General features: G+C 36.9%; 3 protein-coding genes, 1 long non-coding RNA gene and 1 pseudogene across 4 annotated transcripts; 1 reads left to right on the top strand and 4 right to left on the bottom strand.

Annotated features, from left to right (window-relative positions):
- The first annotated feature begins 20,023 nt into the window (after positions 1–20,023).
- Positions 20,024–21,093, top strand: LOC127117952 (inactive protein RESTRICTED TEV MOVEMENT 2). The gene is made up of 2 exons (XM_051048077.1): positions 20,024–20,270; positions 20,363–21,093. Exons 1-2 carry the CDS (start codon positions 20,159–20,161, stop codon positions 20,965–20,967), a joined length of 717 nt encoding a protein of 238 aa, XP_050904034.1. The 5' UTR covers positions 20,024–20,158; the 3' UTR covers positions 20,968–21,093.
- Positions 21,094–39,820: 18,727 nt separating this feature from the next.
- Positions 39,821–41,362, bottom strand: LOC127121821 (linoleate 9S-lipoxygenase; the record flags this gene model as incomplete). The annotated part of the gene is made up of 3 exons (XM_051052257.1): positions 39,821–40,577; positions 40,745–41,008; positions 41,094–41,362. Coding segments are annotated over 3 exons (1,290 nt in total), but the record flags the coding sequence as incomplete, so codon positions are not given.
- A 10-nt stretch (positions 41,363–41,372) lies between these two features.
- LOC127117951 (uncharacterized) lies at positions 41,373–42,570 on the bottom strand (annotated as a pseudogene).
- Positions 42,571–42,631: 61 nt separating this feature from the next.
- On the bottom strand, positions 42,632–43,165 carry LOC127117950 (uncharacterized). Its single transcript, XR_007802067.1, has 3 exons — positions 43,055–43,165; positions 42,861–42,951; positions 42,632–42,770 (listed from the first exon to the last, which is right to left on the bottom strand). It is a non-coding gene; the product is annotated as an uncharacterized LOC127117950 (long non-coding RNA).
- A 506-nt stretch (positions 43,166–43,671) lies between these two features.
- LOC127117949 (chloroplastic import inner membrane translocase subunit HP30-2) lies at positions 43,672–44,316 on the bottom strand. Its single transcript, XM_051048076.1, has 2 exons — positions 43,944–44,316; positions 43,672–43,836 (listed from the first exon to the last, which is right to left on the bottom strand). The coding sequence occupies exons 1-2, from the start codon at positions 44,253–44,255 to the stop codon at positions 43,717–43,719; spliced, it is 432 nt and encodes a 143-aa protein (XP_050904033.1). The 5' UTR covers positions 44,256–44,316; the 3' UTR covers positions 43,672–43,716.
- Between the last annotated feature and the right edge of the window lie 20,768 nt (positions 44,317–65,084).

The following is a 65,084-nucleotide window of genomic DNA, read 5'->3' as shown; positions in this document are numbered from 1 at the left end:
TTGTTTGGCATGATCTGATATGCTTATGTGATAAAATATTGATGATGTATGATGATATGCATGTTGTTGTGAATGTATATATTATGCATGTAATTGTGAATGGACTGTTGTATGGCTTAGAGTGTGAGCACAGGTCCATTGTGGATTGTTGTTGATGCTGCATTTGCTAGATGATTAGCATGCATGGCATAGCCTGTGGGGCTGTAGCTAATTCCCATGGTGAGGAATTAGTGAGTGAATTGTTATGGAATTGTTGTTGATGTTTGCATACTAGATAATTAGTGTGCATAGTCTAGCCTTTGGGGCTGTAGCTAATTCCCATGGTGAGGAATTAGTGAGTGAGTCATTAGATCTCAAATGAGTGGGACTAGTGAGCTTAGTAGCCGTATCTGGAGTTGATCGGTGAGCTTGAACTGTATGTTCAAGAATAGTCGGTACCGCATATGTTGAGTCTCATTGCATAATGAATGTATGGCATATAATATGAATGGATGTATTCCAGTATTATATGGTTATTATGTGTTGTGTTGTTGATGATTGAGTATGGTTTGAGATTATACATATGATATATGTTATTGTTGGGTATGATGTTGAGTCGGTACTGCCGTTGCTGAGTGTGTAGTCTGGTTAGGGTGAACAAATGCGTATTTACTTAACATTACATAATGTTGTATAATGCTTATTATATTGATTGAGAAACTCACCCTTACATCTATTTTTCAGGTAACGAGCAGTGAGTTGAGTAGAAGCTAGTGCTATGGAGTCTAGTGTCGTCCTTAGTGGGTCATGCTCTGGTAGATGTAACATCGGGAGGGAATGTTTGACTATGTTTTAATTTAGTTGTTGATTCAACTTTACGTGTAATGTAGTACATGATTTGAATGTCGATGTTTTGTACCCGCTGCGAATTATGCAAAAGAGTCTTATTTTGATTTAATAAATGAGCATGACAGGATATTTTGATAATTGTTGTGAAATGATTGTGTGACACCCTTCGGGGCATAATTACTCTGATTGATATGTTATTATTTTAATTAAATATTTTGGGGTATTTAGAAGGGTGTTACATTAGTGGTATCAGAGCATAGTCGGTCGAGTCGAGTCGTAAATTTTTGTTCCCCTGTACGGGATAGGTGTTGTGTAACCCTATCAGTACTTATTGTTTTAGCTTGTTGGGTTTTCAGAATAGAGATGGCTGGAAGAGGTAGAGATGATGCTGCAATTGCTGAGGCTCTGGGTATGCTAGCTGGAGTACTTGGAGGGAATCCAAATGTTGTGGGAATGGGAGCTGCCCGTCAACTGAGTGAATTTCAGAAGAACAATCCTCCAATGTTTAAGGGAGCATACGATCCAGATGGCGCTTAGAAGTGGTTGAAGGAGATCGAGAGAATCTTCCGAGTAACTGAGTGTGCCGATAACCAGAAGGTCAGGTTCGGTACGCATATGCTGTCAGAGGAAGCTGATGATTGGTGGGTTGCTACCCGCACTGAGTTAGAAACTGCTGGTAATGCTGAGATCTCTTGGGCTGTGTTCAGAGAGAGATTCCTGAGGAAGTATTTTCCAGAGGATGTCAGAGGAAAGAAAGAGATAGAGTTTTTGGAATTGAAGCAGGGTAACAGGTCTGTTACTGAGTATGCTGCTAAGTTCACAGAGCTGTCAAAGTATTATACTCCCTATAGTGAGGCTACTGGGGAATTTTCCAAATGTGTGAAGTTTGAGAACGGGTTGCGTCCCGAGATCAAGCAGGCGATTGGATATCAGCGGATCAGGGTGTTTTCTGATTTGGTTGACGATTTTTCTATTTGTGGGCAAAGCTTTGAAGGATGTCTATCTAACCTTGAAATGGTACTCGAAAGATGCGTGAAAGTAAACCTCGTTTTAAACTAGGAGAAATGCCATTTCATGGTTCAACAAGGAATTGTATTAGGTCACGTGGTATCTGATAGAGGAATTGAAGTAGACAAAGCTAAGATCGAAATCATAGAGAACCTTCAACCTCCGAAAACCGTACGAGAAATAAGAAGCTTTCTAGGACACGTCGGTTTCTACCGACGTTTTATTAAAGATTTCTCGAAAATAACCAAGCCACTTACAGGATTATTAATGAAAGACGATGAGTTCGTCTTTGATGAAAAATGCTTAACAACGTTCAACCAACTGAAAACATCTTTAATCACCGCACCCATAATGCAACCACCTGATTGGAGATTACCCTTTGAAATCATGTGCGATGCGAGTGATTACGCAGTAGGCGTAGTACTAGGACAAAGGAAGGATAAGAAGCTTCATGTTATTTACTATGCAAGCAGAATGCTAGATCCAACCCAAATGAACTACGCCACCACTGAAAAAGAACTTCTAGCAGTCATGTTCGCTTTGACAAATTCTGTTCCTACCTAGTAGGGGGAAAATTATCATCTATACCGACCACGCCGCTATTAGATATTTTTTAAGTAAGAAGGATGCCAAACCAAGACTTTTAAGATGGATCCTGCTCTTACAAGAATTTGATTTAGAGATAAAAGATAAGAAAGGTACTGAAAACGTAGTAGCGGGACCACTTATCACGTATCGAAGGGAATAAACCTGAACAAATCCGAATTAACGATGATTTCCCTTACGAACGACTCATAGCCCAAATGGAAAGTGATATGTCTGAACTAACATTAAATGATACAGAAATAGAAGAATCCATGGAAGAAATACATACGAACGCGACTCTGCCATGGTACGCTGATTTTGTCAACTACCTAGCTGTAGGAGTACTTCCACCGGACTTATCTTACCAACAGAAGAAGAAATTCTTCCATGATCTTAAACAATATTACTAGGATGAACCTCTACTTTTCAAAAGAGGGACCGGCGGTATTTCCCATCGATGTGTTCCGGAGGACGAAATAGATGATATAATCTCTCACTGCCGCTCTGCTCCTTATGGGGGGCATGCAAGTACCTCAAAGACCTGCACTAAGATCCTGTAATCGGGCCTCTTTTGGCCTACTCTATGGAAAGACGTCCATAACGCGGTTATAAAATGCGACCGGTGCCAACGCACTGGCAACATCTCAAGACGCGATGAAATGCCACAAGCAGGAATCTTAGAAGTGGAAGTCTTCGACGTATGGGGGATTGACTTCATGGGACCATTCCCAGCTTCTTTTGGTAATAAGTACATACTCGTTGCTGTCGACTATGTTTCAAAATGGATCGAGGTTGTAGCTTCTCCAACAAATGACACACGAGTAGTGATCAAGTTATTCAAGAACATTATCTTTCCCAGATTCGGTGTGCCAAAACTAGTTGTTAGTGACAGTGGCTCCCACTTCATATCGAATATATTTGGAAAACTTCTTCTGAAGTATGGAGTCCGACACCGCGTAGCAACACCGTATCATCCACAAACTAGCGGGCAAGTCGAAGTCTCGAATCGAGAAATAAAACAAATTCTTGAGAAGACCGTAGGAATATCGAGAAAAGACTGGTCATCCAAACTAAACGAAGCTTTGTGGGCCTATAGGACGGCTTACAAAACCCCGATAGGAACCACACCCTTCAAACTAGTTTATGGTAAATCATGTCACCTCCCTGTAGAATTAGAACACAAAGCATATTGGGTGATTAAGACCCTAAATATAAACTACACTTCCGCAGGCGAGAAACGGATTCTGGACATCCACGAACTAGAAGAGCTGAGATTGGACGCTTACGAGAATGCCAGGATCTAAAAAGAGCGAACCAAAAGATGGCATGACAAACGCATTTCTAGGAAGGAGTTTAAAGTCGGCGACATCGTGCTACTATTCAATTCAAGACTTAAACTTTTTCCTGGAAAACTCAAATCTAGGTGGTCCGGCCCTTTCGAGATCACCAAAGTCCTAAATAGTGGTGCAATAGAAATAAAAGGTAGGAATAGTGACCCTTTTATAGTAAACGGGCAGCGACTAAAGCATTACCATAATATTGAAAATAGAGACTATTCGAACAGTCTCAGACTCATAGAGCTGCCCGCTCAACCCCAAACCTAGTACAACGCGACACCATTTTCGAACTTACGACATTAAACAAAGTGCTTAGTGGGAGACAACCCACCCTTTTTGTTATCTTTGTTACACTCTTTTTTCCTTCTTTGATTTTCTTCTTTATTTTGTTTGCTCCCCTCTTCTTGATTCTTTGCAGTCACTCTTGTTGCTTCTAGTAACTAACTTAGACATATTGGATACTGATAAAGAGGAAAATTACTAACTAGTTAGTTAATTACTTTCATCATGCAACAAATAGAGACAATTTTCAGAGGCAGAGTTCAACGAAGGCGGTATGATTATCTAGCCCGGAAGGATATGGCATTGACCATATATTATGATGGACCGACCATGGATAAATTAGGCATCCGAGATAGCATCCTATTTATGTTTAACCAGCTTGGGTGGGAGAACGCAACCATTAAGAGACGGTTTGTCACGTACCGTGAACTAACCTTAGAATTCCTGAGCTCCCTTGTATACAACCCCGAACATGGTTACGGACTTAACAAAGGGTTGATATCCTTTAGGTTATTTAGCATGGACTTCACCTATACCCGTCGAGACCTTGCTGACCTCCTAGGATTCCCTAGTGGCCCTTTCATTTTTACTACCCGCCAGGAGGACCTAATCGATGATATCGACCTAGATGACTTTTGGGGTAGCATAACTGGAGAGTCCAACCCTAACCCGAATGAGATGCACTCACAAAAGATCCATAACCCTGTTATTCGATACTTTCATAAAATACTAGCCCACACCTTATTTGGTAAGGAAGAGAATAACACCTTAGTGTCCCGCGATGAACTCTTCATCTTGCTATGTGTCGATCAAGGTCGACATGTCAATATCGTGACATTCATGATGGAAAGATTTGTCTACCTCGCTAAGAATAACCGTACCCCAATAATCATAGGTGGCCTAGTAACCATGATAGCAGACGCCATCGGACTTGTACGCCCACTTTATGAGCTTGTACCTTTTGGAAATATCCGACCCATGGATATCGAATTTTGCTTTAACCGCAGAATCATAGGTAACGTTAGGACGGATACCTTTGATTATCTAATCAGTAACGAAGTGGTTTGACTATTTACCTTGCCTAACCATGAGAAAACGAGTGTTCACAACCGCGATAACTGGCTTTATGACTTAGATGAACACCCTATTGATCCACCTTCACCTCCCGCGACACCGCCCAAGTATGAGTATATCAATGACCCGATCCATATGGAAGAATCTGACCCTGAAACACCTCCCAACTATTATAACATTGATGAACCGGTTCCTCCATCATTTGCTGATAATCATGCCATGCTCATCACCCGTCTGAATGGCTTTCAAGCTGACATCACATTTGTGAAAGAAGAGATAAAGCTCATACGATTTGATGTCCTAGGCCTGATGGATATAGCCATTGAGCAGTTTCATCATCTGAACAAAGTTGTAGCTGCCTTGGGACAAAACCGTGGCTAATACTACTGACCACTGATTTCTCCTACTCGCACTAAGCAATGAGGACACTGCTTTGTTTTGTGTGGGGAGGAAGCACATTTATTTTACTACCTTTGTTATTTTATTGCTTTTGTTTGCTATGTTATCGCTACAATTTTTTCCTATGTTACATTTAATTTCAATCTATTAATTCATTTGCAATTCATTTATTTCTACTTATTCATTTATTTATTTATTTATTTCATTTATGCTATTAAAATTCAATTGCTTAGTCATCATTATTATGCTGTTATCATATGCTGCTGCAACCAGTGTTGAAAAATTGAAACTCAGCGTGTGACGACCGTCACATATAGGGTGACGCCCGTCTCAAAAACGTGACGAGCGTCACGGATCTGCCACGATCGTCTCACGGCATGCAAATGACCGTTACGAGCATCTGACCGTTGCAGACGACTGTTATGCATCCGTTGCGCGTAACGACCGTCACACCCCTGTGATGACCGTCACGAATTCCAGAGAGCTCTCCTATAAATGCAGGTGCTCTTTCTCCCTTCTTCCTCATCAATTACCACTCTCATTACCATTCTGCTCTCCATCTATTAAATTCTTTACATTTTCTTCAAGCGTGTAACTCACAAATATTCCTTCCCACCCACCAATACCAAAAGTTTCATAAACCTTACAAATGGCCCGTCAAGAAAGAGCTACTCCCGACCTATCAACTGTCGTATTCCGAAATGGAGAAGCCGTCGAACGCCAAAGAAGCAACTACCTCAAGTTCTACCAACGCTCCGTTCAAGCTATGAGGTATGTTGATCATGAATGCCTGACAAAGTTAGGACTTTTGGAGGGCGTGGAGTGGATGTTAACAAACTCCAGCTTAACGCAACTCTGTACCACGCCGCAGCCAACCTACGAAGCGCTGACCCTGGAATTTCTGAGTTCCTACTCCTATATCACACCCCCTGGCGCTACCCAATATCTCACCGGTGTCGCCATATTTAGAATGTTCGACACCGAGTACTCCCTAAATCAAACCCAAATAGCGAGAATGCTTGGTTTCCGACATGGAGAAGGAATCCACTACTACATCCCAGAAGGATGGTCAGAGATAGCATTCCCAGTTTGGCACAACCTCACCAACATGAACGCAACAAGCTGGGATACGCTTAACGCAACATTTATTCACAACCCAACCATTAGATACTTTCATCGAGTCCTGGGGCACACCGTTTTTGGAAGAGTCAGCAACCATAAGGTAAACTCCAAGGAACTTTTCCTTCTTCACTGTGTGTTTGCCCAAATTGCGTTCAATGTTACTCCTTTCCTACTAGCCAACATCCAGGCTGCATGCATGAGAGGTAGCCAGGCGTTTTGTTGTGGGGGAATCATTACCTCCATAGCATTAGGCTTGAACCTGGGAGATAGGCCAGACAACTTACCAGCCTTGGAAGCAGAATTCCTCGACATTGACTACTGTCGTGCTTCACACCTGATCAAAGCGAGAGATGACGGGAAGTATCATCCTATTGTCAGAAACAAGGTAGTTAGAAGCATCATCATGCCCAACAGGAACCGCACAGATCAAAGAGAAATGGCAAATTGGATTTTTGATCTGGATGCCCCCGAGCCAAATGATGGAAATCCTGGTAATGGTGCAGATGAAGTCGAGGAGGAGCTTGACAGATGCATGCCTCAACCACCTTAAAAGCACGCTGCAGAGACTTCTTCCCGAGGACAGCGGAGAAGCGAACAAAGACCCGCCTCCATGGAAAACATCTACGCCGAGATGTTGCGACACAACCAAAGGATGGAAGATCGCCAAGCGGAAATGATGCAAGCGATCCAGCAAATACAGTGGGATCAGCACGATTATGCTAACTGGCATGATCAGGGGATGGCAGAACTTTCAGACCAGATGAGTGCCCTGACTTATCGCGTAGATGCCATCCAAGAGTACACTCAGCATGTAGGATTGGATCCTACCCTGCGAGGAAGAGGTGAGCGCGCAAGAGCAAGAGCCAGAGCACGCAGAAGCCAACAGCGTAACGACGAGCAGTGATTTTTGTTTCTTTTTATTTTATTTTGTACACTATCGCATTGAGGACAATGCATTGTTTAAATGTGGGAGGAAATCCTTATCACTCCTCTACTTGTTTCTATTGCTAATATTTTCATCCAATACGAAAAAATTTGTTTGTCCTTTTCAATCATTTATACATATTTTGGCATAACAAATTTTTTTCCTTAAGATTAAATGCATACCCTACGAGTATATAGGCTATCTTGCGGAGGTTTTGTTAGGAAAACTGAGAAAGATCTAACAAGATTGATACCGTCCCGACACCCTAGATCCCTCACTTCTACGAGATCAGTTTGAATAACCATTATACTGACACCTTAAGTCTCCATTCTAGATTAACCCCTAGTAGTTTATACTAGCAGTCAGCACCGTCTCAAGCGCAAACCACGTAGAGAGCCGATGAATATAAGTGTTTGATTCCTACAAGTTAAGAAATTCCTTCATGCTGTTGCTATCAAGAAATTGATAAAAGAACCATACAAAAGGTTGCAAAGTTATGGAAAAAAGAAGGAACGAAAACCCCAATTGGTTGGTCCAGAGGTACCTGGTACTGGACTCGGTAGGGCGAACTACGACTCGATCCCCCACAACCTTCCAAAAGGGGATATATAAATGGGTGCCACACTAGTGTACCAGACCCCCGTGCTGAGAAAAGGATCAAAGTCACTAACCGGCTACTTCACTAAGTGCGTGCAGAGGCAAATGGCTTAATGTGATTGCGCTAGAATGAAACCGGGTGAAATAGAAATAGAGACACTAGGTTGAGCTATAATGGCATGATTCGGACTGGCTTGTGCAAAGGAGAGATCTATGCTAAAGCTGAAAGCTCGTGTCGTCACAGTACCTTTAGTGTTTTACTCGAATATCGGCCATCCTAACCATCTACCTGACAACCACGTACGAATGGGTAATGTATTCGCGCTTAACTTTGTTTTCAAATTGTATTTGCTTGAAGACAAGCAAAGATTCAAGTTTAGGGGAGTTTGATAACGCGAAAACACATCAGATAATTGCCTTGATTTACACTCAAAGATCACACCATTTCAATTAATATCCCGATTATTCCGCAAGTATTTGAGTTGTTTATGCAGGTATTTAAATCTCCAAGCATTAATGAGCAAAATGAGAAAAAGGAAGAAAAAGAAGAAGAAACAGATGAGAAAGCATAGGAAAAAGAAGAAAACCAGAATATGCAGAATTTGCTGATGTGACGACCGTCATAGATTCATGACGCTCGTCATGACCCAGACTGTGACGACCGTCACAGGCCCATGACGAGCGTCACACGGCCACAATATGCGCTTTGAAACAGTCAGCCACAGGCACCCAAACGTGCCTAAATTCCCTCCAACAACTTACTCCCACGGATTCCTCATTCAAACCAAGTCTCCCTTGAATATCTCAACCACCAAGACCTAAAGGAGTACTATATAAAGGACCAAAATGGGAAAAATTGGGGAGGCCTACATTCACACTTACGCTCTGCAATTTAGTTTTTACAGCTTTATAGCTTTTTAGTATTTTCTTTTCAGCAACCTTGTTTCCGTTGCCTTAGTTTATTCTCCATTCTTTTTAGAATTCCGTTTTTCCCTTTTCCTTCCGTTTTCCAGTTAGTCATAGTAGTAGTTTCCTACACTGGGGAACTACTACACTTTATTTAATTTTAGTAAGTAATTTGTATTGAAGAATCAAAGCCTACCGACTTGTGGAGGACTGCTCAAGTACTCCAAGAATCGCTATACTCTGTTACTTCGATCTCCAGGTTTTTATTGAACTATTATTATTATTGCCAAATTATTATTATAATTATGTTTGCCGCACTGTTGATCTGTTTATGCGCTGTGTTTTCCTTATTTAACATGTCCGACTAAATTACCGGTATCGATATGTAGCAATTTAATTAGATGAGATTTAGTAATAATCGGTGAAAACCCTTTTTCTCAAACAATCTTTTAGGCTGGAGTTTTTAATTCAAATTTAATTAACTTTATCACAAAAGCGTGAAAAGCTATTTAATACGATTTTGCCACGAGAGTGGGAAATTAACTAAGGTGAGAACCAACAATCGCGAGAGCGTGAGATTCGAGCTGGATAGTAAAAATTAGGCATTGAGTTTAAAAACAGCGAGAGCACTTTAAAAACAATTAGAACTTATTTATTTTCAAAAAGTAATTTTAACTTCAAATGGGACAGCGAGAGCGTACATTCTGACTTAAAGCTATAGGCCGAATCAACAATCACGAGAGTGTGAGATAAAGCTTTTTAAATAAATATTTTCTACTGAGAGATATTTGGCATTTAAACTATTCACCGGTGACTTATCGAATCCCTGACAATTAATGCGTTGCATATTGATTCCTTCCATCAATTATTTCTTAAAACTACATTTCCCTTAGATTTACTATTTTGCCCCTGAACTTCTACTAATCATTCACTTAGATAAACATAGTGACGTTAGTAACACTAGTTTGACCATAGGTCCCTGTGGGATCGATATCTTTTAAAACTAAAGCGACTAGACTGTGCACTTGCAGTCAAGTACCCGACATACTATATTTTATATATAGTCAGATCAAGCATCATTTATCAAGAAATTTGGGACTTTGATTATACAAGACTTCTTTAAATTAGTGTACAAATCAACTGCTCTCCACACCATCAAAGTTTGAGTTGTCATTAGAAGTTGGGTCATGAGGCCAAAGTCTGATGCCTTCAGAGTGATGAACTAGTTCTAGTTCTAATCAATCAGAATCAGACTTTAAGTTACTTCTCCATGTATACTAACAACCAACATTAGTTATATGCTTGTGATCCTACACACTTAAGACGAGGCTTGTAAGCTCCCCCTAAGTATGATAGTCCATTAAAACGAGGTTTGTAAGTTCTTCTTAACTCCTTATCTATGTTAATTTAATCCTATAATTTTAATCAATAAAGTCTAACATCCAAGTTTGAGGTTTGTAAGCCCCCTCTTAGTTTAACAGACCTTAGGTTGAGGTTTGTAAGTTTTTCCTTTAGTCTTGACAGTTCATTAAGGTAAGGTTTGTAAGTTTTTTCTTAAATTCTTCTCTTTACTAAATCAGAACTAGTAATTTAAGCTCAGTGATATTAAATTCATTCAAAAGAAATTAATATCAAAATGATATTGAGTGAACAAGGTTCAGAATTAATTAAAAGCATTATAAAATACTTTAACCTTCTTAAATATTCCCATAATTTTCTCCCTCTTTTGTCATCAATAAAAAATGAACACGTCAGCATAGAAGAGGACAAAAAATGTTTATCAACACAAAGGAATATATAGGAAGGATTAAACTTGGTAAAAACATAACATGAACAACCTTTACTCTTCCCAATACTGAGAAGCGGCTAAAATGATTAAACTGTTTTATGTGTTTCTCAAGATGTCACACGACATTCAAGAATATCAACCATCAGATGTCATCATTGCAAGCATTAAAGGCTTGTATGTTTTAATTTACCATTTGCAATATTCAAGACACACATCTTTCTTATACAAACAGTCCATCATAACCATATTTCTCATCTTTTCATCCACCTCTACTTTTCTTCAAGCATAATAGGTTCTCCAAGCAAGACATCGACAATCACCATGCATACTGAAGTTTCAGCACCTCAAACGTAGAAACCGGTGGAAGAAACCCAACCAACTAGGTCGGTCATCACACATGAAGCATCATGGGTGAGGATACGCAAGAAGAAACAAAAGAAGAAGAAAAGAAAAGTGCCACAAAGAATGTATTATTATGATTCTGATGAAAGGAGTGAGGAGCGGGTGCCTGACTATGAAGATTTTGTAACAACAAGGGGTTACACTTCAGATCTTGATAAAATCATGTAATCTTCAGAACAATGTAGTGTCCTTCATGAATTAATGAAAAACATTCTCCTTTTTGCAATGATTTTGACTATGACTGTTTGATACTATACCGAATACATTTGCTCATCTAAAGTTCCTAGAAAAATTTATCCAAATAATAACCAAGCAAATATTCTATCATACTTTTATCAGAAAAATAACATTCCCAGATAAATATAACTTAACATAAGCATGCAAAACATATAGAGAGAATGAGATAACATTTCATAAAATAATCATTTTAATTAGACAAGCAAAAAATGGTTTAGTTCCTAAGGCTTTAGGGCTTCTTTAGAAGGTCTAAAATCGCCCTTAAGTTTTCATCCATGAGGTATTGTATGGCATCCATAGATTTCATCCACATATCCATTTCAGTTTGTTTAACAGCCATGGCTCGTTGAGAAGTATAGACAGAATCCAGGTTTTCCTCTAAAAGATCTTGCCTAGAACAAGATGAGGCAACCAATTTTGAAGTGACTTCCTTCAGATTTTGAATAACTGATGTACCATATGTCTTGAGAGAATCCCACCTAGTAGTATAAGTGGCTGGGTCGAATCCAAATGGTCTCTCATCAATCAGACTCTGAATTTTATCTAAAAGAATGTTTTTTATTACACCCATGTTAGTTTGGAAAGTTTGAGAAAGGGGTGAGTTGTTTGAGTATAAGGGTCCATGTTCATATGAATGGTTTGAAAAGTGACGTGGATTTAGAGATATTTCAGGGTGAACTAGGTCAAAAGGAATATGCTCATACTCAACTATAGATTAAGAAGCAATTTGAACTAGAGATAGATCCTGAATAACTTGTTCAGTTCTAATCTGAAGTGCAGATGCAACTTGTTCTAGAGGTTGACTTTGAACAAGACCAGGTGTTCTAGGAGGGGACGAAGGAACATACTCATAGTGTTGAGAGGGTTGTTGGGTTTCAGATTATGAACAATTTTCTTATCTTAGATTTTATGCTATAACAGTTACAATAACAACTTATAGTTATGCTAAGATCTTTCTATATGTTGTGATGTTGTAACCTTCCTTTGAATCTTCATGTTCCTTTTATAGATATAGAAAAAGAGTCATTGGAGGTTTGAACAAAAACAAACTTAGTGAAGAAGTATGTCAAGAGATACATTAGAGGGTTGCTTCTGGTTTGAAGCTTTATCCATTGAATAATAACACTGCTCTCAGTATCTTTCATCTTACTATGTATCTACCAAAAGGTAGAACGGTCTGAAGATGTCACATCCCTTTTTATTGAGCCTTGCAAAGCTAAAATCCTAATTGACTTTGTCCAAAAATTTGGAGCTTTGATTAGACAAGACTGCTTTAAATAAGTGTGTGAATCAACTACTCTCCATACCTTCAGAGTTTTAGCTATCATCAGAAGCTGAGTCATGAGGCCAGAATCTGATGCCTTCAGAGGCGATGAACTAGAACAGATTCAGATCAATCAGAATCAAACTTTAAATTACTTCTCCATGTATGGTAACAGTCAAAATTAGTTTTATGATTGTGATCATGCACACTTAAACAAAATGTTAGCAAACCATTTTGTTCTTTAAGTTCTTTGTTATCCTCGAAACTTTTTAGAGGCTTGACCAAATCTTGTTCTAACATATGATACATTGTTGACATTATAAGGTTGCCTTTTGAGTAACATTTTTATTGTTGAAGGTTGTTAAGCCAAAAGAGTTAAAATTGAGTTAAATTTCCCGTCCTTTATGCTTAATAGAGTTATCGCCTGTGAACCTTTAACTTTAGAGTAGTTGAAATACTTTAGAGTACTTTTGGGATACTCTATAGTTATTTTTTAGAATTGATAATTTTTTAGATGTTTTAAGTTTCCCTAAGAAATTTTGATAATTTGAAGGTTTGGGTAATAAAACATCTTTACCCTTTCTGATGAAAAATAAATAAATTTTAAACCATAATTTTTTTATTATAGTAATCTAAAAGGATTACACTGACAACCTTAATTGGCGATTTCTTATGATTAGTAATTCGAAAGGATTACAACGACGACCTTAATTGGAGATTTTTAATGTTTAGTAATCCGAAAGGATTACAATGACGACCTTAATTGACGATTTTTAATGTTTAGTAATCCGAAGGGATCACAGTGACAATCTTAATTGGCGATTTTCTATGATTGATAATCCAAAAAGATTGCAGTGACGACCTGTGATTGGCAACCCATAGGTTCTAGAGTGGAACCTTCTGATGATAAGTCGAATGATGTTTTGATGATGTTTATGATGTTTATGATATTGGTGATGTTTATGATGTTGATGAGTTTATGGTGTTTATGATGTTGATGGTGTTTACGATGTTTATGATGTTAATGATGCTTATGATGCTTATGATGTTTATGATGTTGTGTGCTTATATTAGACGTGAGCATGCTTGCATTTATTTCGGAGTTAGATATGACTTTGGCCCATTGATGGTGTGGTTCAGAGAGGGACTATGAAGGTATCACATCCAGAGAAGGACGCGGTTTAAGAGGAACAGGAGACATGGGTAAATCAGTAACATACCTCTAATTCTAAAAACAGGAGACATGCATTTTTGACGAGGAGTTGGTGACATTGGCATTTGCATAATTATTTGACTTTGATTATGTTTTTTTGTGAACGATGTATTTATGAATTCGTTAATCCCCATCTTGTTGCTAATTTCACCTTTAATATTTGTAAGGTGTATTCCCACCCTTTTTGTTGTTTTGGCGTCTGTGCTCCTATGGAGTATGAATAATCAGACACTCATCATGAGTAGTTGTTTGTGAGTTGGAACATGGCCTTTGAGTTCTCTTCGTTTATTTTCATTCTGATCGCTATTTAGTTGGTCGTTATGCTCTGGTCTGTAATATTTGTTTTGGAGTTGTTGGTTCGAGTTACTTTCGTTGAGTATTTTCTTTACTTAATTATGTTATGTTTTGAGATATTTTTAATTCCGTTGCGAAGTTTTTGAACAATATTGTTGATGTTGCATTTTTTTGCATTACTAGCATCTTAAGCTGTGGAAATTCTCTCTTATTTTAAAAGTCAAGGTTCGGGGTTTTACATAATTCACTTTATCCCTTTTCATTCAGTCATTGACTTATGTGTTTGAGTGTTAACCTTATAAGTCTGTCTTGCACAATCGCATCAAAACAACCCACATCACCACATCAAGAATCTACATCAACAATTCTAGTTTTTGAATAAAACAAAACCTAATCATAAATCATTGGCCACTAGAAACTTCACTAACAGAGTGCTCTTTGAATTCTCCTCCAACAAGATTCTATAGAGGAAGATAGTGAAAATCTTCTTGATATCAAACATTTGCTAACCTATACTTTTTTTTGTCTCTTCAAAACATATAGTCTGTTTGATAAGACCCAAAAAAGAGCTTTTAGCTTTTCAACCCACATTAATGAAAAAAATTTATTTGATAACGGTCTATTAACTTTTAACTTGTAACATTTTTTACTAGCTTTTAGCTTTTTAAAAAAAATCTATTTGAAGTAGCTTTTGAGTTTGTAGTTTTTAGTTTGTGATTTTTTTATTTATTTATACCCTTATTATTTTAACAAAAATCAATTTTTATCCTTCAATGTACTACCTTTTATATATATATATATATATATATATATATATATATATATATATATATATATATATATATATATATATATATATATATATATATATATATATATATATATATATATATATATATATATATATATATATATATATATATATATATATATATATATATATATATATATATATATATATATATATTCACACCAAGTTACAAGATGAAAGATGATACAATGTTTAATGTCTTTAAGTAACATCTAAATTATATAATGAATTTTGAAATAGTGTTGATAATTCTCAAGTTAGTGAAATGTCATAGGAGAATCAATGAGATCAAACAAGACGAAAAAAATTAGGATTTATCGTAGAATATTAAACTACAAACTTATTTTTATTATTATTTTGGATTAATCTAATTGAATTTAAAATTACAATGTTATTAATTTGTGTATTTCGTTAAATTTTATTATAAAATTTATATACAAATTATCTTTAATTTTTCATATATATTAAAACAGTGTTCATGTATATATTAATACATTTATTTTTATAGAATAAAAATTAATTTAATAATATAATATAATAAGATAATGACCAATTAATTTTTAATTAAAAATATTCTTTTATGTTATTCTGTATCTATCAACTAGTGTAAGAACTAATTTACCAAATACTCAAATTAATTTATCATATATCAATCATCAAATACCATCTATGAGTTATCAATCATCAAGTATCAATTATCTAACTATTACTTATTTTACCAAACAAATCGAACAATTTTCTTATAAATTGGGTTTAAATGTCAGGAGATAATGACTACTAAAGTGCCATTCTCCATCTAAATAAATATGATTCAAGTGTTTATGCAATTGCTTAAATTTCAACTACTGAATCAAAGTTAGTTTTATCTCTAATTATATAAATAATTAATTAAAAATTTTAAGTTTAATTGTAATTTTTGGTCTATTTATTTTTATCTTTTTTTAGTTTTGATTTTCCATTTTAAAATTCATTTTTTCATCTCTATTTCGATTTTTCCTATTCCTCTTTTTAGTTTTGATTTATTTTATATTTATAATAACTTTTTTTATAATATTTATATTGTTTTTTAATTCAAACTTATAGTTTAAATTAATCCGACCACGAATCTTAGACTAGTATGGATAATGCAACCTCAATCCAATTTCGTGTTTATTTTGGTCAATAATCATATTCTCCCTCCGTCCCATAATGAGTGACTTATTTAATCATTAAAAAAAATTAATAAATGAAAGAAAGATAATGATATTTTACTAAAGTATCATTATCATATGTCAGAATGATTAAAGTACTATTAATTAGAGGGTAAAAGTGAAAAAGATGTATTAAAAATTGAAATATATCATTTATTTTGGGTCATTTATTTATTTCAAATGTGTCACTCATTATGGGACGGAGAGAGTATACTTATGTTATAATAAGTGTCTTGTTTGAGCATTGTGTATTTTTTAAGAAAATTATTAAATATATTAATTTTAATGATAAAATTAATTTCATTTATTAAAATATTCTTATTTATTATATAGTTAGTGGAATACTAGTTTAAAATAGTGAAAATTAATAAAAAGGATATAGTAGTGGAAAAAAATAATAAATATTGTATTGATATTCTAAAGAAAGACATGAACATGAGACACTTTTTATTAGATGGAAGAAGTAGTAATTCGTATTACTGTAATTATACCAACTTATAATATCGAGGGGGTAAACTTTTATAAATCTTTATTTTTTTTATAGTTTTTTTTAGTTATTTTTACTGTAAGACCTTTTTAAAAGTAAACGTGCTACTCCTTTTTTTTTCTTCTTCTTATTTTTATTTAAATCTAATCAAATCAATTATTACTTTTAATTATTTCTTAAATTAGGTCTCCCATTTCTTCTTAGTAATCCTCTATTATGACATTTTTCTTTTGATTTTATAATATTTTATAAAAAAAATCAAAAAAGTTGAGAAACATAAAATTAGTCACAAACCAAAAATTAATCTCCCATGTTAGTTTGGATAATTTGAGAGAGGGATGAGTTGTTTAAAGTATAAGGGTTCGGGTTCAGATGAATGGTTTGAAAAGTGACGTGGATTTAGAGATATTTCAAGGTGAATTAGGTAAAAAGGAATCTGTTCAAACTCAATTATAGATTCAAAAGCAATTTGGACTAGAGATAGATCCCAAATAACTTATTCTAATCTGAAGTTCAGATGCAACTTGTTCTAGAGGTTGACTTTGAACAAGACCGGGTGTTCTAGGAGGGGACAAAGGAACATGCTCATAGTGTTGAGAGGGTTGTTGGGTTTCAGATGATGAACAATTTTCTTATCTTAGATTTTATATTATAACAGTTACAATAACAACTTAGAGTTATGCTAAGATCTATCTATATATTGTGATGTTGTAACCTTCCTTTGAATCTCCGACCTCCTTTTATAGAGATAGAAAAATAGTCGTCGGAGGTTTGAACAATAACAAACTTAGTGAAGAAGTATGTCAAGAGAGACATTGAAGAGTTGCTTATGGTCTGAAGCTTTATTCACTGAATAATAATATTGCTCTCAGTATCTTTCATCGTACTATGTATCTACCAAAAGGTAGAAAGATATGAAGACGTCACATCCCTTTTTCTTGAGCCTTGCAAAGATAAAATCCAAGTTGACTTTGTCCAAAAATATGAGGCTTTGATTAGACAAGACTGCTTTAAATCAGTGTACGAATTAACTACTCTCCACACCTTCAGAATCTGAGTTGTCATCAGAAGCTGGGTTATGAGGCCAGAGTTTGATGCCTTTAGAAGCGATGGACTAGTTCAGATTCTGATCAATCAGAATTAGACTTTAAATTACTTCTCCACGTATGCTAATAATCATGATTAGTTTTATACTTGCGATCCCGCACACTTAAACAAAATGTTAGCAAACTATTTTGTTCTTTAAGTACTTTGTTATCCTCAAAATCTTTTAGAGGCTTGACCAAATCTTGTTCTAACATATGATACACTTGAGTTGAGTTTGGAGCACTATTGACATTATAAGATTTTCTTTTGAGTAACATTTTTATTGTTGAAGGTTGTTAAGCCAAAAGAGTTAAAATTGAGTTAAATTGCCCGTTCTTTATGCTTAATAGAGTTATCACCTGTGAATCTTTAACTTTAGAGCACTTGAAATATTTTAGAGTACTCTTGGGATACTCTATAGTTATTTTTTAGAACTGAGATATTTTTAGATGTTTTGAGTTTTCCTAAGAAATTTTGATAATTTAAAGATTTGGGTAATAAAACATCTTTACCCTTTTTTATGAAAAATAAATAAATTTTAAACCATAATTTTTTTAGTATAGTAATCTGAAAGGATTACAGTGACAACCTTAACTGACAATTTCTTATGATTAGTAATTTGAAAGGATTACAATGACGATTTTAATTCGCGATTTTTAATGTTTAATAATCCGAAAGGATTACAATGACGACCTTAATGGACAATTTTTTATGTTTGGTAATCCGAAAGGATTACAATGACAGTCTTAATTGGCGATTTTTTATGATTGATAATCCAAATATATTGCAGTGACGACTTGTGATTGGCAATGCATAAGTTCTAGAGTGGGACCTTCTGACGATGATCCAGATGATGTTTTGATGATAATTATGATGTTGATGATGTATATGATGTTTATGATGTTGATGGTGTTTACGATGTTGATGCTGATGTTGATGCTTATGATGTTTATGATATTGATGATGTTGATATTGCATGTTTACATTGGACATGACCATGCATGAATTTATTTCGGAGTTAGGTATGACTTTGGTCCATTGATGGTGTGGTTTAGAGATGGACTATGAAGGTCTCACATCCAGAGAGGGATACAGTTTAAGAGGAACCAGAGACATGGATAAATCAGTAACATACCTCTAATCTCAAAAACCCGGTACCACATACATTTTTGATAAGGAGTTGGTGACATTAGCATTTGCATAATTATGTGACTTTGATTATGTTTTTGTGTGTATGATGTACTTATGAATTCGTTAATTTTCATCTTGTTGCTAATTTCACTGTTAATATTTGTAAGGTATATTCTCACCTTTTTTTTGGCGTCTGTTCTTCTTTAGAGTATAAACAATCGGGTACTCAACATGAGTAGTTGCTTGTGAGTTGGAAGATGGCCTCTGAGTTTTCTTCGTTTATTTTCATACTTATTGCTATTTAGTTGGCCGTTATGCTCTGGTTTGTAATATTTGTTTTGGACTTGTTGGTTTGAGTTACTTTCGTTGAGTATTTACTTTACTTAATTATATTATGTTTTGAGATATTGTGAATTCCGCTGCGAAGTTTTTGAAAAATATCGTTGATGTTGCATTTTTTTGCATTAAGTAGCATCCTAAGTTGTGGAAATTCTATTTTTATATTAAAAGTTGGGGTTCAGGGTTTTACATAATTCACTTTATCCCTTTTCATTCACTCACCGACTTATGTATTTGAATGCTAACCTTACAAGTCTGTCTTGCACAATCACATCAAAATAACCCGCATCACCATATAAAAAATCTACATAAACAATTTTAATTTTTGAATGAAACAAACTTAATCATAAATCATTGGCCACTAGTGTGTGTTTGGTTCTACGATTACAAAATTCGTTTGAATGGGGTCTATTTTTTGAAATTGAGTTTAACTAAAAGTGAGTTGTATCATTGAGCTGAGTAGTACTTTTAAGTAAAAAGGATAATGCAAAACCCTCGTGAAGGAACTATATGGAATCAATTCCCAACTTTGCACAATAGAGAACTTGACCAAAATATTGCATGCACGTGGGAAAGGAAAGTGACTCAACAATACCTAACAAATAAGTAAAGTATTCTTTAGAGAGACACTTTGTTGCATAAGGAAACCCATATTGAGATTGTCCTAAACATAAATCAATCTTTGCACGAAAAGAAAGAACCAAATTAGAAGAAAATACAACCCAAAAATGTGTATATATAAGTATCATAACCCCATATTTCATTTCATTCATTCACCAAGAAGTTCATAGAAGTATTAAGCTACCTTTGCTAGGGAAAAAACACACAAGAGAAACAAATTAAGGAGAGAAAATGTCTTTGGATCAAAAAACACGCGAGGCGGATCGTATCTACGATGAATTTGAACCACCTTTTGATTGGGATCATGATGATACAAGTGACACAGTGATTCTTATGATTCCAGGTTAATTTTTTTCTTCTTCCTCATGCTTTTTTTTCATATAATTTAGTTTATAGTTTATAATATAATACTAGTGATACATTATTTACATGCAGGATTTAAAAAGGAGCAATTGAGGGTTCAAGTAACTTCAACAAGAGTGTTAAGGGTGAGTGGTGAAAGACAAATGAACGAGAAAAATTGGCGTCGATTTCGCAAAGAATTCTCTTTACCATCTCATTCTGATACAAGTAAAATTTCTGCCAAATTTGAAGCTGGAATCTTATATGTTACACTTCCCAAACTCATCAACCAACAAAACATTGCTCCAGCACCAACACAACAAGAACCTCAAAAGCCTCAACAACAAACAATTCCTCAGAAACCAAACACAGATCATGCTTCTGGTCAGAAAAAACAACAAGAACCAAAGAAAGATATTGAAGAAGTGACTCGAAAGAACGAGAAGGATAAAGAAGAAGAATCATCAAGAGATGGTGAGAATAAGAAAATTGAGAAAAGGTCAGTGACTATGGAGATGGTTTCAAGACAGAGACAAGAATATGTGAATGCGTTGTGTCGTTTGGTGGATGAAGTTAAGAAGCAAAAGAAATTGGTGAATGTGTTGCTACTTGTGTTTTTGATCTTGATGTTTGGTATCTATGTTAAGAATGTAATTAACTCGTTTTTTTCAGGAGGACACAAGCACCAAGAGTTGTAATTGCTTAATTACAATTCAGTTGTGTTGTTATATACTTTAAATAAATATGCACAAGAATTATAGAATTATTTACGTGTAACAAGTTCTTAAATTTATCAAGAGAATAAAAGAATGTTTGAGGTTTATAACTATGGGTTCTTCTAATATACACAAGTGAAGTATGTGTTCTATGGTGCACTATATTTTGGAATAAATCGCTGGCGAAAAGTGAAAAATACCCTCAATTTTTAGAGATGCATCCCTGATCGCACTTATTTCCTACAAAATTGAACGCCAACAAGTGAAACATCCAAATTATACATAATTTTTGTTCGGAGTTGTATCTCCGAATATTTTCTTGATATATTTCGAAGATGCAGTAGCCCAGATATTTCAAACCAGAAACAGAGATAGTCTGAGTAAGATCTAAAAATAAAATTAACTTGACAGTAAATTAAAACACTCAACATTGCATAGATAATTGTTAACATAAATTTAATATTACATATTGTTATAAATTGGTAGTTTAGGACGTTGCAACATATTGATAATTTTGTCGGCGAATCTTTTAATCTTCGCATCCACTTCAATCAGACCCTTTGACGTGTAGCGATAAAATATACTCCACATGACATGTAAATCTTCACCCGTATTCAGTTCAAAATTGGTGAACTGTATCTTCCCCCGCCGTCAAGCGATGGTGAACGATACTTGAGCTTTATAACTCTCCGATTTTATGAATATCGCAGGAGAGTATTCAGTTTGATTTTCAGATCAACGAGAAATATGTCGCCGCGGATCCGAAATTGAAGTGGAGATTTTGCGCTATTGAAATACACAAATGTAAGGTGGGAATATGCATTCATTTTCTGGTTGTTGGGTGTTTTGTAGAAACATGGGTTGAAAATATGCAAAAAAAAATATCATTGTAAACCATAAAATTTGTAAACTGAAACAGTCGACACTAACACTATCATTGTTGAATATATATCACTTATGTATTAAATCATATCAAGATTATATTGTTTACAATAGTACATTCAAAAAAATGTATCGATTACAATCTAAAATGTCTCAAAAGATGCGTCACCGCATAAATCTTCTATCCGTTCCTCCTTCGACTTTTCCTTATTTGATTCTCTTTCAAACTCGCTCAATTTGGTGAACTCCACCATCCTTTTTAAAAAGTGATATGACCAAGTTTCTGCCTCTTTTGTAGAATGTGTTGTCCATTCCAATGATGTGCTTAGTACAAGACACCCCGATTTCAAATAAATCTCAAAATGTAGCGATTTTGAAATCCACCCAGTACACTTGTGTCCAAAATAATCTTTAGGTGGGGCACTCCGAAGTGGAAAATCATATCTTGTTAAAGAATTTACAATAATATGCAATTTTGGAGATGCATCTTTGAAACAGATAGCAGGTGAATTCAGATATGAATCTTCGGACGTAACATTCATTTTTTTAACTCAAGAACAAGATTAATGCAAGCAATGAGGTATGAAACAAATGGGCTTTATCTTAAATTGCAACTTCTTTTACTCTCTTTGATGTGATAAAACACAATAAAGATGATTTGGAGTCGAAAAGTTAATTGAAAATGATTTTTTAAGGGTTTTGGGTTATGGAGGAGGTATGGAGTGTGAAAGAGATGATCATGTAAAGTGTTCATTAGGGATGATAATGAACTGAACCAACTCGAAAATAGTTCGGAATTCGGTTCGACAACTAAATCGTTGAACTAGGTTCATGAACCCAGTGAGCTGAATATGAGCGAAAAGCTAAGTTCGTTAACTAAATGAGTTGAACGTGAACTATACACAGTTCGACTCATTAGGTTCATGGGTTAACTCGACTATATATGAGATGAATTATATTGTCTTTAAGAATAGGTTTAAAAAATTATTCTAAATCTTACCTCCTATATTTTCTTTTAATTTAACAGTTTTAATTGATAGTTTATATTCTCAAGTGAGCAAGATATTTTTAAAAATAATTATATAAATAAAATCAACATCGTATAAATTATGTTTTTTAAGAAAATAGTTTTAAAATTAACATATATTTTATAATTTAAAAAGTATTTTCTAAATTTCTTTAATTTTAAGATAATATATATCTTATAAATTTCTTTTAATTTTAAAAAATATATCTTCTAAATATCTTCTAAGAAAAATTCCAATTTTATAATTTTATATTTTATTTTTATATTTTCTATGTAAAAAATATTAATTTAAAATGTTAAATATATAAAAAAAAATGACTTAAAAATGACTTTTATGTCCGTGAAGCAAGTGAGCTAAACCTAACGAGATGAACCTAATAAGTTGAACTGAGTTTATCGTGAACTTATAATGAGTCGTGGAGATGAAGAGAAACACAAGAAATGGGGGTTTGAATTAGGTTTCTAAAAATGAAATCTTTTACTACCCAACACAACAAACAGAAAACGAAGAACAAAAATAATAAAATAATTATTTTTATACTGGTTCGCTATTAACGAAACTACGTCCAGTCCACTCGCCAATGTGATTTCTCCTTATTAACAAGGACTTAATCCACTATAATCAAACTTGATTACAACACAAAGACCCACAGCCAATGTCTTCTTGAGTATACTGACTAAACCCTACTCACTCAAGGAAAATACAATAATAAAGATTGAAATACAAAGTGTTTTAAAAAAATGCTTTTAAGAAAGTAGAATACACAAATGAATAACAAGTATATCACACAAAAGATATTAAATGAAGAGTATGAACAAAAGTTTGTTGTGTGTGTTTCTTTTCTCTAAAAATATTTCACAAAGTGCATTGTTCACGTATATGATAATCTCTTAGAATGTGTAACACTTTTCAATTCTTCCAAGTCTTCTTTATATAGGCAATGAAGAGATCCGTTGGAGGGTAGAATTGAATTATCAAAATGAAGATGTGTCCTTGCATAACGACTTGTGAAAATGGATACAAAATGGTACAACAGTATAATCCTTAGCCCACAAAATCAGTATAGTGGAAGGAATATTTGATCTTGCACTGTGCAAATTTTTTCTCACGTAAAACATTTTGATCTTATCTTCACTATTCAGAGGCTTCTTATAGTTATTTGATGAAGCATGCATAAGAGAAGAGTAAGAATTTGGTTGAGAGAATCTTCAGAGTCTTGATTCAATTCATCAGGACCTGATCTTTAGAGTCTGGTGACACAGTTCAAAGTTGTTTAGAGCGTAGCACTTTAGAGCATATCAGCTATAGAAGCTTCAGAGTAATAAAGCCTTGGATAAGTAGATTTAAAAAGAGTTAAGCACATAATCTAGAGCTTTGATTAGCTTATAAACACATATCTCAGAGTCATAATGCATTAGATTCAGAATCTGATGATGTCACACGTCATTTAGTTAGAGTTATAACTTGTATAAAAAATATGCACACTGGACAAAATGATTAGGGTACAAAAATTTCCTCTAAAAGTCTATGAATTGTTATCATCAAAACATAAGGCTAGATGCAGAGCCAAATCTTTTTCTTACAAGTTGATCTTGAGCTTATAATTTTTTTGTGTCAAACTCGAATCGAGATTTGAGCTAAACCAATTCTTAACGAGTCGAGCTGATCTGGGGCGAGTTTGACTTGACTCGACTCATTTTCATCCCAAGTGGTCATATATTCAATTTCCCGCTTGAGATTTTCGAAGATGCATCTCCGAAAATATTACTGAATGGTTAAATGATAAACCATCTTAATGAAAGCTTAAATGGCTTCAGGAGTCTTTTCGAAGATGCATCTACGAATTCACCCTATAAATATTCGTAGATGCATCTCGAGGACTAAAATTTGGAAAAAATAAGCATTGGTGCATTCAGATATGCATCTAAGAAAAAAACATAAGGACATTTTGGGGTTTCAGAGGTGCGACCCACACCATAAGGGTGGGAAAATAATTTTCCCTACATTTTTTACCATTGAATCTGAGAGGTCCATAAATTTTATGGTACATTGTCCCCATTTAAGTCATTTCTTATGTTACTTACTTTTCACAGTAGATCTTAATTTTGATTTTTTTTCAAGTCCATCTTGTATTATCCAACAGTTCATCAAAAATAAATTCAACTCCATCTCGCAATATACAAAGGTCCATCGATTTTTTTCCAAGTCCAACTCATATTATACAAAGGTCCATCAATTTTTTTTCAAGTCCATCTTGCACTATACAAATATACATCATGGAGACATTCAAAAGTTCCCAACCATCACCATAATGGAAAACTAAAGGCCACTATGGTAGGTTGTAAAGTGAATTATTGTAACATTATGTCTATGGGTATTTACGATGCGGTTTTGACGCTAAAAATCATCTGAACTACAAGAGAAAAAATGTGTAGTTTGGTTTGGTTTGGTTGACTTTTAGAAATAAAAATGAACCAAACCAAACCAATGTGATTTGATTCGGTTTGGTTGGTTCGATTTTTTACAAAAAAAAATTATTGAGCCATACATATTTTCATGGTACTGAGTTGATAAGGGCATCAACGGGTAATACTTTCAAAATCAACACTAGTGTTCCAGTTCCAGGATTAAAACAAAGATTTTAGAGGTGTTATATGTGCTTTTATGGGACCAAGAAAGCTCTGACAAAAGCATGCAGACCATTTATTGGCACATATGCATGTCATTTGAAGCACAAGTATGAATGGCATTTGAACCAATATTTTCCTATTGCTTTTGTTGTGGTTGAGACTGAAACAAAAGATTCATGGAGCTAGTTCATTAAAGATGCTTATGATCAAGGAGGCCAATTTGGAGGCATATTATGTTGGTGTAAGCCCTAGAGGCCAATACTTTTGGTACTTGTATCGAATTATTTATTAATAATAAAAGGCTTTTTCTTTATTATGTTTGTCTAATAAAGTCCCTAGAATAGATAGTCCGTTTAATGTATCAAGTGTGACTTAATCATGAGATCACATTAAACATAAAGACATTATTCTTAAAGTATTCGTAGTCGAGCTTTATTGTGAAGTGGGATAACATTAAAGCATTAAGACTATTATGTATATAGACTGATGATCACATCTCATGGATCATGGATAAGGAGTTATCAAGTCTTAAACATAGGTATGAATATTAAGAGTAATATTTATACTGGATTGACCCGCTATGAGAATACTATAAAGAATGTTATGCAAAGTGTCATAAGTTATTCTCATGGTGATAATGGTTTATACCACCCTTCAACCTGAAACCACTATGGACCCTAGATGTAGAGTCGAGTGCCTTATTGCTGATCAAACATTGTACGTAACTGGATGACCATAAAGACAGTTGATGGGTACTCCACGAAGCATGCTAAGGGACATGAGTGACCTAGATGGAATTTTCCCATCCTGCGTAACATGATAAATGTCTATGGGCCCAATATTGAACTGGACAAGGATGACATGGTCTATGCCCTGTGTTCAATATAGACATAAGGGCAAAAGGGTAATTGTACACATAAGTATTATCACAAAAGGATTTGTCAGATCACATGACATTTTCGTGTCTTGGGTAGCAGTGATGTGTTGTTAGATACCGCTCACTGTTTATTATGTTAAATACGTGATTTAATATAATTGCCAATGCCGCGAAAACCTACAGGGTCACACACAAAAGGACGGATTGATAAGAGATAGAGTAACTAAAGAATACCGTAATGTACGGTGTCCTTAAGTGAATTGTAGAACATCGTAAGGTATGGTGTACTTAAGTAGAATACGAAATATGGTAAGATACCACGCGCTTAAGTGATTTTGGCATATTATAAGATATGGACCACATACACTTGAGTGAGCTTTTTAGCTTGCAGCCCACACAAGTGGTTCTATAAATAGAACCCTTGTGTAGAAGCATTTGTGCAGTTACAATTTCGTTTCTCTCTCTCTCTCTCTCTCTCACTCAAATCCTTCATCCGTAGCAGCTAGCATTGAGATTGAAGGAATCCGTTTGTGTGGATTGAGTAGAGGCATTGTCATCGTTCAACGTTCGTGATCGCTCCGTAGATTTGCATCAAAGGTTACAATCGCCACAAGAGGTAACGATTCTATTACTGATCATGCCCATTCGTAAGGATCACTAAAGGAGAAATTTTAAATTCCGTTGCGTTTTAGATCGCTCTTCTTCTTTAGTGGTATCAGAGCCACTTACGAAACCATGCATCTGATAGCTATTTATTTTCTGTATTTTCTGTATTAATACGATTAAAAGACAGAATGAATCAAAGAATAAACGAGTAATTAAATTTGGCATCATGTGTGTACGATTTGGATGATTGATGTTGACTATGCTTCGTAATCCGACATTAGTATGGTGAAGCAGCGATACATCGATCGTCCATAGGTTATGAAATTGGGATCGATCAAGTTATATATATGATATAAGTAATCCTGATGCAAAATACGGTATATATGATATACTGTTTCTGTTTCGTTCATTCAAACACTTAATGGTTGTTTTCCTTTGAGCGATCAATGATCGTTTGCTTCTTGATCCGACATTAGGATGGTGAAGCAATGACGTGTTGATCAATCATATTGAATTAACAATCGAGGTGTGTTTGACGGTCTGAAATTGGTGCATTAGGGTTAATGATGGCACAAGGGTTGTGTTGTCAAAGAGTTATACGATTAGGGTTGTGACTGCGCAAAAGTTGTGCTTTAAAGTATCAAGTGTTGATGCGAAAAACGGCGTCGATTTCAAATGAATTGTTCATTAAAATTTTTGGCCAGGGGCGCTGCCCCCTTGACCCCCGTTTGCTGACCAGGCAGCGGACCCCCGGCTAACTTTGCGTAGTGTGATCGGTTGCCGAAATTTAATTTGGTTTTAATTAATTAAAATAATTAAAATTAATAATAATAATGTGTTTATTATTATTGTCTTGTGGTGATCAGTTGTGGCCTTAGTTTTCCTTTATTTTATTTTGGGTTTTTAAAATACGACCTGCGTGTCGTGCCTCTCTTTTAATCTCTTAATGTAACTTCTTTTCTCATCTCACTCCCTCGTATGTAAAACGAGTTTCTTTTATGTAACGTAATGTTATGAAGAAAGAGAAGAATTCAATATCAAAGGAGGACAACCTTGAAGATCTTGCTTGGAGAAGCTTAGATCGTTATTAGGTTAGCTTAGGTTCTCTCATTGGCTTGGGAGAACAATTGCGCTAGGGGCCATAACTGTTTCATTATGTATGTTGATGCATGTGAATGTATGTTGATGCATGTGAGAGACGATTTATATGATAAATAAGTCAGTGAGATCAGAATAATTGCAAATTCCCTCAAATTAAATATTAAGTTTATGCTTTCCAAGTTTTAGCACTCATCAAGACTAGTATCGGATAATGTAGGTTTCGCCTACGTGAGATGCATGTTCTATATTAGTAAGGTGCAATGAGATAATTGTAATATCCAATTGCTAAAACAATGGGTCAAACTTAACTAAACAAATTATAATAAGATTATATATGTTTAGAAGCAAGAGTTGGAAATGATCCATGTGATGGATTGGAATAAAAAGTTATTCACCCAACTAAAATATTCGAGAGTTGTATTAGATACAATTGGAAGGAGATCCTACCTAAATAACCTAGTTTTGTGTAATCCGCCTACGCGGACTTAAAACGAAGTGAAATATGGATCTCGACCCACTAGAAAATCTTCCAACGGGATTTTCCGAATCAAATGGTGAGGGTCATTTGTTTTGAGTAAAATAGTGGGAGCATATTTAATTAAAGGCCTAATTAAATATGTTATTGATACTTATATTTTTATTATTTTCATGTAGATTACCATGACAACAAACACCTCTAACAACATTTTGCGCCTAGGACAAATTTTCTGGGTTGACACCGAAATCTGAGGATTATCCTCAAACATGATAGAAAGTTGTATGTCTTGGAGAAACCTGTTCCTGAAGAAGAACCTCCTAGTTCTGCACCTAAGGCAGAAAGAGATGCTTATAAGAAGCATGTCGATGATGCCAATGAAACTGCTTGTCTCATGCTAGCTACCATGAACTCAGAGTTGCAAAAACAACATGAGAAACATGGCAGCGTTTGATATGATCGAACACCTGAAGATGCTCTATCAAGAGGAAGCAAGGTATGAAAGGTTTGAAGTTTCAAAAGCCCTTTTTCAAGGCAAGTTATCTGAGGGAGACCCTGTAGGTCCCCATGTGCTCAAGATGATTGGGTATGTGGAAAACCTTGAGAGGTTGGGTTTTCCCCTCGGAAAGGAACTTGCGACTAATTTGATCTTGCAATCGTTGCCAGATAGATTCAGTCAATTTGTCCTAAATTTCAATATGAATGATATGGACAAATCTCTTCCTGAACTGCTAGCCATGTTAAGAACTGCTGAGCAGAATCTGAAGTCAAAAGGGAAGTCCATTCTGATGATCGGAAATGGAAAGAGACAGAACAAAAGACCCACCAAGCAGGGTGATAAAGGGAAAGGCAAGGAAGTTGCCAAATCCAAACCCACTGTTGCTGCTTTGAAGCCTAGTGGAGGCATAGCAAAGGAAGGCACCTGCTTCCATTGCAGTAAGACCGGACACTGGAAGAGAAACTGCCCAAAGTACCTGGAAGATAAGAAGAATGGAGTAGAGACTTCAACTTCAGGTATTTTTGTTATTGAAATTAATTTATCTACTTCTGCATCATGGGTATTAGATACTGGATGTGGTTCTCACATTTGTACCAATGTGTAGGGGCTAAAAAGGAGTAGAGATTTGGAAAAATGTGACGTTGACCTACGAGTTGGAAATGGAGCTACGGTTGTTGCTTTAGCCGTAGGAACTTATGTATTGACTTTACCTAGTGGTTTAATAATTCAGTTAGAGAACTGTTATTATGTACCTGCAATTAGCAGGAATATTATTTCCGTTTCTTGTTTGAACAAGTTTGGTTTTTCATTTATAATAAAGAACAATTGTTGCTCAATTTATTTGAATGATATATTCTATGCTACTACACAAATGAACAATGGACTATATGTCCTTGATCTTGAAATACATATTTATAACATTAATACTAAAAGGATGAAACCTAATTAGTTAAATCCAACTTACCTTTGGCATTGTCGATTAGGCCACATAAATGAGAAACACATTTCCAAACTCCATAAAGATGGACTATTGGACTATTTTGATTATGAATCATATGAGACATGCAGATCTTGTTTAATTGGAAAGATGACAAAGTCTCCATTCACAGGAAAAGGTGAAAGAGCTAATGATCTTTTGACCCTCATACATACTGATGTATGCGGACCACTGAACATACCACCAGAGGAGGTTTTCAGTACTTCATCACATTTACTGATGATTTCAGTAGATATGGTTATGTGTATTTAATGAAACACAAATCAGAGTCCTTTGAAAAGTTCAAGGAATTCAAGAATGAAGTACAAAACCAACTAGGTAAGAATATTAAAACTCTTCGATCAGATTGAGGTGGTGAGTATTTAAGCCTAGAGTTTGAAGACCATCTGAAAGAGTGTGGGATCCTATCCCAACTTACTCCTCCTGGAACACCCCAATGGAATGGTGTATATGAGAGAAGAAATTGAACCCTGTTAGACATGGTTCGATCCATGATGAGTCACGCCATTATTCCAAACTCCTTTTGGGGACATGCACTATTGACAGCAGCTTACACACTTAACCGTGTTCCATCCAAAAAGGTTGAGAAGACACCATATGAGATATGGAGTGGTAAGAAACCACATATATCTTACATGAAGATTTGGGGTTGCGAAGTTTATGTGAAACGACAAATTTCAACTAATCTTGAGCCAAAATCTAACAAATGCTTATTTGTGGGGTATCCTAAAGAAACAAGAGGGTATTACTTCTAAAATCCTTCTGAGGGCAAAGTGTTTGTCGCTCGAACTAGAGTTTTCCTAAAAAAGGATTTTATTTCCAAAGGAATTAGTGGGAGGAAATTAGAGCTTGAAGAAATTCAAGAATCACAAAGCATTGATACACATATGAAGGAATTAGAGCAGGAAACACAAGTAGTTGTGGAAGAGCAACCTGCTCAAGTAGAACAAGACCAGCATAGGTCAAGCAGGATACGTCACATACCTGAGAGATATGGATATCTCATAACTGATCAAGGTGATGTATTACTCATGGGTCAAGATGAGCCTGTGACCTACCAAGAGGACATAACTGGTCCCGAGTCTGAGAAGTGGCTAGAAGCCATGAAATCTGAAATGGATTCCATGTACACAAACCAAGTTTGGACCTTGGTAGAGCCTCCTATAGGAGTTAACCCTATAGGATGCAAGTGGGTCTTCAAAAAGAAGACTGGCATGGATGGTAAGGTACATACCTATAATGCAAGACTGGTTGCAAAAGGATATAAACAAATTCATGGGGTTGACTATGATGAAACCTTTTCTCCAGTTGCAATGCTTAAATCTGTTCAGATTTTACTTGTTATCGCTGCATATCATGATTATGAAATATGGCAGATGGATGTCAAAACTGCTTTCCTTAATGGGAATCTTCTTGAGGATGTGTACATGACACAACCTGAAGGATTTGACATACCAGAAGAAGCCCAAAAGATATGTAAGTTACAAAGGTCAATTTATGGATTGAAGCAAGCTTCCAGAAGCTGGAATCTTTGTTTTGATGAAATAGTAAAACAATATGGATTCATCAAGAATGAAGATGAGCCTTGTGTCTACAAGAAGGTTAGTGGGAGCATGATCGTTTTCCTGGTATTATATCTAGGTGACATATTACTCATTGGAAACGATGTCCCTACCCTGCAACAAGTAAAGTCTTGGTTGGGGAAATGATTTTCTATGAAGGACCTAGGTGAAGCAGCCTATATATTAGGAATCAGAATCTATAGAGATAGATCACAAAAACTGCTTGGCCTAAGTCAGAGTACGTACATAGACAAAGTGCTGAGACGCTTTAATATGCATGATTCCAAGAAAGGATTCATACCTATGCAACATGGCCTGTGTCTATCAAAAACATAATCCCCTTCAACTAAGGAAGAAAAGGATCGCATGAATAAGATTCCATATGCATCTGCAATAGGATCTATCATGTATGCCATGTTATGTAATCGATCAGATGTCTCATATGCTTTAAGTGCAATGAGTAGGTACCAATCTGATCCTGGTGATGCGCATTGGGTAGCTGTCAAGAATATCCTTAAGTATTTGAGAAGGACTAAGGACTCATTCTTGATATATGGAGGTCAGGAAGAGCTGACTGTAATTGGTTACACCGATGCTAGCTTCCAGACAGATAAGGATGACTTTAGATCGCAATCTGGTTATGTGTTTTGCTTAAACGGTGGCTCTGTGAGTTGGAAAAGTTCAAAACAAGATACAATTGCTGATTCTACAATCGAGGTCGAGTATATTATTGCCTCAAGTGCAGCAAAGGAAGCTGTTTTGATCAAAAAGTTCATTAGTGAACTTGGCATAGTTCCTAGCATTGTGGATCACATTGGTCTCTATTGTGATAACAATGGTGCTATCGCACAAGCTAAGGAACCTAGATCTCACCAATGATCCAAACACATACTTAGGCGTTATCACCTCATTCGAGAGATAATAGATAGAGGAGATGTGAAAATATGCAGAGTACCTACACTTGACAATATTGCTGACCCACTGACAAAGCCTTTTGCGCAGCAGAAGCATGACGGCCATACTAGATCTATGGGCATTAGGGGTATGCCTGATTGGCTCTAGTGCTAGTGGGAGATTGTTGGTGTAAGCCATAGAGGCCAATACTTTTGGTACTTGTATCGAATTATTTATTAATAATAGAAGGCTTTTTCTTTATTATATTTGTCTAATAAAGTCCCTAGAATAGATAGTCCGTTTAATGTATCAAGTATGACTTAATCATGAGATCACGTTAAACATAAGGACATTATTCTTAAAGTATCCGTAGTCGAGATTTATTGTGAAGTGGGATAACATTAAAGCATTAAGACTATTATGTATATAGACTAATGATCACATCTCATGGATCATGGATAAGGAGTTATCAAGTCTTAAACATAGGTATGAACATTAAGAGTAATATTTATACTGGATTGACCCGCTATGAGAATACTATATAGAATGTTATGCAAAGTGTCATAAGTTATTCTCATGGTGATAATGGTGTAGACCACCCTTCGACCTGAAACCACTATGGACCTTAGATGTAGAGTCGAGTGCCTTATTGCTGATCGAAAATTGTCCGTAACTGGATGACCATAAAGACAGTTGATGGATACTCCACGAAGCATGCTAAGGGACATGAGTGACCTAGATGGAATTTGCCTATCCTGCGTAGCGGGATAAACGTCTATGGGCCCAATATTGAACTGGACAAGGATGACACGGTCTATGCCTTGTGTTCAATATAGACATAAGGGCAAAAGGGTAATTGTATACATAAGAATTATCACAAAAGGATTTGTCAGATCACATGATATTTTCGTGTCTTGGATAACAGTGATGTGTTGCTAGATACTGCTTACTGTTTATTATGTTAAATATGTGATTTAATATAATTGCCAATGCCGCGAAAACCTACAGGGTCACACACAAAAGGACGGATTGATGAGAGATAGAGTAACTAAGGATTACCATAATGTACGGTGCCCTTAAGTGAATTGTAGAACATCGTAAGGTACGATGTACTTAAGTAGAATACGAAATATGGTAAGGTACCACGCACTTAAATGATTTTGGCATATTATAAGATATGGGCCACATACACTTGACTGGGCTTTTTAGCTTGTAGCCCACACAAGTAGTTCTATAAATAGAACCCTTATGTAAAAGCATTTGTGAAGTTGCAATTTTGTTTCTCTCTCTCTCTCTCACTTAAAGCCTTCATTCGTAGCAACTAGCACTGAGATTGAAGGAATCCGTTCGTGTGGCCTAAGTAGAGGCGTTGTCATCGTTCAACGTCCGTGATCGCTCCATAGATCTGCATCAAAGGTTACAATCGCCACAAGAGGTAACGATTCTATCACTGATCATGCCCATTCTTAACGATTCAACGGGTAATACTTTCAAAATCAACAATAGTGTTCCAATTCCAAGTTTAAAACAATGATTTTAGAGGTGTTATATGTGCTTAGATGGGACCAAGAAAGCTCTAATAAAAGCATGCATACCATTTATTGGCTTATATGGATGTCATTTGAAGCACAAGTATGAATGGAATTTGAACCAATATTTTCCTATTGCTTTTGTTGTGGTTGAGACTGAAACAAAAGATTCATGGATCTAGTTCATTAAAGATGCTTATGATCAAGGAGGCCAATTTGGAGGCATATGAATGGTTAGAGGTTATTCCCAAAATTAAATGGTGTAAGCATGTTTTTCCTTTTTCTCAAAGTGTGATGTGTTAATAAACAATCTAAGCGAGTCTTTGAATATAACAATTTTATTACAAAGGTATAAACCAATAATAACCATGTTTGAGTGGATTAAGAATTATATAATGGGGATATTTGCAACCCTTAGCAAAAAGGTAGATGGTTATAAGGGGTTGATAATGACCAAACCATTAAGGAGATTAGATATAGAAATTGAAAAAAATGCTAGTTAGACAAAAACTTATGCTGGTATGTTAACTTTTCAAGCCACAAATGTCTTGTTTACCGATAGATTTGTAGTGGATTTGGAAAAAAACATGCATGCTCATGCCACTATTCGAACTAATTGGGATATCATGTAGACATAATATGGTTGTAATACATGGGAAAGTAGACGACCCCATTAAATATGTGCATAAATAATATCACATGAGCACATATGAAAAATGTTACAATAAAGTGACCACCCCATTAAATGGACAGAAAAATGGCCTAGAACATCTAATCCTATCACGTTGCCCCCTTGATGAGGTAAACCAAACAAAATGGCAAAGAACAAATACCCGACATAGGTGCAAACATGTTATGAACTAGGCGACATCAAAAGGACTTGCAAGAAAAATAATAAAATTGTGCTTGTTCCATCTGGAAATACAACAGAGGCCAGTCAGGATCTTCCTAGACATAAGCTGCCTACACAGGCCAGTCAGGATCTGCCTAGACATGTGCTGCTTACACAAGCCAATAAGACTAGCCAAGTCCATTTGGAACAAAAAAGGTTAATGTACTACCTTAATCTTATACTTGTGTTTGTGTGTAGTATTAAGATTGTGTATAACAATGAATTTGTTTCTTTCAGGGGATGCCTAGGGGGTTTGTCAACAATGGTACAAGTAAAACTGAAACAAAGTAAAAAAAAGGCCCAATCAGAAAAGGCAAAAGTGGGAACTATTAATGATGAAGGTACTGAGGCAACTGTCAAGGAGGTAACAATAGTCTATGAGGCATCAATCAATGAGGCAACAATCAATGAGGTAGCAGTCAATGAGGCAATTGTCAAGGAGGACCAGCGGTCAATAAGGGACCTAGTGTCAATGAGTAAACTCTCAATAAGGAACAACCTACACAATCTTCAGGTTTGGACAAGTTATGTGCTTGAGATGCTGAGACTTTGGTTGCATTGCTAGGGGATGATGATGTTTTGGACATTCAGCATTTGAGTGCTGACAATCACCTATCAAGCCAAGTGAATCAAAGCCAATTGGTGTCAGAGTTTTCTTTGGTAAACAACCAAAAGTCTACAAAAACAAACCTTTTAAACCCCCATGATTATCTTCACCAAAGCCAAGTTGTAGTGAACCAGTGAGTATTAAAATCTGATCTGAGTATATTCATCCTTCTTAAGTCATCTTTCTTATGTCTGGTTCTTTTTATCCCATGTCAAGAGCAGATTCAAGAAAAATGTTGACGTGACAGGTGAAAAAAGACAAAGTGAAAGGATGAGGACCCTGGAAACGAATTATGTATTTGGCCCTGGTAAAAACTTGATGATTATTTGGTGATAACTGAAGAGCAAACTAAAGAAGAATTGGTTGGTGGTGGTAGGATATCAAAATTTTGGGCTGACATTTGCAAGGGGATAACTCAGTGAAGACTCTATGAAGATTCAGTTGAATATAAATATTTATGTTATGCTTATGTTTCTATTGGTTTTCTCTCCTTCATCTTTTTTAGATCCCCTTCGTAGTCGCCTTCTTCTTCGCTGAACGTCGTCTTCTTCTTCGTTGACCTTCGTCTTCCTCAACTGCACTTTGTTCACTGCAAATTATCGATCGTATGTCATCTTCATCAAGGCAAATAAAACCAGTATCGTACCATTCCACAAGTGTGAGCAACCGTCCAGTGAAAAGGTGGGTGTAAAGCTCATATGATATCATACCATTGCAAGAACAGACGTAATGAAGGGTGAATTTTTTGGAGATGTCTATTTTGGCAAAATGATAAAACTTGCAATTTATTCATTTGGGATGATGTTATTGCACAAGGAAAGGATGGTTATGAAAGTGTAGATGAATAATGGAGAAAAAATGAGAGCAAGGTGAGAGAGATGTAAATTGTTAACACTTTGAAGGAGTTGTATGAATCTTCAATGAAAAAGAGCAAGAGGTTGCAAATCAAGAATATATATATATATATATATATATATATATATATATATATATATATATATATATATATATATATATATATATATATATATATATATATATATATATATATATATATATATATATATATATATATATATATATATATATATATTTCATACTGGACACAATTATATATTGCAATTATATATACTATAGTAATGCATAAAATATTTCAACTATTTATATAATTAGTTTATTAAAAAATTTATATACTACAACTATTAATAAATTTATTAAATAATTAGAAATATGTAATGTAATGTAATGAATGGATCAATTACTATTTAAGCCTTACTATTTTGATATGTATTATAATGTAATGAATGAATCAATTACTATTTTGATATGGATCAATTATTATTTTGATATGTAATGATTGTAATGTACCGCATATAAAATGAGATGTCTGCAATTAATTAATCTTTGGTGAAATATGTTTACATTTCTATGTCAAAATTATAGGTCATTTTCTGTCAAAATTATAGGTCACATGATTTCATAATTATATGTCATATTCTGTTCAAATTATATGTCACATTATGTTCAAAGTATAGGTCACATTCTGTCCAAATTATAGTATAATACATAATTGAATCAAATTATAGATCATACCAATATACCAAGTGAAACTTACAAAATCAATTACACCAAATTATAGGTCATACAAACTGAAACTTACAAAAACAATTACATCTGATTATAGTTCATACCAAATTACAGTACATTACATAATTGAATTGCATTACATAAGTGATGGATACATAATTGATCAAGATATAAAGTGCATCAATTAAACGGTATTACAAACTTAGAAGAACAATCGTAGATCATTTTAACATTTATATTTCAATAACAAGTACATGTTGACCAAAAATGAAAATACAAGACAAATTGACTTCAACTTTTTCCAAAATACCTTTGACTTATTCTTGATTTGTAACCTCTTGTTCTTCTTCATTGAAGATTCATACAACTCCTTCAAAGTGTCAACAACTTACATTTCCCTCACATCGGTCTCATCTTTGCTCCATTATTCATCTACACTTTCATAAGCATCATTTCCTTGTGCAATAACATCATCCCAAATGAATAAATTGCAAGTTTCCTCAATTTTCCAAAACTAACATCTCCAAAAAAAATTCCCTTGATTACGTCCGTTCTTGCAATGGTATGATATCATACAAGCATTACACCCACCTTTTCACTGCATGGTTGCTCACACTTGTGGAATGATACGATACTGATTTGCTTTGCCTTGATGAAGATGACATACGATCAATAATTTACAGTAAATAAAGTGCAGTTGAGGAAGACGAAGGTCAACGAAGAAGAAGACGACGATCAACGAAGAAGACAACGACTACGAAAAGGATCTGAAAAAGACGAAGGAGAGAAAACCAAGTGGGGAAGACATTAAGACTTATGTGTTTGACTTTAATATAAAACAAAAATAATTAATTCAATAAAAAATTGACATGTCAAAGTGTCGCATCTCGAAAAAATGAGAACACGACTTAGTGAAGCGCAATCACACGCTCGCATGATGGACTGAATAGAGTCGCCACTGAACTTTATTTATTCTTAAATAGGAATGGAGAAATATCGATAAAACCCAAGAAAGAACGACAATGATTATGGTCGTTGTAGCCAAATCAGGGTTCGGGAGTCCATTACGCAAGGGGAATGTATTAACACCCCTCACGTTCGTTGTACTCAACGGGAACCATTAGGTTAGTTGTGTGCGTTAGTGTTAGCTTAAAATGTTAGGATTCTTAAGTTATTATGAGGTAAAGAATAATAGGATCAAAAGAAAAGAGAATATGTTTTTGGATTTTTGCAATGAATGGGACTAAACCTAAGTTTTTTATTAATGTGCCTCACAAGATTTTGCGATCCTGCTCCTACGTATCTCAATAGAGAACTCAAGGCTTACGTAGTTCTGGGTAGAAAAATATTTGTTTGTTGATTGATTTTAGCGAAAGCTATATTGTATTAATCGACGAAAACATTATTTTACCCAAAACATATGAGGAGCGGACGTATACCACACATTGAATGGATTTACAAATCAACATTCGGAAAAACGTCACTTATCTCAACTCAACAATTATGGCCGAAGCATTGCTTTACATTATCTTAATACAAGATGTCTTTCGTTTATGAAAAGATTTTCCTGATCAATCGCACGACGACGGAAAAAAAGTTTGATTGGTTGAATGTATTTTTGGGGTTTGAAAGACGAGTATTTATGACTTGCAAGCTCTTACAACTTGGGTATAATACTCGGGACTATATCTGGACCTCTCACCCAGGTAATCTTTTTCTTCCAATTTTAATTATGAAAATTATTTGAATATTTACAAGTGTTTTAGAGGGAAGACGAATACTTAAGGCTTACAAGCTCTTACAACTTGGGCCTAATATTCGGAATTACGACCAAATATTCCATCCAGGGTAATCTTTTCACTACAACAAACAAGACCTTAGACAGCGCTTTTTTTAGCCTTAGACAGCGCTTTAAAGCGCTGTCTAAACCTCCGCTGCTAAAGGTTTAGACAGCGCTTTTTTAAATCTTAAAAGCGCTGTCTAAGCCCCCCCCCTTAGACAGCGCTTTGGCCAAAAGCGCTTTATAAGACCCTCTTATTTTAAATTTTTTAGGTATACCTTAGACAGCGCTTTTGAAAAGCGCTGTCTAAGCCCCACCCCCTTAGACAGCGCTTTGGCCAAAAGCGCTTTCTAAGACCCTCCTATTTTAATTTTTTTAGGTATACCTTAGACAGCGCTTTTCAAAAAGCGCTGTCTAAGCCCCCCCTTAGACAGCGCTTTTGCCTAAAGCGCTTTCTAATCCCCCCCTTAGACAGCGCTTTTTACAAAAGCGCTGTCTAAGGTATATACTATGACACTAAAAGATATTGATATGAAGAATGTATTCCGTCAAATCATATTTTTATATTTAAAATATTAATATGACTTACAAGTTTAAAGATTTTAATTGAATGTCTTAAATGTTGATTTAGGGCAGCATTAAGACATTTAAACTCTATTTGTAAAACAAAAAGTCCATAATTAAAAATTCATGAAATCATTAAAAAAACATAATAAATACAAGAGGTACAAACATCTAAAGTATATCTCATTCATTAAAATAAAACACAAGAGCAAACAGACAAACCAACAAAAAAAAAATAACATGATCACCATAAAGGGGGGAATTTGATTACTCCTTATATTTTATTCAGAACAACAACGCAACACACCAAATCATATTAATCTCTTTAGATAGAGATACTATTGGGAATGCCTCTGCAAGTCAATCCTTCCTCGCTAGAAGGATAGAGCAATGTGTAAGGCATCTTCACTGGCCCATATCGATTCCTCAACGACTCATCATTGTTCCTTCCAATGAGCTTTTGCTCAATTTCAGCTAACTTCCTTCCAAACCTCTTGAATGACTCTAATGGCAGTGAATCAGAAGTCCAAAGCTCACCTTCATTTCTCTGTCCAAGGTACTGCTCATCCGAAGCATGCCTTGACAAGACCTCTAAGATTGTTAGGTCAGTAAGGGCATCATTTTTTGGTGTGATTGTTTTCAAATACGCCTTCTGAAAATTCTTAGAAACCTCATCATATTCAGCAGACCCTTTTTCAGGCATTAATCTTCTACTTTTAGTTGGCCGATTAAGGATGTATCCTCCATATGGATATTGTCCAAAATTAACAGCGGCATGAAGTGCCGAAGCTATCCATATGAGGATGGCGCAAGCTTCAATCAACTCTACACGGTTTTGCATCTTAAACCACCATGTTGCATTCTTCAAGTCACCATGACCCACCTCAACAACTTCTTTCCAGAATGCTTGGAGTTCAGAATCTTGCACAATAGCAGCATCTGACTTGTAGTAGAAGTTCACATATTCTTCAACCCATAACTTAATAGCAACCCATATATCTAGCCCATCAACAGCATAAGGGTAATCCTCTATCAGAAGATGAAGACACTGCGGTGAAGTTGGATCTTCAACAGCCACTCCCCTAGATAACAAGGAAAATATAAAAAATAATTTTGATATCATAATCAATTTAAATAAGGTTTAAAATTGCATTATAGTCTCAATCCTAGTTATTGTAGAGTATCACGGTAAATTATAGTTGATGGGGTCTTAACTGCAAATGTTTTATATAATATTTTGTAGGGTTACCTTTTGAGTAGATCATGAGGCAATCCTTGCTCAGTGAAAACCCAATCTTTGTATACAAAAGAAGACATTTCCACAGAATATGCTCCACCCAAGAATGTTGATTCTATAATACCCTCTGCATTGACCAACACATTTCTAGCAAGTACATTGATGTTCATTGTGTCACGGTAATGTGGAAGCAAAAGTTTATGAATAGGGTGAACCACACTGAGATGTCTATTTGTTGCTATGATGAATGGCTCAACAACAGCGTGAGTGTTCAACCTGTCAAACATGTAGATATTCATGAAATTAATCATAGATAGATATAAAATATATATGCTTTTATCATCATTAATGAAATTAATACCATTGGCTACAAAGTTGGTGATGGGTGGCGTCATTTACAACAACGAAAGCCTTGGCAAGGAACCAAATTGAAGCTTCAACACCTTCGCTTACAGGCATGTAAACTTTACTAACAGGACCAAAACTATCAGCTTGAGGGTGTGGCTTACTTAGCTCAATGGCCAATGGCTTCAAAGTTCCATCATTTTGCAAGAAAATGATGGTTCTAGTGGCATATGTCTTTGTATCAGTTGCATTTATTTTCCTTAAAAATGGATATCCAAGCTCAATGGCCAAATACCTAGGTTTTTGCTCGGATGGTACTAGCTGACCACTCAGAACACGATCTATCGCCAAGCTCAAGTCTCTTTATAATTAAATTAAATCAAAAGGTTATGATACTTTCAAGAAATTAAAAATGTTGAATGTTAATTCAGTTATATGAAACTAACCTTCCAGTTACTGGTATGTTATTATTACTTGGCCTTGAATCGTCAAACTGACCATGATAAACCAGCTCAAACGGCCTTCGACCATCCTGTTACTATTTCATTAACCTCAAATCAAAGCAACACTGATCAACAGAAACTGGTTGGAATTACCTTTTTGAAAACGTAAAATTCTGGTGTACAAACTGCTCCAAAATCTCGTGCAACTTCCTGTGACTGCAATGAAAAACATTCCATCAAAGTTCAGAGTTTTACAATCACACGGACATAGATAACATCAGATTTTTATAGGGAATCATACCTCATCGTAAAGGTACGGGAAAGGATAACCAAACAATTTAGCATCTTCTGCCATAAATTCTGGTCCATCCTGTGACGCGGAATTCCCAGTTGGACAAATCATTCAATAGTTTCAGTGTAGCTATATTCTGGGAAATGATTCACTTCAAATATAGTTACTATCACCTGGGGGTGTGTAGCTGCAGAATTTGAAGATATAGCAACGACGGCAAGTCCTTTCTGTAGAAAGAACAGATAAAAAAGCAGTTTTATAATGGTTTTAACTTTAGAATATGAACCTGCTAAAAAAAAGAACAAAATTCTACAAGGGTAATTTGTTTGGCTACCTTCATATAGAATTTAGTAAGCTTTACAATGTCTTTTTTCAGGTACTTAACAAATGGACAGTGGTTGCATATAAACATAACCTGCATCACCATCGGAATAACCACAAGTTTTATGCATCATATCATAGTCCATAAGGAATAGCCACGAGAACAGTCCATGTATTCAGAATAAACTGTGAAAGAACGAAAAATCATACCAATAGAGCTGGATGAGCCTCAAAATCTTCCAATGCCCAAACCTTCCCAGTAAGAGGCTCTGGAAGCTGTAGCAATTTCAATTCATCGTTATTGCCATATTTGAATGAAAAAATGAATAAAAAAAGGGACAATACAAGGCAAAAACCTGAAATTGAGGGGCTCTGAAACCCAAGGTGACACCTTTAGACTCAATTCTAGCAGCTCTAATGACGAAGCTTGTTAGGTGTGAGTAAAAATATATCAACCAAATTTAACTGATAACTCAACTAAAACTAACTTCATCGAAAGCCAACATCCATAATCTTGCATCAATAATCCAACAGCAGTTCCAGAAATCGATTTCAAATATTCAAGCAAGGCAATGCCCAACAGCAGCATATGCATAGCAGAAAAATCCAAAGCTGCGAATAACTAGGCAACTAAAACCTGAAAGTCACAGTAAGAGAAAACGATTTTAGAAATTAACCCAACTCACAATCCAGGTTTCAGAACTATAATCAGTTTCTTTTCAATAACCTGTTTTAGTCCAAATCAACATAACCAATCTATTTTCCTTCTGATTCACAAACTTAATCGCATCCCGTAACCAACCCCAAGTGCAATTGCTCTGTCAAAAAATGAATAGATCCTTAACAAACTATTTAACAGAAATTAACAGTGTTAAAATCATTCCCAACAACCATACTCTTCAAATCTAACTGAAATTTAACCTGCCTTAACCATTCTACCCGAGCTACCCGACTCGATTACGGCTTCCAAACTATATAAACATACATCACTCTTCAATCAAAAAGGAACAATTCTCAAAGCTCACTCATCACTATAATAGATGAAAATAATTATCCTTTCTAATATTGTCATTTTTAATCTTATCTCATAGTCTTACTACATATAAATTTCCCATCATTTGAGAAACAGGTTAACAGCTCTGAAGTAACTGTTAAAAATTAAAATACGACATGATATTGAGTAAGGAATATCCTTTCTGATAAAATAACCTTACTAGATAAAACCTTTCAATATCCACTGTTTTCAAATTTTTAAACAATATAACTTTTTATCTACATACCTCAGAGAATCTGAGAAACTACATACATCCAAACTCATTGCATTTTCTTTTCTATTTAATTTTCACTTAAGATAAATCAAATACTGTTTTCTCAAGACAACCTATATGAAGAAAATTATTTCCAGAGATTCAACTAAACCACAATTCTCAAAATTATAGCAAAAGAAACCCAAGATCCAATTAAAACTAGTGGAATTACACATCTATTTTTTCATTACTTATCCATATAGTACAAATATTCTAGGGTTAATGATTGGACAGAACGATATATAATTTAGGGCATGAAGATTAGGTTATAAAATTTCACCTGGATTGAACATCTTCCTTTCCTCTTAATCTTTTCAAAACACAAGAAATACCAGCATTCACTCCAGTCATAACAGCAAAGTTCCGAGCCTGAATCAAAGGACCTCCAGCAAGAGCCTATAATAAACAAATCAAATAAAAATTATCATTTATCAAAAGCGAGAAACCCTAACTTTTCAAATTAGGGTATCGAATTACTGTAAGACAGTGAAAAAGGACTCAACCTGTGCTTGTTTAAGAGAAGCCATGGCTTGAGGGCTGAGAGTCGCGTTAGGAGGTGGAGCGAAAGCAGCGGGAGCGTTGCTGGTGAAAGTACCCATGCAGGCACCCATAACAGCGCCTTGAGCGGCGCTGGTGGTGGCAACGACGGCGGCTTCAACGGCGATAGACTGTTTGGAGAGCCAAAGCTTGACACCGTTTTCGATGTTTTTAAAGCGTGTTTGAATTTGGGTGATTGGGTTTTGAATTTGGTGCGGTAAACCCTTGGACGACAACGACAACGCCATCGTTCTTTGCTGCTGCTTTCCTTGTTCCATGCTTGAAGTTTCAACGCCGCAGTGGAGTTGGAAGATGCAATGGATGGAATGGATATTTTGGATTGATAACGTTTTTGTTTAATACTTTGCCTTTTTATATAATTTTATTTATTTATTAGTTACTTTGAATTGGAAAATTCATTAATTCAGACAACCGGCCTTTTTAACTGGAAAATGTTATTCAATTAATTCAGACTTTAGACAGCGCTTTATCAAAAGCGCTGACTAAGGTCTATATTTAAAAGCGCTTTCTAAAAGCGCTGTCTAAGGGGGGGTCTTAGACAGCGCTTTTAGAAAGCGCTGTCTAAGACCCCCCCTTAGACAGCGCTTTCATTATTTTTTTAGAACATTTTCCGTGTTTTATTTTTATTTTAACCTTAGACAGCGCTTTCTTTTAAAAGCGCTGTCTAAGATGCGCTGTTAAAAGTCATTTTTGGCGTAGTGTTTTCTACAGATTTTATTAAGAAAAAAAGATTTGAATATTGGAGTATTTTGAAGAGAAGACGAATACTTATATGGCTTGCAAGCTCTTACAACTTGGGCCTAATATTCGGGATTACGACTAAATATTACATCCAGGGTAATCTTTTTCTTCAGATTTTATTGAGAAAAAAGATTTGAATATTGGAGTGTTTTAAAGAGAAGACGAATATTTATGGCTTGCAAGCTTTTATAACTTGGGCCTAATATTCGGGATTACTACTGGATATTTCATCCAGGGTAATCTTTTTCTTCAGATTCTCTTATGAAATGGTTTGAAGTGATTTGAGGATAATTGAAATGCAGACAAGTAAATGTGAGCATGCAAAGAGAACATAGCTCATTGTAAGAAGGTCTAAGAGTAAGCCACAAGACTGAATGTCAATCAAAACCGAGAGCAAACTGAATTTAGCTCTAAACTAACTTAGAGTGTATTAACGTAAGAACCACTCTATAAGAAGCCGAACAAAAATCTATGTGTTCAAGCAATTTTCGGAAGTTAAATTGGATTTTAACTCTAAAATCGCAACGCAATGAAAAGTAACAACAACCAAAATATTATTATAGCAGTGTTATAATTTTTTTACATCAACTCAAAATAATAAAAAAAAATAAAAATCTAAACACAATACACACGCGTTATATGCAATGCTATAGTATCGAAATAAAGATAAAAATAAAATAAAAATATGAAAGCAAAATTAACACACACACAAAATATATATATATATATATATATATATATATATAACTTAACTAAAGAAACAAAAATTATCTATATGATCTAAACACAAAGCAAATAAATTGACAGTATATAAAACCCAATAAAAAAAGTAAATTGATATTATATTTCATATATAAATCTCAGTATTAAAATTTGATATATATTCTAAACACAAGGCAATGCTACATATATATAATATAATGATTACAAACAAAGTAGTAAATATATAAATATATGAAAAAACAAAACAAAAAACTGAAAGTATGTGTGTATTAAACTCATGACAGTAAAAATATGTATAATATGAAAAATATGAAACAAAATGCAAGGAAAATTACAAATTAAGATTGGGTGACTGTTAGTGAGGGGGAAGGAGAGAAATTTGTCAGGGTTAGGGTTTGGTGAGATGTGTTTCGACGGAGGGTGTTTTGAGAGAAATAGTGGCTGAGATGCTTTTTGTGGTGTTTTGAAATTGAGAGATAGGCACTTCAATGAATAGTGTCGCCAACATTGGTTGGTGTAAATTTTAGATCCCTTCATCCATTAATTAATGAATGATTTTATAGTAACATTGTAGGGTTTTCTAAATAGTTAGAAATAAATTAAATCAAATTAAATTAAATTTATCTAACCACTCAAATTTAAATCGAAACCAAAACATAGAAAATTATATTTATTTATTTTGAATATATTGACAAAAAATAAAAATAAAAAGACTCAAAATGAATAAAAATTGAGCGCAAAAATACTCAAAAAATTAAAATGAATGCACCAAAATGATCGGCGCAAAATAAACTTATTGGAAAAATACAACGTTTCTTTTAATTTTGAAATAAGTTTTGACCCATTAGACAAGCTCGAGCTGATCAAAAAGTGACAGAAAAATTAGCTAAAATATAAATCGAGCATACTAGATTAAACTATGCGAAACATAGATTAAAAAAGCTGATGTCTGGAAGCTTGATTTTAAAAATTTGCGTCCACTGATTTGACGCACATCAGTCGATTAATTCAACCGGTTTGCCTGTAGATCCGAAAAAATTATTTCGACTGATATTCTAGGCACTATGCGGTATGGAATGCATGATATGCTATGTAGAGATGCAATAGCTATGATGAATGTATTGAATTAGTGATTCAAGGTCAAAATTGGGTGTGACAATTGCCCATATTTAAGTATCTTCAACTAGAGAATATGAAGTAGAACACTCTTCATATGATAACAATTGGAGATAGTTAAATAATAAGAAGACCCGAATTTTGATCCTGAAATGCAAATGATATGATATGATAGGAGATGTTATGAATGTATGAATGACTCTTTTTTGTTTTTGGCTTGCTAGGGATATTATCAGACATAAGATAAACCCTAGCATGACGCTTTATGATGGATGCAAAATGAAACAAATATCTGTGGAGAATGATGGAGATATGTGATAAAGGTGGCCCATATGTGAAATTCTGGTGTAGTCAGAATTCAGATGTTCTACTCCACGTCATGACATCTGATCTAACATTGTAACTAATACAGCAAGATAGTTATTAACCACTGTACTAATATGCACAAGTTCACAGATGTCACGACATCTCATTCTATGTCACCCTAGAATGTATGAACACCTGGTTCTGTGCATCAGGAAGAAAGACTCAACAGAAATCAAACCTAGCACTCACTTCTGTTGTTTTCTTCCACAGTTATCAGCATGATGTCTTACTGTTGTTTGAGGACATCATCTGTTACATTGTTCCAGTGTGTATATCTTTTACTTGTATTTCCTGAATTAAAGGTTGAACACGTCAATCTAATTTCCACTTATTAGATTGCTAACAACTAGGCTATTTGTTAGGTTCATTAATTGTAGGTTGGTAGTTGGTTTCCTGGTTTTTCTCTAAGCTATTGAGTCCCTGAAGAATAGCCTGAGAAAAATACTGAACCAGAAAAACCAATCATCCTACACTTTAGCACCTGCTGTTGGGAGTGAATGTCACAACATTCAGTTCGACATCCAGAGCATATGCTGAGTCTGTTATGTTCCTGGACATGTGCAGTGCTAAGTTTGCAATACTGTAAAAGACCAACTAGTCTCTACTTCAGTATCAGCCTTCAGTATCAACTGTCAGAACATCCAGTTTGACAGTTTCACTATGATCCTTCAGCCAGGTCTGTTATCCTTAAAGAGAACAGACTTAAATAAATACTGAACTAAAGTTAACTTACTTATCATTCAGTATGCACTGTCCCTGATGAATGTTACAGCTTTTTGATTGACATTCAAACAGAAGGCTATATGCCAGGTCAGTTATCATCTTGATAAGCTGACTGGAATACCTACTGAGTTATGGCAGTAATAAACACATGCAGAAGGAAAACAAACACAGGAAATTGTTAACCCAGTTCAGTCCAACATGACCTACATCTGGGGGCTACCAAGCCAGGAAGAAGATCCACTATTAGCAGTATTAATTCAGAGTTAAACTCACCCGTTTACAACTCTTCACTTAATCCCTACCCAATGCAATCTATACCTAGGAACTCCTAGATAGAAACCTCCAGTTTCCATTCCTATCACTACAAGTACAATGTAATGTTAACACACCTTGAACTTGCTTCACAACTTCATTCAAGAACAAAATCACTCTTGCCTACAGGCTTTGAGTTACAAAACTCTCAGCTTTTACCACTGAGAAACATATGGTAACCTTCCCACAGATTGGGAGGTTTACCTCACACACACCCCTAAATTTTCATTCTAGGAGGCTTACAAATACTAGGTTACAATCAGCTATTTATAACCTAATCACCCAACTGGATTTGGGCCTTCAGAAATCGCAGCAGACTTGTTCTTTGCTGTTACAACTTCAGCAGAAAAATTCTGCTACAAACAAGGTCTTCAATCCTAGAATCTCTCCATATATATCTCCATATTTTGAGCCTATATATCTTCTGATTGAGTCTTCAAGACCTCCACATGGGAGTTAGGATATTCACCAGATATCCTTGTTGATCCCAGAATATATACTGAATTAATTAATTCAGTTTTCTACACATGTGCGATGTCACAGACCTGATGTCGTGACATCGTACATGACATGTTGGTCCAGATGTTGAATTTATTCAACCCAACATATTAAAACAACATAGATGATTACATTATTTGTTTTCTAAAATTAATGTCAATCCTAAGGAATCAACAATCTCCCCCTTTGGCAAATTTTAGCTAAAACAAATAAACAATACACTGGACAAAACATCCCAATTTGGGAATGCTCTTCATCTCCGTCATTGGCTCCACCACCACAAACACCAAAGTTGGTGTACATGGGGAAGAAGAGGGACAAGACTCAGTTGTACCAGAACCCTTCCCCTCAACCGGAGAGCTTCCTGAAGAATATGTAATACTTAGTACATAGTCAATGTAACTCAGATCACAAGGCACAACTGTCTTCTTAACTCAGATCACAAGACACAAGTGGTAAACCCAGTTGGTGGATTTTGTGCCTGATGCCAACTTCTGTTTGCTGCCACATCCACAGTTGGCTTACTTCTGGTACATTCTCAACCCCAGGACTATATTTCTCTCCCCCTTTTTAGCTAAACATTTGTAAAGGTACCCTTCACAAAACCAGATCCAGGCGCAGCTTGCCCAAACCTTAACATACCCCATGATTCTGAGAATGGAGTGTTTTTCTTGTGAGAGGAAGAGGGTTATTGCATCCTTTAAATAGTCCAGCCCGTGCTTAGGAATTTCCGGTAGAAATAAATGCTTGGTCAAGATGCATTTATTTTTGCTGAGAAACAGTCAGAGAAACAAAATCTCAGATTATCTTTGAATACCTTTTATAGCTCTTGACTGTTTCTTTTCCAAAACAGCCGTTCCAGTGCATGGAGACTATTCCATATATGCAGTCAGACACGTTGCACGCGATGTCTTAACATTTCACGCGGCTTTTTCCTACATTCTGCTAGTATTCACCATTTTCCAAGGTTCCTGTCATACCTCCAGTAGAGACTTGACATCTGGCACTGATACAGTCAAATTCCCACACTTCAGCAGATGGTTACTCCCCCTGTACCACACAGCTGTGGCCATCTGGCTTATTCTGATTTACCAGAATTTGACACATCACCTTCATAATTCCTACTGACTTTAAGTTTTAGAAGGAATTAGCAGCATTGTCCAGGGCAATGTCATGACATTCGGTCAGACATTCTTCATCTCACTCAGCCTTGACACAGCATCCTGATAGCTGACAAGGTGCCATACCTGGTTATCTGAGTACACATAGACCACAAGCTTGATGATTACTTGCAGCTTCAAGGCCAGAACTCCCCCTGTCATGGACACCCCACTCTCCTCTTGAAGATTGGAGATCACACATGGGCATATCCAACATCCCAAAGTTGGACCTTCACATACTTCCTGATTCATAGAGAATCCAGACCACTTGATGAATGGAAAACACAAGACGCATCTTCATGTCTTCAAGAGCACACCCTCTGTTCAACCCTCTTAGCTGAACACATTCACACTCTGTGTCAATCTCTCTTCTAACCAGAATAGACGACCACTTCACTGGATGTTCTAACATCAGCTGGGACATCCTTCACAACAAGACAAGGCACACCATCTGATAGTCTTCAGATATCACTGAGTCATCGGGTTGATCAAGAAGAACCCAGCCATTCATTGGGAAATATACATTTTCATCCCATTACACGAGATAATCTTCCATAGATAGCTCAGAACTCCTACCACAAGCTCCAAGGGATGAATAGAAAACACCTCCTTTAGTCTTCAACTTACTACTTTTCTACTCAAGAGTAATTTGTCTCAGACTTTCCTCAAGCATAATCAGCTACCATATGTTGATTATCTTGATTCTTCGAACTCACTTCTGAGGTAGACCAATTGCCACTGGTTGATTACCTCCTTCATGAGTCCTCATATGAAAAGGTCAAATGCTGCTTTTTTGACCTCCCCAAGTTTATCAGACTTCTCCCAAAGATATTCTGACCTTCCAAGTGAGACTAGAACTTCAAGCTTTTTGAAGTATCCAATCTACAACCCTGTAGACCTTTCTATCTCAAGTTGATGTGCCACCTCACCAACTAAGAATCTGATGTTGAACCAAATGTCACAACATTGTGTTTTGACATCTAGCTGTTGAATTCAGCTCCTTCTTCTGTCACTTGAAGGAACTTCCTCCCTTCACAGAACTGAGTTCAATGTTCTCATAGACTTGTTTGTGGAACCAAGTTTGAGTAAACAACCTCCATCCTGCAGGTTTGCAGTTAAGTCATCCAAGCTCACACCTTGATGAATCCCTGCTTCTTCTCCAAAGACATCAGACACTCTGATGTATGAGTCTTCAGAAGGACCAGTTAGAAACCCACCCTTCAGCTCTACCAAGGATTCCATATCCTAAGGCAAGGCTGTTTCCATGATGTCAAGACTGCTGCCACTAGTTCTTGACTCCACAGTGTGCATAAGCTAATGCACTTCCTTACCTAGATCAGAAATAAACTGATCCAAGCAACCACCATCAAGACTATGATGTCTTCTTCTTCTTGTACATACCAAGGCTGAGTCATGTTTCTTGCCAGGAAACCTTTTCAGAGATCATATGCTTTTGCTGCCACCAAAGATATAGATCATAAGCCAATGTACTATCCTTCCTGTGATTCTGCACAGGGTCTTGAAGAAGTGATGTTCCAACATCTTTAAGAACATCCGTTATCTTGAGCTCCAAGGATAATCAATTAAACACTTGTACTTGACACAAGCAGACATTGATCTTAAATCCTTTCCCAATTTTCCTTTCAGATACTTCCACCATAAGAATACTTTGAAAGTACTCTTCTTGTGTCAACATCTTCTGCTTGCAAGCACCTAGACAATTTTGAAAGTCTTCCCAGATTAAATTCACCCTTAGGAATGAGAGAGATGAATTCTTCCTTGCAAATTGTGTCACACAACTACCAGAACCCATGTGACACAGGTCAACAGCCAACCAGATCCTAGGCTGACCAAATGTGAGGAGGTTAACCAAAACTCCCCCTCAAATTAACAATCATGGAAACTTCACACTAATATCCATGCATTGTACAGACATACTCCATCCCTACCAGTGGTAACTAACTCTATGAGTTATACCTACGCATACTCCTACCACACCAATCAGACTTTAGCTGACCATAAGTACTAGAGGAACACCAGTCAATAGCAGATATGCATTGCCAGAGCATACTTCATCAACCAACCTATGAATCTTCATATTCTCACTCCTTGAGAGAACTGCCACTTCTGATCGTGGTGCTTGAATAACAAGATTCATGGTCCCAATCCTCTGAGTTGAAGCAGCAGTCAGGTTACCCCATTGTTGACTGCTAACATCCAGAGGACTTGTCTTCTAACACTCCATAGTACTCCAGAGAACAGCCATCCATCCCTGATCAATCTACAGGAGTATGACAAGCATCAGGAAATTGCTCAATGTCACATCTCACCCAGCTCCACTTCTAGAGACCAGACCTCTACATGTGACCTTCTTGAGCATACACACAGTTGACCCTACCCTTGTCAACTTAGCCCACACAGGTGTCTCCTCTTCCCGGTCAGGAGTAGGTTCCAAACAAGAGTATCCCTTTGTTTGACACCTAAAAACATCTGTTCTTCAACCAGCAGCTGCATACTTGTTGAACAACATGTTCTAACATCACATAGAACATTGGTTCCACCTCCTTGGAACGCACCCTCCTTGAAAGACTTCAAGGTCTTCATATACACTACCCAAGAGTGTAAAAGAATCAGTGATCAGGTGATTCTTACCATCCTGACGTGAGTACATCATGATGAGTGGACTTGAGGGGACTCAAGTAGCTTTGACATCTTCAGAGGTTCTGATGAAATCTTGAACACAACAGTCTTTCATCCACATGAGGGGAAACTACATCAGAGTTTGAGTTTTGCCAGGTATTATGCAGCGGAAATCATAATACAACTCAACCTAAGAACACACTTTTCACCAGATCAGCCTCAAAGACCATACCAAGTTTGAATGTGATTCAATACTGGCACAGCTGTCCCACACACAGGCCAATTGCCAACCTCCAGATACAGGTACACATTATTCCTGTCATGAACAGTCCATCCACCTACTTCAAGGGACCATTCAGGGAAATTACAGAACCTTCCACTGGTTCCAACATAACTTCTTGCAAGATACCAGAAAGTATCACCCATGGATCTCATCCAGAAGCAGAAAGGGATGCCAGCTCTGATACCAATTGAAATTCTGGTGTAGTCAGAATTCAGATGTTCTACTCCACGTCATGACATCTGATCTAACATTGTAACTAATACAGCAAGATAGTTATTAACCACTGTACTAATATGCACAAGTTCACAGATGTCACGACATCTCATTCTATGTCACCCTAGAATGTATGAACACCTGGTTCTGTGCATCAGGAAGAAAGACTCAACAGAAATCAAACTTAGCACTCACTTCTGTTGTTTTCTTCCACAGTTATCAGCATGATGTCTTACTGTTGTTTGAGGACATCATCTGTTACATTGTTCCAGTGTGTATATCTTTTACTTGTATTTCCTGAATTAAAGGTTGAACACGTCAATCTAATTTCCACTTATTAGATTGCTAACAACTAGGCTATTTGTTAGGTTCATTAATTGTAGGTTGGTAGTTGGTTTCCTGGTTTTTCTCTAAGCTATTGAATCCCTGAAGAATAGCCTGAGAAAAATACTGAACCAGAAAAACCAATCATCCTACACTTTAGCACCTGCTGTTGGGAGTGAATGTCACAACATTCAGTTCGACATCCAGAGCATATGCTGAGTCTGTTATGTTCCTGGACACGTGCAGTGCTAAGTTTGCAATACTGTAAAAGACCAACTAGTCTCTACTTCAGTATCAGCCTTCAGTATCAACTGTCAGAACATCCAGTTTGACAGTTTCACTATGATCCTTCAGCCAGGTCTGTTATCCTTAAAGAGAACAGACTTAAATAAATACTGAACTAAAGTTAACTTACTTATCATTCAGTATGCACTGTCCCTGATGAATGTTACAGCTTTCTGATTGACATTCAAACAGAAGGCTATATGCCAGGTCAGTTATCATCTTGATAAGCTGACTGGAATACCTGCTGAGTTATGGCAGTAATAAACACATGCAGAAGGAAAACAAACACAGGAAATTTTTAACCCAGTTCAGTCCAACATGACCTACATCTGGGGGCTACCAAGCCAGGAAGAAGATCCACTATTAGCAGTATTAATTCAGAGTTAAACTCACCCGTTTACAACTCTTCACTTAATCCCTACCCAATGCAATTTATACCTAGGAACTCCTAGATAGAAACCTCCAGTTTCCATTCCTATCACTACAAGTACAATGTAATGTTAACACACCTTGAACTTGCTTCACAGCTTCATTCAAGAACAAAATCACTCTTGCCTACAGGCTTTGAGTTACAAAACTCCCAGCTTTTACCACTGAGAAACATATGGTAACCTTCCCACAGATTGGGAGGTTTACCTCACACACACCCCTAAATTTTCATTCTAGGAGGCTTACAAATACTAGGTTACAATCAGCTATTTATAACCTAATCACCCAACTGGATTTGGGCCTTCAGAAATCGCAGCAGACTTGTTCTTTGCTATTACAACTTCAGCAGAAAAATTCTGCTACAAACAAGGTCTTCAATCCTAGAATCTCTCCATATATATCTCCATATTTTGAGCCTATATATCTTCTGATTGAGTCTTCAAGACCTCCACATGGGAGTTAGGATATTCACCAGATATCCTTGCTGATCCCAGAATATATACTGAATTAATTAATTCAGTTTTCTACACATGTGCGATGTCACAGACCTGATGTCGTGACATCGTACATGACATGTTGGTCCAGATGTTGAATTTCTTCAACCCAACATATTAAAACAACAGAGATGATTACATTATTTGTTTTCTAAAATTAATGCCAATCCTAAGGAATCAACAATATGAAACAAAGAGATTTTAACTATAGGAAAGACAGACGGGGAATATGCAAAGAGATTTTAACAACAGGTTCGTACACGACTTGACAAACACCAGAATATTCAAAGAATTTTCAACAACAGGTTCAAACATGCCCTGGCAACACCAGAATATTCAAAGAATTCTCAAATCACAAGTTCAAACATGACTGGGCAGCATTAGGGAATATACAAAGAATGTTTGAATAACAGGTTCAGACATTGACCTGATGACAACTTGAATATCAAGGAAAGTTTAGTCATCATGTTCATACATGACCTAACAACACTGGAAAAAAATCAAAGAATTCTATCAGTGGGTTCATACATGACCTGGCAATACTGGAAAATATACAAAGAAAGTTCCATCAACAGGCTCATACATGACCTGACAACATTGGAAAATTCAAAGCGTTTCAACAACAGGTTCAGACATGACCTGACAATGCAAGAAAATCAAGGAATTCCATCAATAGGTCCATACATGAGTTGACAATACTAGAAAAATATACAAAGAAAGTTCCATCAACAGGCTCATACATGACCTGACAACATTGGAAAATTCAAAGTGTTTCAATAACAGATTCATACATGACTTGACAATACTAGAAAATCAAGGAAAATTTCAACAACAGGTCCGTACACGACCTCAACATTTGGATATTCAAAGAAAGTTTCACCCACAGGTTCGGACATGACCTGACAATACTAGAAAAATCAAAGGGGGTTTTATCAATAGGTTCATATATGACCCGACGACACTGGAAAATTCAAAGAAAGTATATCCACAGGTTCATGCATGACTTGACAATTCTAGAGGTTTCAAAGAGATTTTATTAACAGGTTCGAATATGACCTGACAACACTAGAAAACCCAAATAAAACTTCAACAACGGGTTCAAACATGACCTAACAATATTGGAAAACATACAAAGTAAGTTTCATCAATAAGTTCATACATGAACAGACACTTTAGAATACATATGACAGTTCTGGATATTTCTCACAAGAAATTCACCCGTTCAAAGATTTTGGAGATTCCTAACAGGGAATTTATGCAAAACAAAGATAAGCAGGAGTCTTCTTATAAGTATATCATTCATGCAAAAGGCTTCTAGGCCAGTTGCCGTTCAGTGGCTTGGAGAGTATCCCTACTCCTCAAGAGATAGAAGACATGTTGCACATAGGTGAATCTCTGGTTGGTGCTCATATGAATACCAAAGGTGGAATTCAAGGCCTCCCTTCTGAGTTCCTCATTGCTTAAGCTACTATCTATAGGAAGGCCATGAGTGAGGATGCCTTTAAAGCCATATTTGTACTTCTCATCTATGGATTGGTATTGTTCCCCAACATCGACAAGTTTGTGGATGTGAACGCTATTAGGATTTTCTCTACTCTTAATCCCGTTCCGACTCTGTTGGGTAATGCTTATTTCTCTTTGCATATGAGGAATGCAAAAGGTGGTGGCGCCATGTGTGTTGTTTGCCTCTGTTGTATAAGTGGTTTATTTCTCACTTACCGCAGACGGTCGCCTTCAAGGAGAACAAGGGATGTCTACGGTGGTCCACGAGACTTATGTCTCTCACTAATGATGATATCTCTTGGTACAACCGTGTGTATGATGGTGTGCAGATTATCGACTCTTGTGGTGAATTCTCCAATGTACCTCTTCTCGGTACATGTGGTGGGATTAACTACAACCATGTTCTAGCATGTTGTGAGCTTGGGTTCCCCCTAAAGGATAGACCTAATAACATTCTGTTAGAGGGTGTGTTCTTTCAGGAGGGTAAAGATCCCCAAAATTTGAAGGATAGGATGGTCCGCGCTTGGCGCAAGATTCATAGGAAAGGAAGGAAAGAGTTGGGTCCTAAGAATTGCATCGCTTTGGAGCCATACACTACTTGGGTTAGGAAGCGAGCGTCTGAGTATCTCATGCCTTACGAGTATCCAAGACCTACACCTTTGGTTATGGTTGGGCCTTCAACCCTCCCTAATCAAGGAGTAGAGGAGTTGAGAGACGAAGACCTATCACGTGCCTGGATCCGTGAAAGGGAAGAGTTGCTTCAGCAGATTAAGGAGAAGGATGCTTTGATTGAGTTCCTCGAGCATCAAGTCATTGATGATCCTGATGATGCATGGACTTCCCTAATTCCTCAGTCTTCCAAGTTTTGGAAGAGGAAGTATGATCGACTCTCCAAGGAGAAGGCGGATATGGAGGCAGCCTACGAGAGGGAGGTGAAGAGGCTTCGAGCATCTTATCTTCCTGTGTCCCGGGCTTTAGATGATTGTTTCTAGGGATCCATAGGATGATTATTTTCCTTCTCTCTTGTATATGATTGACAATGTTGTACTTCTTTTCCCTGATATTATTTGATGAGATATTTCCTTATGCGATAAATGTTAAATGTTCCCAAAATTTTCAAATAAAACCCTAAAGTTCCTCTGAAATATAAAAACAAATCATATGCACAACATTGCATGCATCATGTGCATAAGCATGTTTTGTTCCCGGCTTCTTGTCTTGTGGTCTAACTCTGTGTTCTTCATTTATTTTGAAGACAAGTTGACTCACCGGTACTACACTAGAGCCAACACTTCGAGACTGATGGATCATCTAGAGCAAGAGAACCGCGAGCTGAAAGAGGAAGTGGCCAGACTGAGTGCCTTGATGGAATCATTCTTGGCTGCCCAGAGCCAGTCTTCTCCGACACCTTCAACTCCTCCCCAGAGGACAGTTATCTCCGAGATTATTTCCTCAACTGTGCCTGCAGCCAGTGCACACTTTGCTTCGACGGCCATGCCAGCCGGTTCCCGTGGGGGATGCCTCCCAATTTTATGCTTGAAGGTCCTGCTCCAACTTTTGCTTCTATGTCGACATCTAGCCTGATCCTTGTTGTTCCTCCTCCTGTCGTGCATACTCTGCCTAGAGTAGACGACACCATCTATCATTCTGAACCGTCTGAGGGTCCAGATGTCTATGAGAAGATGGACGCTATGAATGACCAATTTCTTGAGCTCCGCAAGGAATTGAAGACTCTCCGAAGAAAGGATCTTTTCGGAAAGTCTGTTGCCGATCTCTGCTTGGTTCCCAATGTGAAGATCCTGGTGAAATTCAAGGTCCCTGACTTTGGAAAATACAAGGGAAATACTTGCCCTCTAAGCCACCTGGTCATGTATGCTAGGAAGATGTCGACTCAGACCGACAATGATCAGTTGCTCATCCACTACTTTCAGGATAGTTTGTCCGGTGCTGCTCTAAGATGGTATATGGGGTTAGACAGTGCGAACATCCGATCCTTCAACGACCTTGGCGAGGCCTTCGTCAAGCAATACAAGTACAAAGTGGATATGGCTCCCGATAGGGATCAATTGAGGGCCATGTCCCAGAAAGACAAAGAGACATTCAAGGAGTATGCCTAGAGGTGGCGAGAGGTGGCAGCACAGATCGTGCCCCCGCTAGAAGAGAAAGAGATGACTAAGATCTTTTTGAAGACCTTAAGTTCTTTTTATTATGAGCGGATGATCGCTAGCGCTCCTTCTGACTTCACCGAGATGGTGAATATGGGGATGCGTCTAGAAGAAGGGGTTAGAGAAGGACGTCTAACCAGAGAAGAAGACTCTTCTGCCAAATGTTATGGGGCGTTTGCAAAGAAAAAAGATGGAGAGGCACATGTCGTGACTTCCCATGTGAAACCAAGAAGACCCTCTATGAGGAGGAAGACCGCGCGTCCCGCTGGTAACCAGCACCAGGTGGCTCATATAGCACCTATTTTCAGAGACAATCAACAGTATCAACAACATAATAACAATCAACAACCATCCCAGCAATACCAGCAACAACAGCACCGACCGCAGCAGCAGGCCTACCAGCCTCGAAACAATAATCAAACCAGCACGAGTTACGAGAGGAAAAAGGTCACTTTCGATCCTATTCCAACGACGTACGCGGAATTATATCCCTCTTTGATAGAGAGGAAGTTGATTACTCCGAGAGACCCACCGGCTATACCTGCTAACCCCCAGTGGTGGTACAAGCCCGAATTACATTGTGTCTACCATTCTGGTGCTCCCGGCCACGACGTGGAGCATTGTTACCCTTTGAAGACCAAGGCTCAAGACCTTGTGAGGCGTGGCATTCTGTGTTTTGAGGACGTAGGTCCTAATGTGAAGAAGAACCCATTGCCCGAGCATGGGAAATCTGTCAACATGGTCCAGGGCTGCCCTGGCAAGTACAAAGTCAAATATGTCAGTCATATTCGACAGTCTCTTGTCGAAATGCATCGTCTGCTATGTGATTAAAGTCATTATGAGCACGACCATGACAGATGCCGAGTATGCTCTGTTAACCGATTGGGTTGTCGCCAGGTGCGCAAGGATATTCAGGAAATGCTGGATGAAGGAGTCATTGAGATTCTTCAGAATAGGAATGTTGACGAAGATGAGCCTGAGATCAACGTAATTTCCCCAGTATTCCGGATGCCCGAGCCTGTTATCATCAAGTATGATGGTAGCAAGCAGAAGGCTTCTCCTGTTCTTATCATTAAGCCTGCCGGTCCAGTACCGTACTCTTCCGAAAAAGCAATCCCCTTTCGTTACAATGCTGTTGTTGTAGAAAATGGCAAGGAAGTGTCCTTACCATCTTCCTCTGTTGTTAATATCGCAGATGTTAGTGGTTTGACCCGCAGCGGGCGTGTGTTTTCAGCACCACCAAAGCCCCAGGCTAATGCTGCTTTTGTTGAACGCCCGATTGGGAATGCTGTGAGCACCCCGAATCCAGCACCTGTTGTTAAGCCTTCCTCTACATTGATAGCTCCTACTTCTGTTGGCCCAAGCGGCAATGTGAAAGAAGACTGTGATGAGATGCTGAGGCTCATCAAGAAAAGTGAGTACAATGTTGTGGACCAGCTTCTACAAACGCCATCCAAGATATCCGTGTTATCTTTGTTGTTAAATTCAGAACCACATAGAGAGGCTCTGTAGAAATTTTTGGATGTGGCATATGTAGATCACGATGTCACAATAGAACAATTCGATAGCATTGTTGCAAACATTACTGCTTGTAACAATTTGAGTTTCTGTGACTCTGATCTCCCTGAGGAGGGAAGAGACCACAACTTGGCATTACACATATCCATGGATTGCAAAGACGACGCCATGTCCAATGTGCTGGTGGGCACTGGGTCATCACTGAACGTATTGCCAAAATCCACTCTTTCAAAACTATCATATCAAGGGCCTCCCATGAGGCAGAGTGGAGTAGTTGTGAAGGCCTTCGATGGGTCGCGTAAAACTGTGATTGGGGAAGTTGATCTCCCAATTAAGATTGGACCAAGTGATTTCCAGATTACCTTCCAGGTTATGGATATTCACCCATCGTATAGCTGTCTCTTAGGCAGACCATAGATTCACGAGGCGGGCGTCGTGACATCCACCCTACACCAGAAATTGAAATTTGTGAAGAATAAGAAGCTGGTGGTGGTAGGGGGAGAAAAGGCTCTTCTGGTTAGCCATTTGTCTTCCTTCTCGTACATAGATGCTAAGGATGAAGTTGGAACTCCTTTCCAAGCTTTGTCTATTACTGAGCCTATTGAGAAGAGAACTTCTTCATTTGCTTCCTACAAAGATGCAAAGTTGGCCATTGAGTGTGGTGCAACTGCTGGTTTAGGAAAAATGATTGAGCTAGAAGACAATAAGTCTCGGGCTGGCATAGGCTTTTCTTCTGGGGTCTTCAACACCAAAGGGTTGTTCAAGAGTGGAGGTTTTATCCACACTGGTCAGGATGAAGAAGCTGTTGATGTCTTGGAAGAAGATACAGAGGATTCAGGCAATTTCATCATCCCTGGAGGGATCTGCAACAATTGGGTCGCTGTGGATATTCCTACAGTTATCCACAAGTCAACATAATGATCATTTTGTTTAAAAACCCTTCTCCCATGCCAAAGGGAGGAGTGATGATATTGTTGGCACATAAATACAATGATATTTTCATTCAATAAATTCATGTTAAATGTTTGTTTTTCCAATTATTTTCCCTTTTCGCTTTTGCATGAAATTGGTGATCACATAAAACCCTAAAAATAGAATAAAATCAATCTTTTCATCTGCATAATGATTTGCCTTGTTTGATTTCTAAAAGCTTTTCATATCCAAAATCATTATGCAGGATGATCAAACCCATTGAACATAATGATCCAACACCATCTCCCAACTTTGAATTCCCTGTATTTGAAGCAGAAGAAGATGATGTTGAAGAGATTCCTGATGAGATTACCCGTTTACTTGAGCATGAAGAGAAGATCATTTAGCCGCATCTTGAGAATTTGGAAACAGTCAACTTGGGGTCTGAGGATTGTGTGCGAGAAGTGAAGATTGGGGCACTCCTTGAAGAATCTGTTAAGAAAGGGTTGATTGAATTGCTACGAGAATATGTTGACGTCTTCGCTTGGTCGTATGAAGACATGCCTGGTCTAGATACTGATATTGCGCAACATTTCTTACTCTTGAAGCCTGAGTGCGTGCCTGTGAAGCAGAAGCTCAGAAGAACTCATCCTGATATGGCAGTGAAGATTAAAGAGGAGGTTCAGAAGCAAATTGATGCGGGGTTTCTGGTGACTTCTACATATCCTCAATGGGTGGCCAATATTGTGCCCGTGCCCAAGAAAGATGGAAAAGTCTGGATGTGCGTGGACTATAGAGACTTGAATAAAGCTAGTCCAAAAGATGATTTCCCTCTACCACACATTGATATGTTGGTAGACAATACAACTAAATTCAATGTCTTCTCATTTATGGATGGATTTTCCGGATATAACCAGATCAAGATGGCACCCGAGGATATGGAGAAGACGACATTCATCACACCTTGGGGAACATTCTGTTATCGAGTGATGCCCTTCGGTTTGAAGAACGCTGGAGCCACGTATCAACGAGCTATGACCACCTTGTTTCATGATATGATGCACAAGGAGATTGAGGTATATGTTGACGATATGATTGCTAAGTCAAGAACGGAAGTTGAACATGTAGAGCACTTGTTGAAGCTTTTCCAGCGTTTGAGGAAGTATAAGCTTCGTCTGAATCCCAACAAGTGTACATTTGGAGTCCGTTCTGGCAAGTTATTGGGCTTCATTGTTAGTGAAAGAGGTATTGAGGTTGATCCTGCAAAGGTCAAAGAAATACAAGAGATGCCCGCGCCCAAAACTGAGAAGCAAGTCCGAGGTTTTCTTGGCCGCTTGAATTATATTTCCAGATTCATATCCCACATGACTGCCACATGTGCGCCGATATTCAAGCTCCTCCGGAAAGATCAGTCCCATGATTGGACCAAGGATTGCCAGAAAGCCTTTGATAGTATTAAAGAGTATCTGTCTGAACCTCCGATTCTGTCTCCGCCTGTGGAAGGGAGACCATTGATCATGTATCTGACTGTTCTTAAAGACTCAATGGGTTGTGTCCTGGGTCAGCAGGATGAATCAGGGAAGAAAGAGTATGATATTTACTACCTGAGCAAGAAGTTCACTGACTGTGAGTCTCGATACTCGATGCTTGAGAAGACATGCTGTACTTTGGCTTGGGCTGCTAAGCGCTTACGCCAGTATATGATAAATCATGCGACTTGGTTGATATCCAGAATGGATCCAATCAAGTATATCTTCGAGAAGCCTGCTTTAACAAGAAGGATTGCCCGTTGGCAGATGTTGCTATCTGAGTATGATATTGAATATCGAGCTCAAAAGGCTATTAAAGGTAGTATCTTGGCTGACCACTTGGCACATCAGCCGATCGAGGATTATCAGTCAGTTTAGTATGACTTCCCGGATGAGGAAATTATGTATCTGAAAATGAAAGATTGCGATAAGCCTACACTCGATGAAGGGCCAGAGCCTGGTTCCAGATGGAGTATGGTGTTTGATGGCGTTGTAAATCAGTATGGAAATGGTATTGGGGCAGTGATTATTACTCCTCAGGGCGCGCATATTCCTTTTACACCAAGGCTAACTTTCAAATGCACAAATAATATGGCTGAGTATGAGGCCTGTATCATGGGATTGGAAGAATGTATTGATCTAAGGATCAAGCATCTTGATGTATATGGTGATTCAGCCCTCGTTGTTAATCAGATTAAGGGTGAATGGGAAACGAATAAGCCTGGCCTCATTCCATATAGAGATTATGCGAGGAGGATTTCAACGTTCTTTACTAAGGTTGACTTCCATCATATTCCTCGAGATGAGAATAGGATGGCAGACGCTCTTGCTACGCTAGCTTCAATGATTGTGGTAAAACTTTGGAATGAAGTCCCCAATATCACTGTGATGTGCTTGGATAGACCAGCTCATGTATTTGCAGTAGAAGAGGCGAAAGATGACAAGCCATGGTATTATGACATCAAGTGTTTCCTTCAGAACCAGGTTTACCCGCCTGGGGCATCTATGAAAGATAGGAAGACTCTGAGGAGATTGTCAGGTAGTTTCTACCTCAATGGCGAAGTGCTTTATAAAAGAAATTTTGACATGGTTCTGCTCAGATGCGTGGATAGACACGAAGCAGACCTGTTGATGACTGAGGTCCATGAGGGTTCATTTTGTACTCATTCCAATGGACATGCCATGGCTAGAAAGATGTTGAGAGCAGGCTACTATTGGCTGACAATGGAGTCTGACTGCTGCAAATACGTGAAGAAATGCCACAAGTGTCAGATCTACGCGGATAAGATTCATATTCCTCTGACACTTTTGAATGTGATTTCATCACCATGGCCTTTCTCTATGTGGGGAATTGACATGATTGGCATGATAGAGCCAAAAGCGTCCAATGGACACAGATTTATTCTCGTAGCAATTGATTACTTTACTAAGTGGGTTGAAGCGGCATCATATGCAAACGTGACCAGGCAGGTAGTCGTGAAGTTTATTAAGAATCAACTTATATGCCGCTATGGTGTGCCAGATAAGATCATTACTGATAATGGATCTAACTTGAACAACAAAATGATGAAAGAGCTATGTAGTGAGTTCAAGATCACGCATCATAATTCTTCTCCCTATAGACCCAAGATGAATGGGGTTGTTGAAGCTGCTAAGAATATCAAGAAGATTATCCAGAAGATGGTTGTCACGTATAAGGATTGGCATGAGATGTTGCCATTTGCTTTACATGGATATCGGACGTCTGTCCGCACTTCAACAAGGGAAACCCCTTTCTCTCTTGTTTATGGCATGGAGGTTGTACTCCCAGTAGAGGTGGAGATCCCATCAATGAGAGTCTTGATGGAGGCCAAGTTGGTTGATGCTGAATGGGTTCAGAGCCGTTATGACCAGCTGAACTTGATAGAAGAAAAGAGATTGACTGCCATTTGCCATGGTCAGTTATATCAGTAGAGAATGAAGAAAGCTTTCGATAAGAAGGTCAAGCCTCGCGTATTCCAGAAGGCGACCTTGTGCTCAAGAAAGTCTTGTCTTTCGCGCCCGATTCTAGGGGCAAGTGGACTCCAAACTATGAAGGTCCATATGTTGTTAAGAGAGCCTTTTCAGGCGGTGTGTTGATACTTACAACTATGGATGGGGAGGATTTCACTCGTCCTGTGAATTCAGATGCAGTCAAGAAATACTTCGCCTAGAAATAAAAACAGAATAGCTCGCTAAGTTGAAAACCCGAAAGGGCGGCTTAGGCAAAAATGAGCGTCTCGGTGGACTGAAAACCCGAAAGGGCGGTCCAGGCAAAAGTTAGAGACATTGAAAATGAATATAGGTATCCCGCTAGATTGAGTACCTCACCCGAAGGCGCAATCTAGGCAAAAATTAGGGATTAGACCAGTAACTGCATCCTGACAAGACTCTGTTCTACAACTGTCATCCGTTAGAGATTCTTGCTCATTCGTCATCAACCAAAGCTTCGAATACATCGAATTCAGAATTGGTGGAGAAATGGTCATTATGTTCAATGTAGTCCTTTTCCAATATATATCACCAATTTCAAATTTGTAAAGATCTATGGAGTCTTGTCATTTGCAGATTACCATTCCATCAAATAAATTTGAGCATTTTATCCAATTATTTGCACTCTTATTTGTTTCTATTCAACAAACGTTTTGCATGCTTTTAATTGAGAAAATATCATTGTTTTGAAAAAAAATGAATTGTTCATAATTTGTTTTTAAACAAGGTGAACATTCACAATGATGAAAAGGATACTCAGGAGATCCTCGGTGCTCTCCCAAGGATGGTATGATCTCCAACAGGGTAAGACATTTGTTCATTTTCCTGACATGACTGTATTTTCTTCCTCCGGAGCCCTGAGTGGTATGCTTGTTGAGATATTCACCACTCTCCCCTTCAGAGGGGTAGCATCCTTTTCTCCTCAGCAGACGTGATCCCCTTGGTGGGTACGGTACTTGGTGGTTGATCCTCAGAATCCCTCGGATAGATTCCCCAGTAGAGTTGCTTATGTGGCAGATTCCACCTGTGCAATAAACTTTTTCCCCAGTTGTGACTGATGATTCATCCCCTGCAGAGATTTTGTTGTTTCCTGGTATCTCTGATCTCCGGCAGATTGATTACTCTCTGGTGATTTTGACTTT

This window comes from Lathyrus oleraceus, chromosome 2 (genome assembly GCF_024323335.1).
Source record: "Lathyrus oleraceus cultivar Zhongwan6 chromosome 2, CAAS_Psat_ZW6_1.0, whole genome shotgun sequence".
Lineage (NCBI taxonomy): Eukaryota > Viridiplantae > Streptophyta > Magnoliopsida > Fabales > Fabaceae > Lathyrus > Lathyrus oleraceus.
The sequence above is the reverse complement of the archived record's forward strand: the minus strand, read 5'-3'. Positions and strand labels throughout refer to the sequence as shown.

Bases quoted from the DNA above. Each gene is read 5' to 3' on its own strand.
- LOC127117952 (XM_051048077.1), top strand. From the start codon at position 20,159: ATGTCTTTGGATCAAAAAACACGCGAGGCGGATCGTATCTACGATGAA. The intron at 20,271-20,362 runs GTTAATTTTTTT...ATTTACATGCAG, and splicing joins AGTGATTCTTATGATTCCAG to GATTTAAAAAGGAGCAATTG.
- LOC127117949 (XM_051048076.1), bottom strand. From the start codon at position 44,255: ATGGAACAAGGAAAGCAGCAGCAAAGAACGATGGCGTTGTCGTTGTCG. The intron at 43,837-43,943 runs GTTGAGTCCTTT...TGTTTATTATAG, and splicing joins CTTCTCTTAAACAAGCACAG to GCTCTTGCTGGAGGTCCTTT.